The sequence below is a fragment of the Theobroma umbraticum genome, unplaced genomic scaffold (genome assembly GCF_002168275.2).
Source record: "Theobroma umbraticum cultivar Fairchild unplaced genomic scaffold, ASM216827v3 scaffold_12.1, whole genome shotgun sequence".
Classification (NCBI taxonomy): domain Eukaryota; kingdom Viridiplantae; phylum Streptophyta; class Magnoliopsida; order Malvales; family Malvaceae; genus Theobroma; species Theobroma umbraticum.
Window position 1 is genome coordinate 471,480 of NW_018397269.1, and position 67,187 is coordinate 538,666.

The 67,187-nt window shown below is 31.5% G+C and overlaps 3 protein-coding genes and 1 long non-coding RNA gene across 6 annotated transcripts in view; 1 reads left to right on the forward strand and 3 right to left on the reverse strand.

Annotated features, from left to right (window-relative positions):
- LOC110425915 (amino acid transporter AVT6A-like) overlaps positions 1–314 on the reverse strand; it is a 3,737-nt gene extending 3,423 nt beyond the window's left edge. The window contains exon 1 of the mRNA XM_021440999.2: positions 80–314. The gene's annotated coding sequence lies outside the window, so the exon portion shown is untranslated. The remainder of the gene's footprint in view (positions 1–79) is intronic.
- An 18,186-nt stretch (positions 315–18,500) lies between these two features.
- WIT1 (WPP domain-interacting protein 1) lies at positions 18,501–24,759 on the forward strand. 3 transcript variants are annotated; one of them, XM_021440743.2, is made up of 6 exons: positions 18,501–18,652; positions 19,388–19,968; positions 20,359–21,581; positions 22,295–22,489; positions 24,115–24,307; positions 24,473–24,759. In XM_021440743.2, the coding sequence occupies exons 2-5, from the start codon at positions 19,404–19,406 to the stop codon at positions 24,298–24,300; spliced, it is 2,169 nt and encodes a 722-aa protein (XP_021296418.1). In that variant the 5' UTR covers positions 18,501–18,652; positions 19,388–19,403; the 3' UTR covers positions 24,301–24,307; positions 24,473–24,759. The 3 variants fall into 3 exon arrangements, with proteins under 3 accessions (XP_021296418.1, XP_021296420.1, XP_021296419.1); XM_021440745.2 differs by having other exon boundaries at positions 20,362–21,581; XM_021440744.2 differs by having other exon boundaries at positions 18,554–18,652; positions 19,383–19,968.
- Positions 24,760–26,328: 1,569 nt separating this feature from the next.
- LOC149526567 (uncharacterized) lies at positions 26,329–27,280 on the reverse strand. Its single transcript, XR_016351870.1, has 3 exons — positions 27,070–27,280; positions 26,903–26,997; positions 26,329–26,718 (listed from the first exon to the last, which is right to left on the reverse strand). It is a non-coding gene; the product is annotated as an uncharacterized LOC149526567 (long non-coding RNA).
- A 3,418-nt stretch (positions 27,281–30,698) lies between these two features.
- LOC110425839 (Pentatricopeptide repeat (PPR) superfamily protein) lies at positions 30,699–33,644 on the reverse strand. Its single transcript, XM_021440894.2, has one exon. The coding sequence runs from the start codon at positions 33,572–33,574 to the stop codon at positions 30,917–30,919; it is 2,658 nt and encodes an 885-aa protein (XP_021296569.1). The 5' UTR covers positions 33,575–33,644; the 3' UTR covers positions 30,699–30,916.
- Between the last annotated feature and the right edge of the window lie 33,543 nt (positions 33,645–67,187).

Genomic DNA, 67,187 nt, shown 5'->3' on the forward strand with positions numbered 1-67,187 from the left:
TACAATCAACAGACTACTCGTATAATCTACAATTAGAAGGTTGAGTCTTTGATATCCAAAGACAAGAAAAGAAACCAACCCGAATTTCCAATCAACAAAACTTGAAAAACCCAATTTATATTTTCTTGAATTAAATCTAATATAGGCACCAAAGCAATAATTGATGCCGAACCCAGAGAAAGAAAAACCAACTTTTGACCAAACCCAGATAGAGAAACAATCAAAATATACGAGCTTGGAAATGGAGAATTGAGAGAGACCCAACAACCAGAAAGCTAAGATAAGAGTGTTTAGACTCCTCTCAATTCTTGTAATGCAGCTTTGATTTATAAAGAAGGCAAAGAAGAGAAAAACAACACGGCAGGAAGTTGCATGTACGTCTATGACGGTAAGTAATTAAACAAGGAATATAAAATTAGAAAATTTGCTACATAATAGAGTTGTTAAGTGGGTGATTAAATTATTATTCTGTGTCGGTTCATTTTTTATATTGATTTTAAAAAATCGATTTTGGTTAAAATTTAGGAGGGACGGACAAAACTTTCAAAGTCTGGTTTCTTTTATAAATCTTACCACGTAAACAAAAAAAATTTACTTCTATCAGAGTAAAACTAATTCATTTTTATATATTTTATACAAGTCATATATGATTAATTCATTGTTAAATTGCATTGATGTAACACCCCGACTTTAATGATAATTATGTATGAAGTTAAACCATGACGTAGGTTAATTTGAATTTTAATGAATATGTTTGAGAATTTGAGAAATGTCTATGTTTATAAAAATGTGATATTGAAATATATGAGTATGTAAAGTTTCAAAATGATATTGTGCATATATTTGGCACTTAGATGAGTACACTATATAAGCATTTAATGTTATGTTTCATTGACATGCTAAGTGGCATAGAGTGTAATTGAGAATTTGAATGTTATTAGATGAATATGGGCCATGATAATGAGTAAAAATGTGATGAGAATGTTTGGAGCACTTAGAGGAATATATTTGGGGGTTTAAAAATGTTGAAAAGAGAAATCCAAGTATAAATTATCGATAGATGAAAAACTGAAACGAGAAATGTAAAGGATTAAAGAACATTTATCGATAGATGATAGCTCCGTAGTAGATGGAAGGTAGCTAAGGTGCAACTATCGATAGATATGGTATATCATATTTCAAGTTTATTAAAACTATTTAATTAATATAATAAAATTTTGATCATTAAATATCTATTAAAAAACACAATATTCTCAATCCATATAATAAGATATCATATTCATTTGAAACTTCTCAAACATGATATGTAGAATAAATTGTTAAATTCAATAATCAAATTATTAAAATATTATCTACGTATGAAGTCATAGAAGAGCGTTAAATTAATTAATTTTACGCTACTATAATTTGATTCTTTTCTTTAAATAAAGTTATACCTTAATTCATCAAGTTTGTTACTTTTGATGATTAACTCTAACCAAGAATTTTATATAAATGATGAGAAAAATAATTATATGTTAAATGCATTTATAGTGTTTTATAAAATAAAATGACATTTTAATAGTTTTAACAGAAGTAATGGCAACCAAGAATGTCTATGTCATTTCACAAGCCCTAAACTTGTTTTGCCTGCTTTTTAATGAAATTTTCCAAGAGACAATCAAGGGAGATGCATGAAGGTTGGCAGGCAACAGGGGAGATTTTGTTTGCTATTGTCCTATTTGCTCCTTTTGCCATACCCCACTTGCTAATCTATATGTGGTCCCCTTTTAAAAGCAAAGAAATTGCTTTTAATTATTTGTGGGACAAACATCTATTGATGTGATGTTGTCATATGACGTTCCTTATTTCACAAATGTTTTCTATGTTTTTCTATTTTACTTAGTGGAACATTAAGTTTAATTAAGTAAATTATTAAACAATAAATACTATTTGATTTCAAAGTTATTAAGGATTTACCTTTTATCATAGCAGATTATGATTAATTATACTTAAATTAAGTGCTAAACAGTTATTCATGAAATTAAAATTGTTCATGACAGCCGAAGTTCATACACTGTTTTGTTGTTGAATATTTACAAATGTTATGGAAAATATATTACTAAGTAAAACACGTGAATATTTTAAATAAAATAAAAAGGAAACACGTAATGCACGGTTTTATTTTTATTATTATAGTAGAAAGCCAAAAAATATTATAAGCTTGAATTTATTAAGGTAAAGACAAAAGTCATAGATACGGCAGTCGGCACCTGCTGTTGACTGCCGTAATTGACATGGGGCTCCTAAGTTACGTGTCAACTCTGTGATTGTTTGTAGATAAGAATAAGATGAAACCGGCCGCACATAATCAAATGAAATGTAATTGTTTTTTCTCCTTTTCAAATGCTTATTGTTATGGAATATAAATATATATATATAAATATATAAGCAATCAAAGCATCTATGCTTTATATTTTTGAAAAAAACGTTTTCTTTATAATAAAGAAATTATATTTTTAAATCTAAAAATTTTTTTATTTGGTAAAATAAATTTAAAAATTTGAACAGAATTTTTTAAAATATATATCTATTATTGAGTCAAATTTAATCAAATGCACCAAAATTTAATTATTAATTTATAAGAAAAATGCTTTCTTTGAATCTCTTTTTCCTGATAAAGTCTGAAAATTATAATTGCCTTTAGACACTAAGGCACCTATTTATTACCTCATTATTATTTAATAGCATCAGTTATTGTTTGATTACCTGCTTATATTACCATAAAGAAAGAAGGTCATATTCAAAGGTTCTAGTCAAGGATGGTTCTAATTGAATCGATCAAATTAATGAGACTAGCAATGTTCTATCTACCTTAAGGTTATCTAATACGTATGGCTTGACTGTCAAATTTTGATTAAACTTATCATTGATGGCTTCTTCTAAAATGGGTATATACAAAATTTGGCTCGTCTAGATCCATTTTTTCAAAAAAATCAACGTTCTATAGTTGAATTTCCTCTGCATATTTCCTTGAACTTTTTATATGTAAGTTGACAAAAAACAAAGACATGAGCTAAAAGCTAGAATTGATAATTTTGTATATGACACAACAATATAATATAGATTTTAGTGAGTTTGATTTTAGGATAACCGTATTTTGTATATTAATCGTATCAACTCATGTCTTAACCCATCAAATTTGCTTAATATGTTTAAGACTCATCTAAAACATAATTAGTTAACTCATTATTGAGTACCCATATAACTCATGACTCGTTTATTATCTATTTATTTAATCATGTTCACGTATCGTGTAGATACATTTAGTATACAATTAAAACATATTTATTGATCCATATAATACTAATATTTTAATAATAATTAAAATTTATTGACATTAAATTTTATTATATTTGATAAATATTATAATATTTATAGTTTTTATTATGAATTGAATAATAGAATTATATTTTAATTCAATCATTTTAATCATATTAATGGTATCCATAGTGTGTTAATCATATTAATCATATAAATATATTATAAATTATATAAATTTTAATTATATTAATCGTGTCGTATAAAATTAAATTCGACAAATTTAATAAACATATTAACTATATCATATGATACGTTTATTAAATATATCTTTATACTTTGTTAAAATTTTGACACGAATAAAAATATGAAAATATAAATTATTAGGTCTACTAAAAACTTTGAAGTCTTAAACGTGTGCACCTCTGTCTTTTCTCAAATCTCCAATCTTAGTTTCCATATGTTGGACTCGATGCAATGATATAGATTACTTTATAGATCCAACATATGATTCAATTCCTTCAACTTTTTATGAAAATTCAACAGAGTTGGTCCTCTGATAATTACATCTCAAAATTAAACCTGACATATCAGTTAGGATGGAAAGCGATCATTAAAGTGAATTTTCTTTTCACCCATGCCATTGGCAGCTTGTCACCACCATATACAATCATCCCAGCTAGAAATTTCAGACATGTTCAAAGATTCTACGGTAATTAATCACCAAATCAGCTGCCTTGGTGAAATCTACTTGGCTTCCAATGTACCCAAGTTAATTGATTTCCTGGTCGTTGTCTTTGTCGTCATCGTCATTAAGCACTAATAGACATGATTAACTCCACAATTAAAATAATGTACCAATTAGTTTACTACCATCAATCATGTAGATATTTACATTACTTTATGATAAATGTGAGGTTCTGGTTGTTCCAACTGTAAAATTGCTGACATCCATGGACAAGGAATGAATCCAAGCCGGGCAACTTATTGGTAGGTTCATGATTCTTTGGTTCTACACTCGTTTTCTGATTCATGAGAAGGATCCAAAACATTGGTTTATTCTGAAATCAAAGGAAGATTACAAAAATTGGATTGATTTAATAAAGTTGGTGACCTCATCAAGTTAAAATCATTCTCTCACATTATTTTTGTCTTCAGAGATGGACAGTGGGTTGTGACAATGACGTGGGCTGGGTCCATGAGCTCATTAGCCCTCAAAAGGTCGTATGGAAGTGGACAATGGTCCCTTAGCTTCACCATGGAACGGGCCTTTGGGTTGGACGCGGAGACAGGTCAATGACAAGGTTAACTTGGGTGCTTAGGTCATGAAGCATGGGTGGGTAAGTCCTAAATTATGTTCCCGACTTGCTTGTATATTTTTATACTGTCTGTTCCTTTCTAATCTACTGATTTAAACATAACATAATTTTAATAGAAAATTTTTTAAGGAAGAAACTTGGTTACTGTAAATTTTCAAAAGAAAAAAAGGAAACTTGGTTACTGTATGAGTCAAGACGATGATATGGAGACAAATTACGGCCTAGAATTCTTTTGGTTTTGGATTTTCTCTATTGATGCTAAAAGCAAAGCTATGTGTACATTTTAGAGAATATAATTGTTTAATTTCAAAGCTTAAACTACTGCATAAGGATTCAAGAACAAGTTTGGTAGTAGCTTTTAATACGCCTCGTCAAAGAAATTGATTGCATGAAGAATTAAATTAAAGTTTTGATACTATAAAACGTCCAAGAATTAGTCAAATATAAAGACATTCAACTAAGGGTGGCCCCCTTTGATGCACATCAATTTTAGGTTATTCCACAAATACACTATATCACATGCACTTACATGTGAATTTTAGTTGCCTAATTAATTATATAATGACTGATATTTGCAATAACTACATCTTAAATTTAATTATAGTTCTAGGAGCGTTTTGATGGCAGATGTTGTGTTCATGTGGACAGGGTTTTGTTGAAGTGGACTAGGAATGGAATGAGAATGGCAGGCCATAGCTTACAGATTGACAAGTATTTTGATGCTACATGAATTGATGAATGCGACAGAAAGGCTCTTGGCACTTTTCTACGGTTGGTATGAGTCTTGAAGGCTTGAAGCTAGCTTATTCGAATAAGAGAAAAAGGAAATACTCAATGATGAAAATGTAAGTTGAGCAGCACAGGGCTTTCTCCATGACAAAGTTATAATAAGACAAAGGTTATGCTTGGAGTCACAAGAAAATGGCTTAAGGGGTCATCAGGCTTGCTTCGTATTGGAGTTGAAACGATCTCATTTTACATGATTAAGCAAGGGCTCCTACTAGGTTTAAAAGTTGCGTGTCCCAATTTGCTCATCTTTTTGTTTGTTCTTCAATCTTGAATGCTGAATCGTAGACAAGATCCTCATTTTTTCATTGAAAGCATAGAATTCGTTGGGTCCACCGTCGGCGGTATGGCCACATATATAGATGATTATATGGACCGTACCCAATGTTTGTTGATTGCACCTTCCACCTTGAAAACAAGATTGCATCAATCCGATTACATTTTTTATTCCAAATCATAATAATAGGTGTGGCTTGAATTTCAAGTGTTAGTCTATTTGTAAACTTAGATTGCTTATGTGATGTTAATAAGATAGTACATAAATTTATATTAGTTATTAAAAATTAAAAATTTAAGTCTCAATTGCTTTTTTAAATTAAGTTTGAACCAAGGATAAGGTCTATAAGGACGGCAATTTGAGTTAGCAGATCATAATTGTTTCGTGTAAAATGAATGGACATAAACATGAGATGAGTAATTAATGGGATCAAAGTTTTTCACATGAACATGTCATGTTTATCGCAAAAATTACACATAATGAAATAATAACATATTTAAATAGATTAATTTATTTAAATAAAAATAATAAATTATTTAATATCTTATAAATATTAATTTAATAAATAAATTTAAAGAGATTACATATACATGTTGCGTAATGTGAGTTAATATATTCATACGATTTATTAAATGTATACAAATGGATTAAGTGCATGATACTGATACATATATTTTTTTGATTGAATCTTCCATTTACTGAAATCAAAGTACACAATTTAAGAAAAAATAAAAAAGTGTTATGAATATTTTTGTAAATTTATTTATGTTATTATATCTAAATTTGAATGTAAATTAGATTGGGTCAACATTAAATTTAATCCTTCTATCTACCTCTTAGTGTTATCCTCATCTTGTAAATTCTATCAAGATAAGAGGTTATTAACCTACAAATATACCCCTCACTTCATATGTGAATACGCACTTGAATAAGATCTTCTTACTCATTTTAAATACTTTTTTATATTTTGTTATGGTTGTTCCTTCAATTATACTTTATAACAATTATTAGCACGATTCTCTAATTCTTAAGTTTTGTTTTATTTTGTTTTCATCATCTTCAACTTCAAAAGGATTTTAATGATAGGGTTTTGATTTCTAGTTTAGCAAATCAGGTAAAATATTGGTATTATTTTTTTTCATTATCTCCAAGTTAATACGACATCATTTAATAATTATGGTAATAAATATAAAAGAGGTCGTCATAATAATTTACATTAATAACTATTTTAATTCTAAGAAAAACTTTACCCTATTAGGAGTGAATGAATATTTTTAACCCATAAGAGTGAATGAATATTTTTAACCATCATGAATGTGTGAATAGTAAAAAGATATAGAAAAAGACAAAACTGTACAAAATAAAAAAGAAATAAAAAATATCTTGTCATCGACGTGGCATGAAAATGAAAGGGCATTGATCATGTATTTGTTATATGTCAAAACATCTTGTTGAACTTTATCAAGCATCATTGAATGTTAAAAAGAAAATGTTGAACTTTATTAAGTATCATTGAATGGTAAAAGTGGAATTAATCAGTTTGTTGGTATGCTTTAGTATAACTTTATCATGAAAATATTTTTATCATATTTAAATGATGTAGTTTTATTATGTGTTTAGTTAGTAAATTATATATTTAATGTTCTCTTATGTTAACTTATAAGTTTTTTATTATATATATTATCTTATTGAAAAAAATATTTATATTTATTATATTCATCTTATTGAATCCAAGATCAATGATGTAAATATATGTCTAGCAAACATTGCTATATACACTCTATATTTAAAGATAAAAAATATTTTCACACTTGACAATGGAAGAAACCAATTTCAATAAAATATCTACAAGTACAAGATTAATTGAAAACTTCGAAGGAGTCAATATTTTACTACCTAGAGGAATAAAGTTTATAATAAAAGATGAATTATTTTTTACGAAGTCTCAAAATATTCTCTTATGTTAACTTGTAAGTTTTTTATTGAGTATATTATCTTATTGCAAAAATATTTATCTTTATTATATTCATCTTATTGGATTCAAGATCAATAATGTAAATATGTGTTTAGCAGATATTACTATAATGTATACTATATTTAAAGATAAGAAATATTTTTCATACTTGACGATGGAAGCAACCAATTTCAATAAAATATCTAGAAGTACAAGATTAATTGAAAGCTCCAGAAGAGCCAATATTTTACTACCTAGAGGAATAAAATTTATAATAGAAGATGTATTATTTTCTACTAAGTCTTAAAGAAATTTATTAAGTTTTTAAGATATTCATTTGAATAGATATTATATTGAGACAACGAATGACAAAGAGACCTAATACCTGTTTATTATGTTAAAAAAAATTACTCACTTTGTTCTCTAGATTATACTACATAAAAATTAGAATGATTGAAACTTATGCTATAATAAATAAGAAGTTTTCTAATAATTTTAATGTTTCGCATGACCTGTTAAGCCATCCTGGATCAATAATAATGCAAAAACTATTGAAAATTCATGTGGTCATCTATTGAAAAATCAAAAGATTTTTTAATTATTGAAAATTTTAATATTTTCATTATAATAAATTCTCATGTGCTGCTTGATCTCAAGGTAAATTAATTATAAGATCATCACTAGCTAAAGTTGAGACTAAATCCCTTACACTTTTAAAACATATTCATTGTGATATATGTAAATTTATACATTCACTATATGGACTATTTGGATATTAGATTTATATTTGATATACTGACAGCACATATAAGTTATACGCTGTTAAGCCACCAAAATATGCCACCTCATAATAAGATAAAACAAGAATTCATTAAGAACCTAAAATTAAATATTAAAAAGTTTTTAACATTTAATGAGGTAATCAATTAAAATTTTGTTACTCTTTCTCAAATCTCTGCCATGTTTCTCTTTAACCTTTCTTATCTCAAAAATTTGTATAGATATCCCATGCCTCTCTAAAAAAATCTTTAAGATCTTGTTTTTCTTTTTTTCAATTTAAAGTTGTTTTATTCTTTCAGGTTTAAAGTGCAAAAAGAAATAGCAACTTTCTCTCTAAACGCTAGTCCCCTTTTCCTTTAACCTTTCTCTTATTCCTTTTAAATAATCGAAAATTTATTCAAGTTCAGCTTTACTTTACATGTGATTGATTAATATTTGAAATCAACAATGAAATTTTCGATTTATAATGTAAGATTTGAGATTAAAAGTCTTCAGTTTATATATTTAGTATCGATTCATTTAGATATTTTCATAGGATCATAATAGGGTATTACTTTTTATATGTTTTCTAATGAAAGAACTTACAGATTGATTTTTGTTAAGAGTATTCATGGATTGATTTAATAGTCTTGATTCCTTAAAACATGAAACATGCAAGATTTTTATTTTGATTAGTTCCTATGATATTTGACGTAACTTAGGTATGTTATACTATTTTTGCAATCACCCTTGATTTAAATCTAAGAACAAGTAGCGATGATATTAGTGCAAAAGGGAAGAACTCATGGAAGAGAGTTTAGAGAGAAAGTAAAACCTTTTAATTATCATCGCTCTTGAAATTGCATAATTTTATCAAATTTAATCTCAATGGATGAAGAAGAGGAAAAGAAGATAATGGAGTTAGAGAGAGATAAAAAAAACAAGAAAAGAATAGTTGAGAGGAAGTTGGAGACAGAAAATAAGGATTTTTTTAAAAAAATTACTAATATTTAGTTTTAAGTTCCTAATGGATTTTAATTTTACCTCATTAATGAGCTATCACATTTTGGTAGCTTGACAGTGTATAGGAAGATATACACTATCAGTGTATTAAATATAAATACTTAGATATTTGATAATTTTAATCAATATATCGACTAGATGGTCATATGTGTATTTATTATCAACTTGCAATTTGGTATTTGTAAGATTACTCACCTGAATCATTTGTTTGCGAGTACATTTTCTTGATTATACAATCAAGACTATTTGTCTTGACAATGCTAATAAATTTATATTTCAAGTGTTTAATAAATATTATATATTAGTTGAAATAACTATTGAACAAACTGTTGCTCATGTTTATACACAAAACAATCTACTAGAATTGTTTATTAAATACTTTCAACCTATTGCAAGACCATTGCTTGTGAAAACTAAACTCCCCATTTTTTCTTTAGGGCATGTCGTTTTGCATTACCATTTGTATGTATTAAGCCAATGAGTTATTATAAATTCTCTTTTATACAATTGATTCATAATCAGAAACCAAATATTTTCTATTCAACAATTTTTAAATGTGCAGTATATGTTTAAATTGCTTCACAACAATGAATAAAGATTGGTCTTTAAAGGAGGTTAGGAATATATATTGGATATGAATCCCAATCTATCATTAAATACTTAGAACCTTTAACAAGAGATTTATTCACGGTAGGGTTTGCCCATTGTCATTTTGATGAAACAATATTTTCAACATTAAGGGGAAAAATAAGTAGCTAGAAAAGAAAATATCTTGAAATTTGTTATTATTATTTAGTTTTGATCCTAGCACAAATCCATATAAATTTGAAATTCAAAAGATAATTCATTTGCAAAATATAGTAAATTAGTTGCTAGCATACTTATTGACTTAAAGAGGTTAATAAAATCTTATATAGCAGTTGCAAATGGTTTTATCAGACTTGATGTCCATATAGGACAAAATATGCTAAAAGTATAGGAAACCAATAGGTCCTAAAGATAAAATCCTTGAAAAAAAAAAGAACAAATATACAAAATAGTCAAAAAGAGGGAATGGAAACTCTAGAAAAGACTACAAACATAATTGATAAAATTTCAGAAGAAGTTCAGGCACATGAAATTAATGAAAATGAAAAAATCTCAATAAAGTATGTCATGACAGGAAAAAGATAGAAACGAAATTAAATAAACGTCGGTAATATTTTTGTATATAATATACTGTTTAATATTATGAAAGAAAAATGAGAGTCTTGAACTTATACTTATTGAAGAATATAAACATAGAAATAATTGGCCAATGTGGAAAGACACAATCAAAGTGGAATTGAATTCAATTATAAAACATAAAGTTTTTGGACTTCAAATTTGTACATCAAATAGTGTAAAATCAGTGGGATATAAATAAGTATTTGTGTAAAACGAAATAAAAAATATAAGATTATGAGATATAAAGCACAGCTTATCACACAAGGTTTTACCCAAAAACTTGGTATTGATTATCAAGAGACATATTCTTTCATGGTGGATGCAATTACATTTTAATATTTAATCAGTCTGGCAATACATAAAAAGATTGAAATGCATCTGATGGATGTAGTTATAGTCTATTTATATGACTCTTTTGATAACAATATCTATATGAAAATCCCTAAAGGAATTAAGTTGTCTGAAGCATAAAATTTAAATTTCAGGGAATTTATTCAATTAAATTAAATAAATTTTTATATGAATTAAAGCAATTTAGATGCATGTGATATAATTGCCTTATTGAGTATTTGTTAAAAAAGGCTATAAAAATGATCCTATATGCTTGTATATTTTTATAAAAAGATTTGAATATGAATTTGTGATAATTGCTGTTTATGTTGATAACCTAAACATTATTGGAATTCTTGAAGAGTTATCAAAAGTCGTGGATTACTTAAAAAAAGATTTTGAGATGAAAAACCTTTAGATACATAAATTTTTGTTTAAGTCTTCAAATTGAGTACTTGATAAATAAAATTTTTGTTCATCAATCTAATTATATAACAAAAGTGCTAAAACAATTTTATTAGGACAAAACACATCTATTTAGTTCATTGTTGACTGTAAGTTCAAAAAATGTTAAAAAAAAATTCATTTTTGATCTTGTGGGGATGATAAAGAACTTTTTAGTCCTAAAATATCACATCATTGTGCAATTAGAGCACTAATCTATCTTGTTAATAATATACGATCTGATATATCATTTGTTGTAAATATAGTTTTTTTCCAATTTAAAAATATTTGAATGGAATTAAATATGTACTTCGATATCTCCGAGGAACAATAGACATGGGTTTATATTATTCAAATGTATCAAAATTAAATTTATTTGGTTATGCAGATTCAAAATATTTATTTAATTCACATAGAGCTTAATCCCAAATATGTTACTTATTCATATAAAGAGGTATGCCTATTTCATGGTGTTTTCTAAAACTAACTATAGTTGCTATTTCTTTTAACTATGTAAAATTTTAGCAATTCATGAGGCAAATCATGAATGTGTTTAGTTAAGATTTGTAACTCAACATATTCGAGAAACATGTGGCTTATCAACTGAGAAGAAAATTTCAACAACGTGTACTTTTTTCCTTCACTCGAATTTTTTTATGAGGTTTTTTCCTTGTAAGGCTTTAATAAGGCATATTCTTAATACAATAGATATTCAAGGGGGAGTGTTATGAATATTTTTGTAAATATTCATTTATATTATGTATATCTAGATTTGGATGTAGATTAAATTCGGTCAAGATTAGGATTTAATCCATCTATCTATTCTCTTAGTATTATCTTCATCTTATAAATTCTATTTAGATAAGGGGTTATTAGCCTATAAATGGACCCATCACTTCATTTGTAAATACACACTTGAATAAGATCTTTTTATTCTCTTTAAATACTTTTTCTCCCACTAAATACTTTCTTTTATTCTCTTATTTCTCTTATTCTCTTATATTTCATAGCAAAAAGAAAATAAACAAGTGAACTCCTTTGTTTTCCTTCCTCTTCTGTTTTAAAAGCAACACCAATTAAGTTTTCTATAATTACTATCAAACTTTCAATCTAGTTAGGAAAGGGTTTGAGCAACTAAAGTGACAACTTTCAAAAAAACCAATGAAGTGAAGGCATGCAACAGACATAGACCTGACTAGCAATTAGATTACTTGCATTAAAAAACAAAGTTCAACTCGACCAACCTGTAGAATTTGGTAGAAATGTCAGTTCGTGATTGTGGCTTTTGTATGCCAAGGTAAAGACATGAAGTAAGATGTGACAAAGAGATTAGACCACTCCTTTTAATTGGTTTTATCATCATTTTCCAACTTTTAAATCAACTTTGTGAATCATGATTTCTTCATATATTTGGTGGCAATTTTTCTCAACAAGATGATGAAGTTTTTCCAAGTTCACAACCCATGAGTTGAGAATTTCATTGCTATCCTTTGCTACTTGGAAATAGACTATTCCCATTAGTCAGTCAATCTTCACCACCAATGCCTTGGACACGACCATTTCGAAAAGATGCTTTTAGCTTCTTAGACAGAATGCTACTTACCCACCCTCCCCGTCTCGCCTACTGAAATCAAGTAGAACAATTTTATCAGAAACATGTCTTTTATTATATGTGGCAATTGTGAAGGCTTCATGATTGATTAGTTGGTAATGAAGGGGTTAATGACAAAAGTGAAACATTTTTGTTACATATATATATTTACACACACACACACACACACATATGAATATTGAAGTTAAACTAAGTAAGGTTATGTAGTGGTTAGTTGCAATTGAGAAACTGACTGCAACCTTCAGTTGTTGCAACTAACGGTTCAATTCAATGGTTGTTGTTGCAATCGTCAACTTTGACTATTGACCTTGTCAGTCAATCAGTTAATCGTCAATGGGGACTCCTTCTCCCCGAACAGATGAACATAATTTTTTTTTAGATTTTTGCGGGATTAAATGTCTATTCTACCTTCATTAAACCTCCCAAATCACTCAGTTGCCAAGCCTCCCTCCCTCGATAAAATTCCTCAATCTCCCCTTCCCCTAAACCTTAACTCTCTTAATCAACAACTAACCAACCCCTTCCGTTTGCTATTATTGGCGTCGCTCTAGACTGTTGCCAGCAACTGTTACTTGCCTTTCTTGGCAGTAAGGTAAACCCAATGAAAAATATGTTTGATTTTTTTTTCTTGGCCACTAGCTTTGTGAAGATAGCAAGAAAGAGAGAAGTTAGGAGATTATGAGTATCACGTTTTTGGTTAGAACTCATGCCAAATGGGAAATATGCTAATGATTATGAGATTCAACTATTGTTTTTTGCTTGTAAAAAAAATAATTCCAAGGGATTAGGAAAAAAATGATATGTTTGGTTTTTAATGTTTAGGAATTAATTTTTTTTTCAGCCATAGATTACTTCAACCTTAATTGACATTAAACATTTCAAAGAGCTTAATGTTTAAAATTATTGTTGGGATATTTAATTAAAATGATTAGCAATATGCTAGAATTAAACATTAAGAATTATGTTTGGAAATTAATGTTTAGAATTATTGTTTGGATATTCAATTAAAATGATTGGCAATATGCTAAAATTAAACATTAAGAATTATGTTTGGGAATTAAAGTTTAGAATTATTATCTGGATATTCAATTAAAATGATTAGCAATATGCTGTAATTAAACATTAAGAATTATATTTTGGAATTAATGTTTAGAATTATTGTTTGGATATTCAATTAAAATGATTGGCAATATGCTAGAATTAATAATTAAAATAAATATTTGGGTATTATTTTTTGTTGTAGATGTCAACTAATGAGGAAATAAATTTGGTAACTATTGAGACATCAACATCAACACCATCAACATCTACTCCCCATGCCACTATTAATTCTACTAAAGCTAACAAAACATGTGAAGTTGCAAGCAAAGTGTAGAAGTAAAGGGAACCACCTCAATCTACATCGATTATGTGGGATCACTTCACTAAATTTGTTGATAAGAAAGGTAAAAAGAAAGCTACATGTATTCATATGGTAAAGAATTGTGTGCTAATACAAAAAAAAAACATCTTCATTGAATAATCATATTAAAGTTTGTCTAAAGTTGAAATTGATCTGTACTAGTGAGGAGAACAAGCAAATGAAATTAGTTTTTACTTCGAGAAGAGATGGGTTGGGTAGTTGGAAGTTTGTGCAAAAGGCAATTAGGAGGAATTTAACCGAGATTATCATTTTAGATGAATTACCTTTTAGATTTGTGAAAAATCCAGGATATAGGAAACGCATAAACAAAGCATATCCTAGATTTCATATACCATCACAATGGATTATTGCTAGCGATTGTTATAAAGTTTATACTGATAAAAAACTCGAATAAAAAGATTTTTAAGATTATGTCTTGGGAGAATGTGTCTTACCACTAACACATGGACTTTGGTACAAAAAATTAATTATATGTGTCTAATTGCCAACTTTATTGATAATGGTGGGAAGTTGCAAAAAAGGATTTTGAGATTTTTTTCCCATTATTAGTCATAAAGGTAAGGCCATTGGGAAGGCAATTAGTAAATGTTTACTTGATTGGGAGATCCAAAAGATTTTTTCTATCACTATTGATAATGTTAGTTCAAATGATGTTGTAATAAGACATTTGAAGAAAAAATTTAATGTTGTTGGAACAAGTATTTTAGGAGGTAGATTTTTCCATGTGAGATGCATTTCTCAAACTGTTAATCTTGTGGAGTCTGATGGATTAAATAATATCAATACTTCAATTGCTCATGTTAGAGGGGTAGCGAGATATGTTGATAATCCCCTACTAGATTAGCCAAGTTCAAGGAGTATGCTGTTAGTACGAGAGTTGAAAGCAAGTGTTTATTGTATTTGGATGTGAGTACTAGATGGAACTATATTTTTTTTTTATGTTAGATACAGTTTTGAAATTTCAGAGAGTTTTTGCATCATTTGAGTTATGTGATAATAGCTACGTACTTACGTTAATAAGATTAGGAGATGGGGTGCCCGATGATAGAGATTGAGCAAATGTTATGAGGATTTCTCATTTCTTGAGAGAATTTTATGGTTTGAACTTGAGTGTTTTAGGCATGTCTTACATAACTGCTAATTCTTTCTTGGATTCCATTTCTGCTATGTAAACCATTTTAATTGAATGGCAAAATGGAAATGAAGTTTATTTACAATTTATGGAAATTAAGATAAAAGAGAAATTTGACAAGTATTGGAAAAATTTGGACAAAATGAATTTGGTGTTATTCATTGCCGTTATACTTGATCCGAGGAAAAAGTTTTCTTATGTTGAGTTCACTTTGCTAGAAGTGTATCCTCTTACACAAGCTTCAATGATGTTTTTTTTGGTAACACAAACAATGAATGAGTTATTTTGTTGTTATAAAAATATGTTACAACCTTAGTGAAAATGGTTAAGAGTGTCCAACGTCTATGGGATAAGGCACTAATGGTGGTTGTAGTGATAGTGTTGCTTTAATTTTGATTGGCAAAGAGACATAACGTACTAAAAAAAGATTAGATAAGATTAAGAAGCATCAATTAAACACTAGATTAAAAGAGTTGAAAACAGAATTAGAGAAATATTTATTTGAGCCTATGGATGTAAAGTTTCGATGATGATGAGTTTGATGTTCTCATGTGATGGAAACTCAATCAATTTAGGTTTCCTATACTTGTCACTATTTCTCATGATGTTTTGACTGTTTCCATATCAACGGTTCCTTTGGAATCTACTTTTAGTATTAGTGGATGTGTGCTTGATGCACATAGGAGTTTTTTGACTCCTAATTTCGGAATCTACTTAATTTATTTCTTGAAAAATTGTGTATGAACAAAAAAATTTTCAAATTTTTGATAATAAAATCTAACCTTATATCTAGAAGTACTTTTAGGTAATAAAAACAAATAGTAAACTAAACCAAATATTATCCTCCTAAGAACCAACAAACCAAATACTAAAATTCCAACTCTCGACAAAACAGCCACTTGCCAGTACATACTAATATGGTAGATATATTATGTGACTTCTTAGCTACTGTGTAATTTGCATTATGCTTAATTTTATATAAATTTTTAAATGATTATATTTATATTAATAATATTAATATCTAAATAGAGTGTATTTTAATTTTTATTCTTTGATACTTGATGATTAAATCTAAGTCATTTATTTATACATAAGTATAGAAAAAATTATATGAATGAATACATGTAAGAAAATCTTTCTAGATAATTAAATTTAATATTTTATTTTATTTTTTATTTTTTTGGATTTGGAAAAAAAAGATTCTAACTTTACTCTTTATGTAAGAGATCATGCATCAACCAATGAGCCGAATGCTCGAATGTAAATCAAGCATTTTATTCATATATATATATATGTAATAAAAACCCTTAAAATATCCTATTTTCAAAATGGATTAATTTGGTCAATCGATTTTAAATTTTTTTAACCAAATCGATAAAAATGACTTCACTGAACTTTCTAATTGATTTAACCAAATTAATTGAATTTTTTCAATTAATTTAATTACTTCAATTTTGATCGATTTCTGCTCACCCCAATGTGAATATTTTCCAAAACCAAATTACCTTCAGATTTTTGCACTCAAGTTTTTTGATCTTTTTCATTTTTTTAATTAAACCTTGTTTTTCACACTCTATATTCTACATTTTTTTAATTTGAAAATTTCCAACTACTTATTTGTATATTGTAATTTAATTTGTAATTGTTAATGTATAATATCTATGAACTATCAATTTACACTCTATATTTAACATGTTGGGTTGTTTTAATTACTTCCATTAACTTTTTTTTCTAAGTATTTTCCCTTCACTTTTTAAGAAAATTTACTTTTCTTTTTTCAATAAAAAAAAGTCTAGTTGCAATGGCGAATCCAACGGTTCATTTTGGGAGAGCCGAATAAATATTCTCTAATAATAAATTGAGTTTTTAATGTACTGTTTAGTGTATAGGTTTTTTTTTTGTTAAGCCAGTGTACAGTACCTATATATTATCAATGAATAAAATATTATCATTTTATTAATAAATATATTTAAAAACTAAGAATTTTAAAAAATAAATACTTATAATTTAAAAAACACTTATTTTGAGAGAATTTTAAACTTTTTTTTTTGTATACATATGAGGTGACACTATGATTTTGCGATAATGTATAGATACTATACATTGAAATGTATCGAATATAAATACTTTGTGATTAAGCGATATTTTATATTTGATATATTGAAAGTGTATAGCATCCTATCAATTAATTATAAAATGTCATCTCATAAATAAATAAAGATAAAATTTTAAAAAAATTAAAATAAATATTTTTGCAGAATAATAATTATTATTTACTTAGATAAAATCATAAAAACTAATGAATTTAATTCTGAAAGCATATTAAATACAAACAATTCGATAAAGTAACCAATTTTATGTTGTAACAATTTTGATTTGTATTTGTTTGAAAAGCAATAATAGGTATATAAAACTTTCAAAATCAATAAATCATTTTATAATTATGATTTATATAATTTAATTTAATTATAATGATGGAAAATGCATTATAAAAAATTAATTTTGACAACATTTCTCCAAATCTCGATACCAGCTCAATTTTTATAAATCAATGGTGTAAATTGTTTTACTTTTGAGAAAATTAAGATCTAATATTTGAATCCATTCTCTCTTGTTAGACATTTATATATTTATATATATATATAAATTCTTTTGATATATATATTTTTATTTTGAGAAGAAAAATTTAAATTAATTTTTAATAAAAAATTATGCACCAAGTATTCAATTAAATATTTAAATATATTTTTATAAATCAATTGATTTTCATTATTTGTAAATAAAAAAAACCGTTTTTCAGCCTAAACAGGACAAACCTGAAACCGAACCCGAATCCAAACATGTCCATCGCGGTGACACATAGCAACGCATTCCTCGTATCGTGCACGAGCAGAGCAAAGCTAACGTTGACATGTGTCACTCACTCACTCACTTTATTGTTGAAAATATTAAAGTTTAACCTCTTGTCTTTCTTAATTCTTATTAATCTCAGTGTTATTCGGCACAAATCTTCTCTTCGTTTCTTTCTTCTTCTTGTTTTTTCTCTACACCTCTGTCAAGGCTCAACACCCTGCAACTTGCCGTAAGGTATTAATATTTCCCATTTCTCTGCTTTACTTGACTTGGGTTTCTTGAGAAACTAACAGAAAATAATATTTTTTCCACTGTTCTTTTCTTATTTTTGGAAGATTGTTTGAATATGTAAGATGGGTATTTTAGGTTATTGACCCAGTTCTTAAAAGAGTCGTTTTTTGATTAATATATGGAAAATCTGGAGGTGGGCTTTTGTTCTTTTTGGCTTAGTCATGATAATTATAGATTATGAGAGAAATTGGTTTCATTTATTGGAAAATGAATTTGCTTGGGGGTAAATTGATCACGGTTTAAGAGTCTTTTTTTTTTTAGAATTACCTTTAATTTATTCATTTCTTATATTCAGTTTTTTCAGTGGCTGCAATTAAGTGAACAAAAAGAAATCTTAAAATGAAGATCCCGGTTGGAAAGAATTATATCTTGAGAATATATTTGTATAGTACTTAAGTGCCTTGGTGAAGAGTTGTGTATCCATAAAGTTGTTATGTGATAAAATTATGTGAAATTGTAAATAGCGCACTAAATAGACTGCACATATGTGCATGAAAACTTGAGAGACAAAATGGACTGCTTTGGGTTAATCCTGGAATTCAATTATGAGCTTTGAAAATGGAATGAAATCATCCCATGATATTATTTAATAGAGACCCTAGTTTACTTATCTCTCATGACTTGCTCTAACCAATTTTTTTATTTTACTTACTGATTTTTTGTTTTGAGTTAGAGCAGCTGACACACCATTCAAATGGATGCTGATGTCATTCATGAAGAAGGTGTATCTGGTGATGATTTCAATAGTATGGAACCGGAGGCAGGATCAAATAGAGCTGACATACTTGATGGGATTTCATCTGGTGGGGAGGTGAACGGAGAATTAGGAAGGGCTAGCGATATTCTAACAAGATTAGAATTAGATTTAGCATGTTCTTCAGAGAAATTGGTTAACTTAAGTATACTTACAATGCATGTGGCTACTAGAGAAACTGACTTTGAATCGTTTATGTCAGAGAAAAATTTTATGCTAGTAGATTTGGTTGAGAAGGCTCTGGAATTTGATCTCTTATCTGGGATATTAGATTCAGAGGCTAGAGAACTGGATAAGTTTATGGAGAGTATTGAAACTGATATTATTGGTGCGTGTGAGACTATATCTTCATTTAAGTACTTGGGAGAAACTTTCTTCAAAATGGAGGAAAAGTTGCATGGTTATGAAGAATCATTAAAGCAGTCACAAGATCAAGTCTCCGAAATAAAGATGCAAGCTGCTGATTTCCAAAGGATTTTGTCATGTCTTCATGGAAATGAAAATTGTAAGCTACAGACCTCTTACTAATTTTGTTTTGTTTTTATGTTTTGGGCTTCTATGTAATTGAAGAATAAATGATTGGCAGTTGCTTTAGAAGTTTATAACATGGATTAGATGTGTTTGTTTCTGCACTTGCATGTCCAATATACCAATGTAAAGGAGTAGTGAAAATGTTATTGATACTATGACTTATAGTTGTCTTTATGTGGTAACTGAATGCTTTTAGAGCAATTTTATATATTGTCTAGCCAAATTTGCTGGTTCTTGTTAAACCTGCCTGAAATAAAGTAAATTTTTTTTATGAATCTTTTTTTTTCCTCATTTAAGCGAAAAGACAAGGAATAAATAAAAAAAAAATTTACTTTTATGTCTCCTTCTAATGCATGCATATTAGCAGGGAATGATGTAAAAGGTGTGAATGTCTCAGAAGCTGATCAATCGTCTAATAATAATGCAAAGATAAAAATGCAAACTATTGAACAGCAAAGGCATATTTTGAGGATGCTAGAGAAATCTTTGGCTAGGGAAATTGATTTGGAAAAGAAGTTAGCAGAATCAAGGCAAATTGAGGAGGAGATGAAACCGAGGCTACTCTCTTTAGAACATGGGATGACCTGCCTTGAGGAAGAGGCAGTGGATGTTAGTGAAAGGTTGTTTGAAGCAGATAATGCAGCGGCAGTGTTGAAGGGGATCTCAAAAGAGCTACTGGGTCGACTTCAAATCGTCCAGTTTAATTTGAATAGTTCAACTCATCGAGAAACTGAGCTAAGGTTGAAGCTTGAAGATTCTGAAGAGAAGTTGGAAGCCAAAGAAAGTGCATTGCAGAAGCTTGAAAGTGGTGGAACCAGAGTCAATGACTTCCTTCTAGCACAGACAGACAACCTAAAAGCAAAGTTGACGGAAGCTGAAAATAAGTTCATTCTTGCCAATTCTGAGGCATTCACTTTGCGTGAGAAAGTAGATTTATTAGAGAAGCAACATAAAGAATCTGAGTTTAACTTGTTAAGTGCAAAAGCCTCTGCCGATAAAAGTCGTGAATGGTGTGATGTTTTACGTTCTGAGATCAATGAATTAGAAAATGTTATTGACGATTTGAAAGATAAATTATCTAAAGCAGAAGATAGAGCAGACAATGCTGAAGCCAAATGCAAATTACTAGGTGAGACGAACATGGAACTTAATGAAGAGCTGGGTCTTCTTAAAAGCCATAATATAACTTCTGAAAAGGTTGAAGCACTTGAGAGACAATTGAAGGAATCTGAGATTCGGTTATTAAATGCTGTGGCTTCTGCTGAAGCTAGTCAGGAGAAGGAAAATATGTTGTATACTACAATTGGAGATATGGAAAATTTAATTGAGGGTCTAAAATTGAAGCTTTCAAAAGCTGATAATCGAGCTGATAGTGCAGAAGATAAGTGTATCATATTATCTGAGACTAATGCTGAGCTAAGTGAAGAACTGAGCTTTTTGAGGGGTAGACTAGATTGCTTGGAGGCATCTTTAAATCAAGCTGAGGAAATAAAAATGGCGACTGCAAAGGACATTGGCATTCGTACCAAACTGATAGCAAATTTGCTCATGCAACTAGCTGTGGAAAGAGAGCGCCTTCACCAGCAGGTATGGCTTCCTTTACCTGTGATTTATCATTGTCAGTTTTCATTTTCAATATGGATTTGTAACTGAAACATGCCCTCTGTTTGCCATTCCATTGATTACATCTATAATGTACTTTCCACCTTTTTTGAGGTCTTGTATTGGGTTAAAAAGAAAAACAAGTTGAAAATTATAATGAATAAAAATATGGGCTTATATTAAGATTGAAAATGACTGATTCCTTTGTCAAAAAGTATTGATAACTCTCTAACTGGTTCACCTTAATCAACACAATAAAGACTCAATAGTTTTTTGGGTTATTCTACATAAACTTTGATGAAACCTTGTCAATTGGCCCAATTTGGTATCATAAGCATGTGCAAGTTATTCAAAAATTGAATTAAAAATTCTTGAAAATTGTTTAACCTTTTGAAGGATTGAAACTGACATGTGAATAAGCATTTCACCAATGTGCATTTTCCCTTCTTTGAATAATCTAAGATGCGATTCATATATTCCTGTAATTGCATTAACTCTAATTAGCACAGGCTTTCCTACTGTTAACTTTATTTTAGGGTATATAATGGCAGTTCAAGTGTCCTTTTTAACCATATTTTACTTTGGTAGTTTATAGTACCAAGTAAAGATTTAAACATGTTTTGCTGGAGATAGAATGGGTTTCTGACAACTTTTATTTATATCAGCACTGCTTCCAACTAATCTATATTGTTAAGCAGATATCTGCACTAGCACTGGAAAATAAAATTTTGGTAGTGAAGTTGAAGCAAACAGACAAGGATCCATCTATTATTGGGAGCCATGAGAGTAGGGGAAATGTCAAGGAATTTTTGTTTTCAAAGCAAGACTCTAGTACTGCTTCTGCAAGAGAAAGTAACGAAGAAATAACCAAGTTGTCAGCTGATGGTTCTGAGGTAGGTGTTTGCTAATTTATTTCTCTTGTTAGTAAATAGAGTTGCATTTCTAGTAATTGAAGTAACTTTTTCATTTGTTTTACATGTCTTCCCCATGAATAGATGATGATTTTATGCTTCATGCTATAAAATACTTATCTGGATGGCTAAGTTACTTTGTTCAGACATAATGTTTCAAAATATGTCTTCTGTTGTTACATTATTTGAGTTTGTGGCCATCTAGCTGCCTTCTTAATCAACTATATTTTAGGAGAACTGTATGTAGTTGAAGAATATGTTAATAAAGGACTGGCATAAAGGCTGTGTTATCTGGAGGTATTGCTATTTGATTGGCTGGTTGCACAGTGAACTGTTACCTACTCTTGCAGTTTGCTTTGCCTGACGCTTGTCCTGGTTTGCTAGATTCCATGTGTATTGGGTGGCTTATGAGGTTTTTCCATGTACTGTATTGTCTGGTGGCCATTGGACTCTTGGAGAAATAAATTTGTCCATGAATGGTAATGATGATGGTTTGGGTATCCCAAACTTGATGGAATAAAGGAACTGTAAATGAAATTTAATATTTCTTGAAAGTAGGGATAGCATGTGTAAGATGAGTTAAATTACTGATAGGCACTCTGCTTCTTAATCTCTCTTTGTGATCTTTGATCCTGTTGATAATTGCAAATCATGACATCTTAAGGTTATATTTGGAGAGACAAAATAATTTCTCCATTGATTTAGACTATGGTATCTTTAGCAGTTTACCTTGGATTTCCCTTGCTATCTGCTAGGATACACTCATTTTGTATGTGTATGCTCTTATGTTCATATATTCTTTTGCACCAGTTGTCATAAACTTGACACTCTTTCCTGCTTGCTTCGCCTTCTTGCTACATTTAGTCTGAAATCTTAATTGGTATTGCAATTTGACTAGCCCTGTGGTTTTTTTGTTTTTCTATTATTTTATTTTGTTAAAACCCCTTCGTAGAATTGGGATGAAAAAGTACAATAATCTCTTACATTTGAAGGGGTTTTTTTACATTGATATCTAATCTTGTAGCACCTTGTATTTTCTGTTTTTGAATCTCATCTATTGTAGATTATATTAGGTTCGTAGTCAAGGAGTCAAAATTATGGCTGCAAAGGATAAATGATATCTTAAATGCACCAAACGCTAAAGAAATAGAAAATAGAAAAAGAGAGCAAAAGGAGAGGAAAAGAGACAGGGACTAGAAGAAAGCTAGAACAAGAGCGAAAAACTCAAGTCTATATTTGATTCTTAATAATCCAAAAACTGATTGACTATGGTCTCACTTCAATCTTAATAATCCAGAAACTGATTGACTATAGTCTTCACTTCAAATAACAAATTTGTATGAGTTATCTAAAACCCTTGTGTGAAGACCACCTAAAATTAGATAAAGTCCTATTTTTCTAAAACTTTTACCATAGTTAGGTTTGTCTAAAATCCTTAGGTGGTGGTCCTGCATCAACATATACCTTTTCCTTTTTTTTAATGTTTCCTTTCCATTTTTTTCCCTCACTTGTACTGTGTTTTCCAGAGATTTCGAATTTGGATGATTGCTAGCAAGGAAACATTGTTGTAAATTTCTAATACTGTTGGTGTGATTTGCTATTCACAGTTGGACAAGACTACTGAATCTGTTGGTGAATCTGAAGTGAAACCTGCAGATGCCACATCTGAGTTCGAGAACGTGAGGAGAATAGATGCAAGATTGCTCAGCTTCAAGCATGTTTCCTTGGCATTGCTCATCCTGTTAATTTCAGCGGCCGTTTATTTTTTCAAGATGCAGGAGTGTCCCTTCTAATGATGACGTAAGCATTCCTCCTATCTATCATTTAATCTTTGATGTGGTTTCTGTGCATTTTCTTTCCTATATAGCAAATCTGTTGGAAATCAGGAATGTGAACTCTACCTTGCTAAAATGGTTTGAATTCTCAAATCTTTTCCACTAAAATTTTCCTTGGATCTTTTTGCAGAATATGCATGATCATGAAATTCAATTTTTGGGTGAGTGATACTATGGGAAAGCTAATGCCATGAAGACCTTTGAATACATATGAATTTTTGCTGCAGTGGTAGAGTCTAGTTTTTCATGACTTACAAGACAACCAGCTCTGTTAACATAGGCAACAGCTCTGTTAACTTCCTGGAAAATTACTCATGTTGTAGACTTAATTGCAATCTTCACATTTTTAAGCAAAGTACTTGTGCAATCTTCACATTTTTATCAAAGTCTGCTAAGGTCTTTTTTTCATGAAAACTACATCTCTGCTCCTAACAATCTTTTTCTTCTTTGGATCCCATAACTTGTAAACAAATTCATAATCACCATTATAGAAGTAATTCATCCTCATTAACACAAAATCAGCAAGTACCACAACAAGAGAACATTGAATCAAAAACAACAGATAGAAACTAAACACGTGCAAAATCTTAATAAAAAACTCAATAAAATCTCAGAAAAGGATCGTTGGCAATTCATCAAGCAGTAATCAATCGTTGATCTTGTTTTCCTTATTTTGTTGTTACCATTGGAACCTTATCTATATAAATACCTTGCAATACTTATGTAAAAAACACACTGAAAAATAATACAATAAAATTACACAATTCACTTTTTCTTATTCTTTTACCCTTCATCTTTGCCTTATGTTTGTTCTCCCAAATTCTTAAATTTTCTTCATGGTATCAATGTCACCTATTGATTGGTAGTCCTCATCTTTTTTGTTTCTTGCCTCATCTTCTTCTCTTATTGTTGGAACCTCACTTTTTATTTCCTCTCTCTTGTTTTTGTTCTCTTTTTTGCCTTACTATTATCTTTCTTCTCTTACCCAACTCTCTCATCTACCTTGTTGCCATTTTTTTTTCTTTCCCATCTCTCTGTGAAAGTCTTTGAAGAAGAGAAAAACCCATTCCTTTTAGTTTGGGTATTCAAAATTTCCTTTCCTCTAGCTAAGATTTTTGGGCGTCGCTTTTAGTTTTCTTGTTAATATGATTTTCGTTTCTTTACCTCTCTCATTGACCTCTCTTTTCTTTATTGTTATTTTTTTTTTGTTATTTATTCTGCTACTCTTAAAACGATATAGCTTTTGGGATTAGTATACATAAAAAAAACTTATTCTTTCTTTTTCCTTGTAGAAGCCCACCAACAACCAACTCTCTCTTTCTCTTAAGAACAAAAAATTAAAACAAAAATAAAATCAAAATTTTTTTGCAGCACTTTTCTCTAGCTTTCTTCACTTTCTTCTTTTGTTATTTCTTTTCTCCCTTTTTTTTCCTTATTTTGTCAAAAATAAAAACTCACTTTTTAATCACCAGTTAGAATTTTTTTATAATAAATCTCTAATTCTATTTCTCCATAAGTATATCTTTTGATTTTTCCCATTTTACATCTTTCTAATTCTATTACTATTTCATTCAAGTTTATTCTTCTTATTTGACCTCTCTCCCATTTAGGAAACTGTCACTGGTAGAAATGAGAAATTTCCTTGCAAGAGTTATGCAAGAAACATTAAAAATGCATAGATGAGAACTTTCCACTACTTCATTGCATCTGCTCTAAATAAAATGAGCAGCAACTACAATTATGTTAGCTCCCAAGGTCTTCAGTTAATGGAGATTGCTGTCAATGAGATCCCCTCCAATGCAACTAGATTTATAATCGAAAGAATGAAGGGAACATGTTTGGGAGATAAGACTAACCTACCCTATGGAAATATAATTTCCTCTCTGGTTATAAAGAAAAATATCTGGAGCACTAGATTTCAAGTAGACTAGATTAAAAGCAAGCATCAGGGATCTTTTTAAGATGCTTGCCAAAGATGGGGTACAAGTTGGTAGGTAAGGAGTGCATTAAATTCCTTAAAGGTACACCAATAACAACTAGTGCTGAAACTCCTTCAACACCCGCTTCAAAAGCAAATGAACTTCTTATTTCAAATAAAATGATGTTTAATCTACTAATGAAGATTGATGGAAAATAGCCTAAACAAGTTAAAAGGGACAGGAAATTAGAAGAGAATTGAAGAGAAGTTTCAAAATATTAAGACTTCTCTTCTCAAGGAAAAAGAAAAAGACATGGATATTGAAACTCCTGCAACTACCTCTTCCCAAAGTAAAGCTGCAGCTGAGAGGACTGCCATAGAGGTATTTGAGGTACATGCTTTTGATCTTGAGGTTGGAATTGAAAGGGAGAGTGTTGATATAAATCAACTTGAGGTTCCTGCACTAGCGCTTGAAAATGAGAAGCAAGGTGATAAGGTAGCTGATGAAGCTGAAGTAGAAAAGGAAACTACTAACGAAACAGAGCAAGAAAGGAAAGGTGTGGCTAAACAAAAGAAAGTAACTGGAGCTAAACAAGAAGAAAATGAAGCAGAAGCATAGCAAAGGGAGAAAGATAACATCACCTCTAAAGCCACAAAAGTAGCAGTAGTAGAAACCTTAGGCTTCTCTGAAGAAATCTTCCTTTTTAACTTTATTAACAAACTAGTGAGGGAAGAATCTGCAAAAGCAGAAGTTACTGTAAAGAAAACAATAGTTGAAAGAGTATATATATCTCCTAAACTTGACCTACCTTATCCGAACCTGAATCCTTTAACCTTATCCATGTTAAGCCCTTAGCTATGCATTTAGGAACTGAGGAATCCTCAATAAATGAGTCTTCAACATACTTGGATTAAGGGAATAGACATATAATAGGAACCTTTTTTGGTTGATGACACAAAAAGGGAAAAGGTAGGAGAAAAAATAAGATGTTTGTGAAAGGTAGGAGAAGAAATAGGATGTTTGTGGTTGATCTGTTGTTATATTTTTGTTGTTTATCTTTATGTGCTGTGGTAAACAAATTGTGAACAACGACTGGTTGGTTATTTTTACATTTATACATATATATATATATATGTTTGATTGCAATTTGCAAATTTATGGTTAATACTAAAATATCTATATATAGATATATATTTAATTTACACATTTGAATTTAAGCACAAAAGAATCAAATAACAGTCAAAAACTATTTGTAACAGTTAGTTTTTATCTCTAACAGCCAAAAGTAATTTTAAAGTATTTAAAACCTCTTTAACAATTAAAAATGATATAAATAAGTTACTAAGAGTGATTTTAAGCTTAGAAAACAAAAAAACTTTTTTTTACACTTGTATTTCACTCTTATCTTTGTGAAAGTGTTTGAGTCAAAATTTGTACAACTTAGATCAGTTAGGTGATCATTTGTACATCTCTTTTATCTTCTATTTTCTATTTACTTAGAGTGTGTGAGACACTTTAAGGGTAATCTAAGATCGGGGAAGCTTATGACTTGTTGTAAAAGGGTTGTAGCTTGCGTTAGAAGTTCGTCTTGTAAAAGCTAGGTGAAAATTGTTAATTTCACTAGTTCTAATGAAGTTGAGTTGAAAATCCTTAATTAGGAAGATCAAGATAGTGAATGTAGGTCGGACAGTCCGAATAATTATAAATATTATGTTTGGTCCACTTCTCTTAACCTGTGTTTACTTCAACAAGTTTTCAAACCATCCATTTTAAGTCTTTCAAACGGTTTTTAAATTTCAAAAGCTACTTTCAAAAATAATTTTAAGTACTATTCATCCCCTCTAGAACTTCTTTTGAGACAAACATGCAATTATCTTTAAATGTAGTAAATTGTATCAACATTCCTAAATAAGCACTATATCCGACTAGTTAAAGGAAAATGTAAAAGAAAAAAAGTGACACTGAAGAATACTTGTAAAGACTAGGAAAGAATGATAATTCAGTTCAGCTAATATTAAACATTCAATCAGAGGCACCATTACACAAAGAGAAAGAGAAAGATGATTTCTTGGCAATTTTAATTTTAATCTTAGAAGGAAAGTAATATTTTGTCAAGTACTCAAAATCACAATGTTAAATGAGATAATTACTTGGTAAATTATTTTGTCATTAAAGCATTTAATGGGCTTACTTTGGTTTTCATACATATTTTCAAAAAGGAAATTAAATCTTTTTGTTTTTTTTATAAATGAGTTATGAAATAATCTCATTAAAAATAATGTCAAGTTTAATAAGAAAAGGGAAAATTTAAGTGATAATGATTTTAATCATGATATTTATAAAAGTAACTCCATCAAATATTGAAAGTTTTTAATAAAAGGAGAGTTCAAATTTAATTTTTGTAAAGAAGATAAATTATTATATCTATTATGGATTCAAATAATCAAGTAAGAAAATATTTATATTTATTTCTTAACACCATAAATCTTGTATATTTAAACATTTGACTTATTAATCAATAAGTACATTTATCATCTACTCAAAGATTTGTATTCTTCCAAATTTTTTTATTCAATTTAATCTCAAAACATCTCAATTTTATTTAATTTAATCCTTATACTGTACACTTTTGTTTAATTTAATCTCTATAATGTGGCTTAGATTTTTGTTTTGAATATTTTTTTACGAGCTTCCACGTCATCATGTCAATACCATATGGAATTGTCACATCGACATATCAAAGTGTCATGGCATTGCCATGTCAGCAAATTTGCTATATCAATGTTAACGCCATCACCTCTAACGATAAATATCGATGGTGTAAGAGAAGGACTAAATTATACCAATTCTCAAAATCGAGAAATTAAATTAAACAAATTTTGAGTACATGAATTAAATTGATAAAAATACATGGGTATAAGGACTATTTTGGTACTTTAATAAAAAATGTTTTAAATACAAATAGCAAATAAACGTAGTTTTGCACAAACAGAAAAAGAAAAGAAAAAGAAAATCCATGTGGTATTTTTTGGTTTGACATTTCACCATCATTTAACATGTCAATGTCATATTAATACCACGTTGACGTTAGAGAGAGGAATTAAATTGTACAAATTTTCAAAATGTAAGGATTAAATTAACTAATTTTTAAATAAAAAGATTAAATTAATAAGAACACTTTGTTGGGTACTTCCACCAATAGAAAATACAAAAAGAGAGCAAAAGGAGTGGAAAAGACAAGGATTAGGAAAGCTAGAACAAGAGGGAAAGGTTCCAAGCCTATATTTGATTCTTAATACTCCAAAAACTGATTGACTATGGTCTTCATTTCAATTCTTAAAAATCCAGAAACTGATTGCTATACTCTTCATTTCAAATAACAAATTTGTAAAGACCACCTAAAACCCTAGTGTAAAGTCCTATTTTTCTAAAACTTTTACGTTAGGTAGGTTCTAAAATCCTTGGGTGGTGGTCCTGCAACAACGTATTCCTTTTCTTTCTTGTATGTTTCCTTTCCATTTGTTTCCCTTGCCTGTACTGTGTTTTCCAAAGATTTCTAATTTGGGCAATTGCTAGAAAGGAAACATTGTTCTAATATTGTTGGTGTGATTGTTACTCACAGCTGGACAAGACTACTGAATCTGTTGTTGAATCTGAAGTGAAGCCTGCAGATGCCACATCTGAGTTCGAGAATAGATGCCAGATTGTTTAACTTCAACCATGTTTCCTTGGCATTGCTCATCCTGTTAATTTCAGCGGCCGCTAATGCCCGCCTTTAGTGATGACGTAAGCATTCCTTCCTCCTATCATTTGATCTTGACAAGGTTTCTGTGCATTTTCTTTCCTATAGAGATTCTGTTGGAAATTAGGAATGTGAACTCCACCTAGCTAAACTGGTATGAATTCTCAAAATCTCTTCCACTTAAATTTTCCTTGGATCTTTTTGCAAAATATGCATGATCTTGAAATTCAATTTTTGAGTGGGTGATACTACGGGAAAGCTAATGCCATGAAGATCTTTGAATACATATGAATTTTTGCTGCAGTTGTAGGGTCTAGTTTTTCATGACTTATAATGCATCAGCTCTGTTAAGACAGGCAACAGCTCTGTTAACTTCCTGGAAAATTATAGATTTAATGGCAATGTTGTGCTGATCTGTAGATTGAAGGATTCTTGGCTTTAATTTGAACTTGGTAATCATGGTAAATTCATTTGCAGGTGTAAATCTCTTTCTTCATTCTTTAAAATTTGAAACTTGATTTTTTTTAATCATTGCTTCTACGTAGATCAGCTTATAAAGCATATTACTGAGATGGTGATTCGATCATTACAAAAAAAGTTGGAACTTTAAAATTATTACTCTTCAGCATTTTCAACTCCCAAATAGTTTGACTAATGTTTGAAGCATCACCTAGGGAATGCTAGTGGCAGATGAATTTTGGTGTGAACTTGAAGTGGGCTTTTTGGTAGCCAGCGTTTACCCTATTGGTCTTGCAATACTAGATCTTTCAGCACCACTGTATACTTGCAGGCCGCTGTGTCAGAAGAGGCAAATTTCTCTGTAGGCAATATTTGTCATCTAACTTAATAACATACTACTAGAATGAATTGATTATTCAATTTTTTCCATTTGCCTCCGCGGCATTAAATAAAATTACAAACTACACAAGCTGATTTTCAGCTCTTCTTGCTCCTTTAGTTGGTTTGCCTCTTCTTCAAGGAAAAAATCTATATCAGCCACGTAGCATCTCATCTCATCAACTAATATACCAAGCTTCTCATATATCTCTTTGCATCTTGGATGAGCCTTGTCCCCAACAAGGAATGCATGAACCTCATCCTTTACTTCAATCCAGCTACAACCAGGTTCCTTCTTCAGCTTATTATACCTCATTATCTTCCTCATATCTGAAACCTTGTCCCACATTCCGGCATCAGCATATATATTCGATAGAAGAATATAAGCTGACGAATCTTGTGGGTCCAATTGCAAAAGAGAATTGGCCACTTTTTCTGCCACCTCTACATTGCTATGGATTTTGCAAATGCTAAGCAGAGTTCTCCAAATAACATCATCTGGTTCAAAGGGCATATCGTTTATAAGCTTTAATGCCTCACTAACTTGGCCTGCCCTGCCCATTATATCCACCATACAGGAATAGTGCTCCAACTGAGGAGCTAAACCATAGTTACTTGACATCAAGCCAAAATAATGCAATCCCTTTTCTACCAGCCCTACATGTGCACATGCTCGAAGGACTGAAACAAATGTTGCATGGTTAGGCGTTACATTCTCAAGTATCATATCCTCAAAAACTTTAAGGGCTTCTTCTCCGAGACCATGTTGGGCATACCCACAAATCATGGCATTCCAAGTTACAAAATCCCGATTAGTTGCTTTCTCAAACATTAGCTTGGAATCATGCATGTTTCCACATTTTGAGTACATATCGACAAGGGTGCTGCATATGTACACATCTGACTGCAATTCTAGCTTGATAATTTGAGCATGAATTTGTTTACCAATTCCAACTGTAGCCAAATTAGCACAGGTATCAAGAACTGTGGCGTAAGTGAAGTGATCTGGCTTTACACCCATCTCCAACATTCGAGAGAAAAAATTCTGAGCTTCTTCACTTTCTTTTTGCAGTGAAAATCCAGAAATGATTGCATTCCAACCAACCATCGTCTGTTGCTCTATTCTGTCATGGATCTTTTCGGCCTCTTCCATCATCCCACACTTGGAGTACATATCAACAAGAGCACTTCCTACAAATGAATGCAACCCCATTCCAGATTTGATGATTCTATTATGGATCTCCATGCCATAATTCAAGGCTTGCTGACCAGAACAAGCTTTTAAGACACTGCCATAAGTGAACTCATCGGGCTCCATCCCAGAATGTAGCATGGAAACAAAATGAGAGAGTGTTTCCTCTTCATTTCCATTCTGTTCATTCGCTGCAATAATTGCATTCCAAGAAATAGCATCCCTTCTCTCCATTTCATGAAAAACATGACATGCTTCAGCCAAAGCTCCACACTTACTGTACATGTCAAGAATAGCGTTGGCCACACAAATATTTGACTCAAAAGTACTTTTGACTGCTAAGGCATGTACTTGAACACCCTCCACAGACCCTTTAATTACTGCACAAGCACTAAATGCTCCGGACAAACTTATTTCATCAAAACCAAGATCAGACTTGAGCAGAAGTTGGAATAAATGCAAAGCTTGGAAGCCCCGATCACATCGGGCATAACCAATAATAATGGCATTAAAAGATTGCAAATTGCGAATTGGAAACAAGTTAAATAACTTTTGAGCATCAGTCATACTACCACATTTTGCATACATATCCAGAATTGCTGTTCCTACAATCAAATCCAATCCAAAATTACTCTTCAAGGCATGACCATGGAGCTGTCTACCTAACCTAAATGCAGACAACCCAGCACATGACCTGAAAACACTAGCATAAGCAGATTGGTTAACCACAATTCCTTCCCTTTGCATTTCCTTGAACAATTCCACACTCTTAACAAACTTATCATTTTGAACACAACCCGAGATTGCAGCACTCCAAGAAACCCAATTCTTCTCAGGCATTTGATAAAAGAACCTAATTGAATCATCTAACCTCCAACATTTTCCATACATATCCACTAAAGCGCTACCTGTAACCACATCTTTATCAAAACCAACTTTAACAGCGATACCATGAACTTGTACCCCCACATAAAACTCTTCCAAAAGAGCACAAGCTTTCAAAACAACAGCAAAACTCGTCCAATCAAACTGAACTCCCATTCTCCCCATTTCCACAAAAACCTTAATAGCCTTCAAACCCTCACCATTCTTCAGGTACCCTGAAATCAACGAATTCCATGAAACAACATCCTTTTCAGGCATTTCATCAAAATAGCTGTTCGCAATCCCCATCATCCCATTACTAGCAAACCCAAAAATCAACGCATTCCACGACACAACGTCTCGCTGAGACATTCTATCAAACACTTTATTAGCGTACCCCAAATTCCCACATTTTATGTACAGTTGGATCAAACAATTGGCAACAAAGATTGTTGGGATAAACCCAGATATTATCATTTGACAATGGGCTTGTTTGCCTGGGTTTAAGGATGTTTGGTTCGAACATTCTTGGAAAATGTGGGAAAATGTTTTCTTCTTTCTGGGTATTGGTCGGTTTTTCATTAGAGAAACAGATAGAGATTCGAAGAAATGTTTGCCTGATGAGGAACAAGAAAAAAGGAGTTTTGGGAAGTGAAAGTGAGAGATTTTAAGTGCCATGCAAAATCATTAGTTACTATCATGCTTTGGCGGGATTTTTGACCGTTGGTACTAGGTTAGTTATCCAGTCTTTTCAGTATTGAGATGATTGGTTAGGGATTTGGAGGGCTAGACCAAGCCCAATCCCACCTTGCCCACAAGACGGTAAAACCAGACAAACAGCCCAATCTTACCACTCAGAGGCAAAGTAAGCCTTCCACATTCTGAATTACTTTAAATTAATATATATTGATAAAATTTATCATTGATCACTTTATAATCTAAATAAATATTTTTGATCAATTGAATAAAATATTCACTAGAAGAATGTTGGTAGGAAGTGACAGCTGCATTTGTTCTATAGCCACTTGGCAAACCCCTGGCAGCTTCTTGCAAGTAACTCCTTTCCTCTCTTTCTTCTTTCTTTATGATATTCTTTTTGCTTCACATTTGTTCTAGTGATTCTTTTTCATACTCTCGATTTTTTATTCATTTTTCTACGCAGAAAAGTTCCGCTTCCTCTCTTTGCCTTGCACTACAGGGTCGCAACCTAGGCTTAATTGCAACTTCCCACACTATATATACACTTGAATGGAAATCATTCTGTTGCTTAGGTCTGTAATTGATCGTACACCCTTTTGCATATTTCTTCTCCGTTGGACAGAAAATTACCACTTGAGATACCCAGTCCTACGAAGGAGCATACTTATATAGGTCGAGCTCGGTGATAGCTTCAAAACGAAACTTCTTCCCCAAACTTTCCTCGCCAGATAGTATTTAAGAGGCTAAACATTAGTAGAATGAAACCGAAATTCAAGAGCCAGCGAATTTTTCTCTATTGAGAACTAAAACAGAGATCAAAATAAATAAAACCTTAAAATCAAAATTAAGAAACCTTAAGATGCAGACAAAACAAAACGAGAATGGAAATAAAAAACCAACAATCAATAAATTGCAAAATAAAAACAGATAAAGAAGGAAAAACAAAAGCAAAACCCTAGAAAACCTATCGAAAAAAAAGGAAGCAATTGAGCTGTTGGTGGAGCGACATTGAGAGAAAACCAAAAAGAAAAGAAAATGAATTTTAACTTTTAAAATACTTAATATTAAAAAATCAAATTTTATATTAATCTCATTACACACTTTTGAATGAATGAATCTTCTTTTCCAAAATAAGTTTTACTCAAAATTAATCTAAGAAAAACAAAACCGAAACCCTAAAGAACTTATCGGATAAAGGAAGGTAATTGAACTGTTGGAGGAGCGAAACTGAGAGAAAACGGAAAAAGAAAATGAATTTTAACTTTTAAAATTCTTAATATTAGAAAATCAAATTTCATATTAATCTCATTGCACACTTTTGAATGAATGAATCGTCTTTTCCAAAATGAGTTTTACTTAAAATTAATCTTTTTGTGCTAACTTATAGTTTTATGCTAGGAATAAACTTCTTAAACCGTTTAACTGTTTACATTATTAGTTATAGATGTCTAAGTTTGTTTAATTATTATTTTTGAAGTATTGTGTTACAAAAAAATTATATTAGGGGTGTTTTGAGTGTAGAAGCATTTCGAGTCGTTCCAAGTATGGAAGCACCCAAGATGTTTCAAGTGCAGAAGTGTTAGGGGTGTTCCAAGTGCAGAAGTGCCCAAGAATAATTATGAAAAAGCTATTTATACAAGGAAGTGAAAGTAATTCAGAATGAGTGGCAAGGTTCACGAGTAATGTTTATATTTGGAATATTATAAAGAGCTTGGCTTGGTGGCTTAGATATGGAAATAGTTAAGAGAACTTCCTCTTAACTTTTCCTTGAAGTACATGTGCTTTATCCTTTTTTCTTTCTTTCTTTCTTAAGAATACACATGACGCACTATCAAGTGCCACCACTCCATTATCCAAAACATACACCCACTACCCAACTACATGGTCATTCTTTAATATCTCATAAATCGTTCTTTAACTGCTTTTCCATGACAAGCACAATCTCATGATTGAATGTGTTCTCCCTAACTACTCCAAAGAATGTGCTCTTGTTTAGTATAAATATGAGAGTTTTAGAGGTTGAGAAGAAAAGAGGGGGAGAAATTATTAGAAACTCAATATAGATTATCTTCAAAATTCTCTCAAAACTCTTCCAACTATTCTCTATACTAAGCTTTTCCCATCCACTGTACTCCGTTGCTTTCTCCACTTTTTCTTATTCTTCACTGCTTGCCACCAAAACACTTATGCTTCAAGGATTGCTTCAATCTTCCTCTTTGCCACCTTTAGTGCATTTCACTTCACTTATTACAACATGTCCTATCTCCCTATCAAAAGAACCCTTTACATTTTATTTTTGGTGACTCCACAGGGGAGCATGATTGTAGTAAGTGAAAAAATTGTCGAAAAATTTCTTGTCAAAAGATATGGAGAGTTTTCCCAACAACCAAGAAACAACCATCCTCACTTATGTCTAGGAGCTCATGAAAATGCTCCAAGCTTCCCAAGAAAGGATGCAAGTGTTGGAGGAAAACAACAAACGGATGATGGAGACCATCACCCGGTTTGCATCCTTAATCGCCACAAGGTCTCAACTTTAACCAATGTCAACCCATAATGTCAAAAATGCCATTAACATAGTCAATAATACGTATGGAAATGGATGAAATGGAGAGAGCATGATTGACTCACTCCTCAATACCATTAATCCCTTTATTATTGGCAATTTCATTACAGAAACTCCTTTAAATTTTATTTAGAGCTTTGTCATAAAGGAAGAGCTTGAAAAGTTACTTGATCAAAAGAATAAGAGTCTCAACTTTTCAGAGTTTAATCTTAAGTTGCCCTATTTTGCCAACATAGCTGCCAAGCCATATCCTAAGGATCACACTAGTCCAAAATTTAAGTAATTTAATGACAAAATTGGTGATGCTCGAGAACATATCATGAAGTTTGTGGAGACCTTTGAAGTAGCCGGATTGGATGATGATTTGAAGTTAGAAGAATTATCCAAGTTTTTTATCGAAAAGGCCTACATCTGGTATGTCAATTTTACTCTTGGTTTTGTACAATCTTGGGTCTAAATGTGTAGGATGTTTGGGAAAAAGTTCTTCTTTGCCCAAAAAAAGTAACTCTTATTGACTTGAGAAGAAAGCACTAGAATTTAAAGGAAGATCTCATGGAATACATCCAATGCTTCAAAGAAAGGATGCTGGACATACAAGATTCTCATGATAAGAAAGAGTTAGTCAAAGTTTGCATCCAAAGTATGTTCGATGAATATAGGGTTTATTTGGAAAACTTACCTTTCTATACTTTTCCCACTTTAGTCAAAGCTACATGACAGATCAATAATACGATTCTTAGGCAATAGAGAGCTAGTCGTTTTGAGAGGAGAAATACCCCAACAATAAATGCAATTCAGGGAAAAAGCAAAGAAAGAAGAAACCATCGACCTCTTCTTTGTCTTAGAAGAGACAATCTAAGAAGAAGACAAGAAGATGAGATTTATTCTTCACCACTATGCTCTATCTCACTAGATAGAGTGAGAATGTTTCTCCATGAATGGATAAATGATGGACAAGTGAACTTACCCTATGTTTCACAACCACCAACAGCAAAAGAAAAGTCTAATCCAAGGTATTGTGACTATCACCGTACAATTAGTCATTCAGTTGCTAAATGTAAAGATTTACCCAAAATATTTTATAAGAAAGTGCAATTAGGAGAAATAATGGTTGGAAACAATAGGATCTAGAATAACCTGTTACTTGCTCATCCATGATATGTCTATGATTTCTACTACTGATTGTTTTATGTATTTAAAATTCGATATTTGTAAAAGAGAAAAGTCATTTTTGAGCTGTAAGCTCTATCACTCTTACTTTGGCTGTAATGTTATTGTTGCACTTGGTCGTAGGCTTTATCACTCATTCTTTGACTATATAATTCATCACTTATATTTCAACCGCAAGTTTTATCGCTCTTACTTTAACGATGACGTTATTGTTGCATTAATCGTAAGCTTTATCGCTAATTCTTTGACCATATAATTCATAATCATATTTTGGCCACAAGCTTTAACGCTCATAATTTGGCTGTAATGATATTATGCTATTGGCTGTCAGCTTTATCACTCACTTCTTGGCCATAGCTTGCTATTCATAAATAGGTTGCAACTTATATGCTCATATAAAGGATGCGTTATTCTCCTTCATACTAAGTTAAGGATTATTCTTTTTTTTTGTAAAGTTGAGAATCTTTTTTTGGCAGTACATAGTGATACATGTGAAACATTCATATGTTTGTAAATAATGAAATATGAAACAGAGTATCTTAGTTTACAAGTGAAGAAATAAAACCATGATGAAAGCAAAGTAAGTGTTTACTATAAAAAACAAGTATACAAAAGAAGAACAAGAACAAGAAATTCAGAGTAAAAAAAGATCTATCATTCTCAAAATTGGAAAGATTGTTTAATTTTCTTTGCAAGTCCATCTTTTGATCTTTCACTAAAGCTATTTATATGCTCTAAAATCTCCAAGTGTCATAGCAAGACTAAAATGTCATGAAAGTCTTCCAAATGAGTGTGAGAGGCATTAAGTCTATGACTTATCACTGGAACAGACAACACATGGAAATAAGAAATATTGCAATTTGTATTTAGAATGCATCCAAGAGAAGTAGTGTGAGTTATATTTGGAACACCCAAGAGAAAAAGAAACATTGCAAGTTGTACTAGAACACCTATCAGAAAAGAAGAAGTAATGTGAGTAGTATTCAAAACACCCCCAAGAGAAGAAACATTGATGGAATGCCTTCTCTTTAGAGCGATTTCACTACAAATACGATCTCAATGAGGGCCAACAGATGCATATGGATGCCTATCCACTTGTTTTACATGCATTAGTTCCTAGAAGCAATCCTTTCCTCCTTCTTTGATGACATCATCATCCCAATTTTCAAGCATGGGAGAAACTTCACTAGTCCTCCTTACTCGTATTTTCTTAGAAAGAAAAGCCGTAGCAGTATTCTTTTTCTTTTCAAGAGTAACCCTACTGTGATCACTGCAGTGAACTCTGGGCCCAAAATGAGTCTTAGTCATTAGAAGAAAAAGTGACACTCCTAAATAATAAACAGATAAGTATTCATATATTATCATCACCTACGCATTATCATTCCTACCTATGTACTATTACGTCTTCAAAATTACATTAATGTTTCATATTTGTTTGTTTATTCATATTTTTGTAATAATGTCCCATGTTTATTTGTTTGTTCTTATCTTTATGCCAAACAAAACATATAGGAAAATATATAAATCATTAAAGATATACATAAAGAAAACTTGATTGAGATGATACTTTTGCAAAAAAAAAAAAAACCCTTTCTACAAAAAGCTATGTTACAAAATAATAATAATAATAATAAAATAATAAAAAATTAAATCTTTAATTTCTCTCTTATAAAAGTAATAATAAAAAAAAGAAACAAGAAGAAATAGTATAAAATATTTATAAAATATTGTTGTAAAGAAAACTTGTTCAAAGAAATTTTAGATAGAAATTTTTAGAAAGTTGATTGTGAATTTCTACAAAACTATTAGACTTAGAAAAATTATTATCCTAGTATGAATCTAACATTTCAAATTTTCTTAGCAATTTTTTGTTTTACATCCCTTGTTTCCGACATATATCTCTATTTCTCTTTTCTATAGTTCCTATCAATGGCAAGCAATTACTTTATAAATCTAACAAGACTTGTTATTAATCTCAATATTTCAATTATGTATGAAATTTTTATTTTCAAATAATAAAATTATCATGCAGGGGGTAAAACAATGCTAAGTCTTTCCCAAGGGTGTAAAGTATAGGGACATTCCAAGCATGGAAGCACCCAGGGAGTTCCAAGTGCAGAAAAGCCCAAGGCGTTCTAAGCGTGAAGGCCCCTAGGGGCATTCCAAACGCTAAAGCATCTAATGGCCTTCCGATGGCAAAAATGCCCAGGGACGTTCCCAACCACGAAACGCATAACATCAACAACTAAACAAATACATATATTTGCAAGCTATTATTTATTCTTTAAAATAAAAATAAATAAAAACGTCACCTTGCTTATTCTATGTGCATTTTCTTAATTTATACATAAAACTCCTTATAAGAATTTTTATGTAAGGGGCAAATGTAGATGCCAAATTTTGGCTAATTATTATTTTTTAAGTATTGTGTTATAGAAAAAACTACATTAGAGGCGTTTCGAGTGTAGAAACACCCTGAGTCGTTCCAAGCACGGAAGCGCCCAATGGTGTTTTAAGCGTGAAAGTGCTTAAGGGTGTTCCAAGTGCAGAAGTGCCCAGGAATAAGTGTGAAAAAGTTGTTTATAACAGGAAGTGAAAGTAACTCAAAATAAGTCGTAGGGTTAACGAGTTAGCTTCATATTTGGGATGTTCTAAAGAGCATGGCTTAGTGACTTAAATATGGTGATAGTTAAGAGGACTTCCTTTTAACCTTTTCTAGAAGGATATGTACTTTACCTCTTTTTCTTTCTTCTTTCTTAAGAATACACGTGGTGCATTATCAAACGTCACTATTCCATTACTTAAAACTTATGCCCACTATGCAACTACATGGTCATTTTCTTAATATCTTATATACCGTTCTTTAACAATTCTTTCATGACAAGCACATTCTCCCATGATTGAATGTATTCTCCCCAACTACTTTGGAGAAAGTGCTTTTGTTTAGTATAAATATGAGCATCTTAGAGGTTCGGAGGAAGGGGGAGAAATTATTAGAAATCCAACAGAGATTATCTTCAAATTCTCTCACAACTTTTCCAACTATTCTCTCTACTCTACCCTTCCCATCCACTTTACTCTGTCATTTTCTCCACATTTTCTTATTCTTCACCGCCTGCCACCAAAGCACTTACGCTTCAAAGACTGCTCTAATCTTCTTTTTTTCCACCTTTAGTGCATTTCGCTTCACTTATTGCAACATGTCCTCTTTCATTACCAAAAAAACACTTTATATTAGTTTCAAACTAATTCATGTTTATAATGATTAATTTTTGTATTGTTTTAAATTCTTTTTTTTTGGTACATTTACTTTTTTTAATATTAACATTTAAAATACTTAAATATTAAAATATCAGATTTCATACTAATCTTATTACATACTTTTGAATGAATCTATCCAACTAATCTTCACATTCACAACCTATAAAATTAATCTTTTTTTCCTAAATGTGTTTTACTCAAAATTAATCCTCACAACTAATCTATCAATCATCATTGACTTCAACTCATTCAATTAGCAACAACGTCTAATTTTTTATATATTTATAATCATAAATGATTTGAAAATACATATATAAATATAAATACAGAAATACATAATAATCAAGTTTAACTTATCTTGAAAGTGGACCATTTGAAATTTCAACAAATTAACTCAATTTAAAAATCTAAAAATTAAAATTTAAAAATGAAGAACAAACTCGTTTGCTAAACACCATACCAAAATTTCATTCAATGGAAGAATTTAATAACTCAAATAAAATATCAATGCCAAAAGCACCTTTCTATATGAGTTTCAAATGAAAATGTAATCAATAATGAAATGATACAATCAAGCATCCTTTATTGAGAAAATTCTTTTTTTTGTTCAGCCCTTTATTGAGAAACTATGTACGGGAGAATTAAACTTTGTAAAGAGATGTTGTGAAACAGATGAAACCATAATGGATTTTGGACCATCTCATGACCTAACCATCATTTAATCATAAAATATAGTCTTTAATTGGAAATGTTGCATGTACATCACAAATGCTTAATTGTTTTTGATGGCAAACCCGTGTAAAATTTATAGTAACTGCAATTTCAACCTGCAAAGACCTATTTGAGAGCCATCTTATGCCTTATGTATTGTCCATGTCAAAATCACTTTGTACAGTGTGCAATGTCCAAGATGGGTAAAACTATTCTATACGAACTCATGGTAAATTCATCACCAACAACCAATAGAGTTCATGAGTGAAAGATCTGATGTGAAAAATTGAAGACTACTCTACTACAATAGATTTTGCCTTTGGTCGTCCTATAATTTTCTATGCTGATACAATTACAAATTCCTTAAACCAAGGAAATATGGGCCATAAACAGGTATGAATCATCTTTTCCTCCTTCAAAAAAATCTCTTGTAAAAACCTCTAAAGCCATTGCATAGTGAACTAAATATGCGTAAACCATATAACACTATCTTTCCCTATTAAAATCTTGCCAATCTTACCTTTACCAAAAAAATAATGTGACATCGTACTAAATTTAATCACAATATTCCATTCAAAACCCTTTGATAATAATCGTACTGCCTTGTTTGCCATGCATCTAAATTGCTGTTGATCAGGGAAAGCACCAGTGACACACAATGCTGCCAAAACCAACACATGTTTACTGTTTGCTGACCACCAAAACAATGAAAGGCAATGCAATATCCAATAGGACAAAAAGCTTAAGAAAACAAACCTCTTCAGTTAAACTGAAATGGAACCATTTTCTTAAATTTTGTATTGTTCGTAGACCACCTTTGAAGCATGAGAAACTAGAATCCTAATACAAACAATAAAAGCACATAGAGTAAATAAAGAATCTTTATTCTTGTTTTCACAAAATCACAAATTACCTAACATATCTTTTAGCCACCTTAACTTTTTGTTTTCCTTAACTATATATGTTGTAAGCAAGCAAATGTACATAGGGAGAGTTCAGTTAGCATGATACATAAGTATAAATCCCAAATATGTTATTAAGCATGGCTCATTGTCTACTTATGATATTTCATATTAGTTTTTATAATTCATGATTAACCTTATGAATTTAAGAAATCAACTTTTCTCAAACTCATCATGCTTTGCTAAAGACTTTATACAAGTTAATATCAAATTAAAAACAAATGAGATATATCCCCTCTTATCATTTAGGGTGATGAATCCTCTCTAAACTACTCATTCACTATCGTATGCTTTATACCATATATAAAAGCATCTTATTTAGACATTTAGTTGCCTCCAAACCTATAGAGGTGAAATCAAAGTACGTCACTTTCTATACAAGATGACCTTGTGTCTCAAGTAGTTCGAGTCATGCTCAGTCAACTTGTTCTTTAAGAAGCACCCGTATGTTATCTTTAAGTATCTCATATACTTCAATATATGAGATCGATTGCTTACTTTCAAAGTAAGGAAGCTTAACATATACCAGTCTTTGAGCATTGTCAATGCACTGTCTTGACAATACAATGATCACGAACTTTAGTGCATAAAGATTTCATAATTATATCAACTTTACAATTCCATTACAAGGTGCTTTATGTTCCATAAGCTTCATCCAATTAATACTTAATAACTCATTATATTTGTACTAACATGAAGGAAAACTTTTATCACATATTATTATGCGATGAAGCATGCATTAAATTAGAATATATATTCTTTGACCAATACGAATATGCTTGTTAAGATATTCCATGACTCGACACACCTAACATAAGTAACATGATTAAAATTTTAAATAAAATTAATATATTAAACATGATTAATATAATTAAATTAAAATGTATATAATTACAACTAAAATATAATTTATAATTATGTAAATTTAAAACTAAAAATTATAAAAACAATTATAACGAAACAATAATGTTCATCAAGTATAATAAAATCTACCACCATCATCGTTAATTATAATAAAAAATGTATTTATATAGGAGCTTAACCAAATCATAATTGAGCAAAAATATATTGGATAGACACATTTACATAATTAGTTAAATAAATAATAAGCGAGTCACGAGTTATACAATAATACAATTAATTAAACATGTTTTAAATGAGTTAAGCGAATTTGACAAGTTTAAAGATAAAATTTCTATATGTTATTCATGGTGTCGTGTTATTGTATTCAATACAAAATTATTTGGTTTAATTATGTCTCTGAAATCATATTGAGAAAAAAACGTGAATAAAAGATAGTAAGACGAGTGTCCCTTCGACCTTTGAACCTTGGGCTTGATCACCTGAACCTTGACGAATATAAATTTAGAAAAAAGAGAGATATAACTTTTGGGATCAAGTGGAAAATTGCAAAACCAAATCAAACATTCTGATAACCCCATCTATATAAAATAGGTAAATCCACAAAAAAAAATAAATAAAAGAATTATAACCATGTTGTAATATATAACTTTGAAAGAGAATATTAGAGAGAAGTAGTTAAAATGTAAGAAGATTTTTTATTTCATTTCTTATTTCAGTATATCTACTATCAATTACAATACTTTTATTTATAAGCACATGTAGGTGGAAGGGGAATGAATTTACATAAATATTAAGGATGAACTTAATAGATAGGAATGAACATATATAGGGGATAGGGATGTACCAACGTAAATATGTACATTGGATATGGGGAGATACATTGGGTATTATGAAATATAATGGATATTTACATATTTCATAATCCTCCTCCTTAAATGTCCATTGTATTGCCTCTTTAAAAACCTTAATCTAGAAAAACCCAATGGGACAAAAACTGGTCTAAAGGAAAAAAGTGTACAATGCATGGTCCATAATTGTTCCCCCTCAATTGAGCCATATTACCACTTCTGGGGCAATTTAATCTTTCATTTTGTTAACCTTTCACATTTCAATGCCATATACTAATTTCACAAATGTTGACATTGGTAATAATTTGGTAAAAAGATTGACAAGATTATTGGTAGATCGTATTTGTTTAATGTCAATTTATCGACTTTCCTAAAATTCATGAGTGTAGAAAAATTTTGATGAAATATGCTTGGTCCTATCACCTTCAATTTATCATCCCTTGACTTGTGCAACGCAAGTAGCATTATCTTCATAAATTATAGTGGGAGAATTTGTAACTGGTGTTAAACAACAATAATTATCAATATGCATTATAATGGATCTCAAAAAAGCACATTCTCTTCCTGGTTCATATAGAACAATAATCTCAGAGTGGTTAGAGGATGTAGTTACTAGTTTTTGCTCAATAGAGCGCCAAGAAATGGTGGTGTTGTTATAGTAAAATAAATAACCAGTTTGAGAATGAGCCTTGTGCGAATCAAATTTATATCTTGCATCAATGTTTCCAACTAAAACAAAATTAGTGGAATTCTTGAAATAATATAATCCCAAATCTATGGATCCTCGAAGATAATGAAAGATATGTTTTATTTCATTCTAGTGTCTTTAGGTTGGCTTAAGACTAAAATGTGCCAACAAATTTACCGCAAAAGTGATATTCGGTCTCATACATTGTGCCAAGTGCATCAAGGGCCCAATTACATTGAGATATGGTACTTCAGGACCAAGTATCTCTTCGTCAATTTCTCTAGGATGAAAAGGGTCTTTTTGAGAATACAGAGACCTTACAACTATAGGGGTGCTCAATGGGTGAGCCTTGTTATATTAAAACGTCTAAGCAATCTTTCAATATATGCTGACTGACGGACAAGTATGCCATTTGCTTTGTGCTCAAGCTCCAAACCAAGACAAAGTTTAATTTTACTCTAATCTTTAACGTCAAACTCCCTTTTTAAATATTGAGTAGTTTTGGATAAACTCTTCTAGAGTTTTAATCAAATTCATATCGTTGATGTAAACTGCTAGAATAGTAAAATCAAAATTTCAATTTCTTAATAAACACGTATGGACAGATAGGATCATTTTTGTACCCTTTCTTAATTAGGTACTTGCTTAAATGCTAATACCATATACAATAGGATTGCTTTAACCCATACAAAGATCTTTGTAACTTTATTGAGAATAAGTTGCGAGGGGTGTATGCTTTAGGCATTTTGAATCCTTCCAAAATTTTCATATAAATATCAGAGGCTAATGAACCATATAGATATACCGTCACAACGTCCATAAGATACATTTTTAGTTTTTCAAAAACTGCTAGGCTGATAAAGAAACGTAAGGTAATCATATCCATCATAGGTGAATATGTCTCATCATAATCAATCCTAGGTCTCTGAGAGAAGCCTTAGGCAACAAGTCAAGCTTTATACCTTACGACCTTGTTTTTCTCATTTTGTTTTCGAACAAAGACCTACTTGGCCCTAATGGGCTTTACATTATTAGAGGTTCAAGCTATAGGCCTAAAAACATTTTGGTTAGTTGGAGAAGCTAATTCAGGCTAGATTGTTTCCTCTTAATTGGGCCAATCATGCTTTTGACGATATTCAATAATAGATCAGGGTTCATAATCATCGTTTATAATCTCATAAGCAACTGAGAGTGCAAAAGCATTATTGATGATTGTCCCATTTTAATCGCAAATCTCATTGCAATATGTAATGAAAATCTTAGTATTCTCAAGGTTAGTGGTCTTTTCACAGATTTGTGCCTCTTTAGGGGCAATATGCCTTTTTGGAGCAAGCTCAACATGAGGCTTTTCTGAAGTGGTTTCCTGATTCCTCCCCCTTCATTTTCTATGGACATTGTCTTTTCAATCCTATCAGTCTTTCACGTTTTAAGTGTAAGTCATTTTGATCTATTTCAGCCTATTCTTTAAGAGCAACAATCCTAGCTGGAACATTCACAGCTGGAATATAAGACTTTGTAAACCTTGGCAGCATTTAGGAAGTCTATTGACAATTGCCTGTAAATGGATTATACGTTATACCTCATTTTCACATTTAGGAGTTCTTAAGTCTTAATGAGATAGATTTTTCTCATTTTAGGAGAAAATCTCGATTGGTTTATATTTCTCAGTTATGGAAGCCTTAGGTATCCTAATCAGTGGAAACACTGTTTCATCAAGTAAAAAGATCATTTGTCGTTGGTTCCAAGAACCTAATAATGGATGGTGAATCAAACTCAACATAAATGCCCAAACAATGTTGGGGACCCAATTTAGTCCTTTTTGGTGATGCTATAAGCACTTGCATAGTGCAACTAAAGGTGCGTAAATGTGAAATGTTTGGTTCATAGCCTAGAACCAACTACATGGGAGACTAGTAGTGGGGCGTAATCTAATTATTGCTGCTGCATGCAAAACAACATGATCCCATGTTGAATAGTTAAGCTTTGTTCTTAATAATATAGTACAAGCTATAATTTGGATGCACTTAATCAAAGATTTTATCAATCCATTTTAAGCATGAACATGTGGAATCGGGTGCTTAACCTTGATTCCTAGTGAAGCACAATAAGCATCAAAGCTCTTTGATATAAATTCATAAACATTATCCATCCTTATGCTCTTGATTGGATAATCAAGGAAATGTGCTTGGAGCTTTATAATCTACACAAGTAAATGTGCAAAGGCAATATTACATTTAGATAATAGGCGAACATGGGACCATCTATAAGATGCTTCCACTTATACCATGAAATATTGGAACAACCCACTTGCTAGTTATATTGATCCACAAATATCACATTGGATTCTTTGTAAGGATGAAGGAGATTCAAGATTTACCTTTGTCATAGAAGGTTTGGTAATGAGCTTTTCTTGCGAATAAGTTTCATAGGTATAATCTTTGGATAACAAAATCTTTTTATCCTTTAAAGGGTGTCTTCTAGTATTTTGGATTATCCTACACATCATTGTAACTCCTGGGTGACCTAGACAATCATGCCAAAATCCAAATTCATCGAGATTTGCCAATCTCCAAGACATGGTAGCGTAGGATTCAACAGCTTTAATAGTGACACAATACAATCCTATGGCAAGCTTCCAAGTTCTCATGGATGGTTTTCTAGTCTATCTTATAAGAAGTGATGCAGAGACATTCATTATTTTACTCATGAATTGTCTCAAGATGGTATCTATTATGGCATACATATTTGAAGCTAAGTAGATTCCTCTTCAATCTACTGCTTAGTAATGCATCCTCGATATGCAAGGTGGTGTCATTGGTAAAAAAATTGTTGCATTTTTTTGGCCATCAATAATCCCAACAAGACTTGATATTATACGGGCATCTGTCTTACGCAATGTTACACTTGAGAAAAAGTGTTTGCCATAAAGTATGGTATATGTCGTTGCACCATTAAACAAATAGACATCTTCACTTTTCTTAGTGATTTCTATTTGTACTTATATTAACAACTTCAAGTATTTTGGGGGCCGACCGCTGCTTTAGGAGATGGAAGGAGGCTCAAGTTTCGTTGTTGACTTTAGGCTAATTGGATGATATACAAAATTAAAATCTGAATGATTGAAGAATTAAAAAAAATTACTTTCTTAGTTGGATAGAGCCTCATGTTGATGATGTGTTGTGAGATATAACTTTAAAAGAGAATATTAGAGAGAAGTAATAAGAATGTAAAAAGATCTTCTATTTCATTTTTTGTTTTAATATGTCTACCATCAACTACAATATCTCTATTTATAGACACACATAAATGGAGAGGGGATGAATTTACATAAATAGGAATGATAAACTTAGTGAATAGGAATGCACATACACCAGATGTAATTAAGAGATAAAAATTTACTAACATAAATAAATATATTAAATATTCACATATTTCATAACAAACCACACTTTTTTACAATTTCAAAAATTGTCTTTCCCCTCTGAAGAACTAGTGGCTATGGCCCAATTTTCAAGCACCAACGACCTTCAACAACCCACCCAGAACCAACCCAAACCCAAACACCCAATTGCTCTGAGTCGGACAATCCAAGGCCCGTGTCCCCAGTTAGGTTTGGAGTCTATGTCTGATATAGACAGCGAGGTCTTTCAAAATAACCGCCAGCTGACCACTTGTGGAGATCCGGGTCGGGAACCGGTTTCGTGTCAAAATCGGTGAGCTACGTGAAGGAGAGAATTCCCAGGTGCATGAACTTCAAGTTGTTTAGTGTCATCCAGATTGTGAAGAAGCCCAGGGTTTTGATTTGGACTCAGAAGTACCCAACCACCAGAACAATTCAAGTCTGGTCGAAATCAGTCAGGTATTCATCTGACTCCGTGTCTTCACCGGTTGAGCATTGAAATGGAAATGGAAATAGACTTGCTTTTCAATTTGGGGAATGTTGAAAATTTTGATGCTGAGCCCGACTATGTAAATTATCTATCTAGTATTTATCTTAGAAACGACAACGAGTCGTCTAGCGATTTTCGAGAACGCGAGGTTGTGGCCAATGGAAGTTGTCGGGCTGCAAGTAGTGTGGTGGAAGGGCTTGTGGAGATTAAGATTGGAAAAGAAAATGATGGGTTTTGCTGTATAGTTTGTCTTGAGGAATTTGAAGAAGGGGAGATACTGAAAAGGTTGCCTTGCTTGCATCATTACCATGGGGATTGCATTATCCCATGGTTGAGAATAAGGGCAACTTGTCCGCTTTGTCGGTACGAGTTACCTACTGATGGTGAGGCGGATGAGAGGAGGAGCCAGGGTGGTTCAGCTGCTGCTGGTGGTGGTGGCAGCGGTTAGATTAGTACTACTATATTACTTTACTATGTTTTTAGATGTTTATTTAAATGAAGCTTAGTTGTTATGATGGCGGAGGTATCCTTTATATGTAAAAGTTTCTGTAAGAAGATTTGTATAGTTTTCTTAGCAGGTTATCACGGTGAATGAATTTCTAGTTTCACATGTGCAAAACCATAAGAGTTTTTGTAGGAATCATATGCTGTTTTGTGGTTTTGATTGACCCTTTTTGGAGTCAAGTTCAGTAGTAAGGTCTTTCATGCAGTGACAAAGGTCTTCAGCAGAATCTTCAAATATCTTCATTCAATAGATAATTGAGATGGAAAGGTTTGTAGATAGAGATCAAGCAGGACAACGAAAACAGGGTGATTGAGTTCTGCTTCTTCCTTTTTTGGATTTCCAATGTTACGGATGGTTGGCATTTGATTAAATCCTAAGCATTCTTAACTCCAAATTTAGGATCTCAAAGGATTTTGTGGAATTCAAAAACCCAATTGCAACTCCCACCCTTCTTAGAAGTTTAAGATCTCCAATTCCAAATTCATAGTTCAAACATAAAATATCAAATTCATGAATTCCAACTCAGAATATTTGAAACTTAACGATTTAAGATTCAAATCTAAATCTATATTTGAACTCCCAAATGCAATCTAATCACTCTACCTTACCTTTCTGCCAATTTACATCATTTTGAGGATGCAAAATCTGAAAAATAAATCCAAAAACAAAAAACAAAACAAAATGAAAGACAGAAAAGGGAAAACGGTAGTAATACATGCTAAGTTGGCGGAAGGCCATACTCAAAATGATATAAGGTGAGAACAAGAAGGCTATCTCCTGATCCATTATTGAGTGTGAGAACAAGAAATAGAAAAAATGCTCTTTCCTCCACGCAGCCGAGTGGGCTGGCTTACTTCGGAGGCGAATGCTTGTTATTGTGAGATGGGGGGAATGCTCATGTTGGCCCAAGGAGAACAGCAGTCAAGACTCCAAAGACATTCTATTTCTCATGAGTTTGCTTTATAATTGGAAGGTTATCTCCTCGCAAGTTGTAACAGCTGTGGAATATGAATTAAATTTAGATAAAGTTAGGGAAGTATTTAATTCGATTAGACCTGCCCAAATTCACCGAAATGTAGATGAATTTTATTGTCAATGGATCTGACTTCTCTCCAATCCCTGTTTCCGTTTAGCTATCTGTCATTGTACAAAACTAGTGGTTACCAATATGCCAAGTAAGCCAAAATGGAATTTTTTAAAACTCCAGTGCTGATTTCTCTGGATAATCATGGTGTCACATTTACTTAGCAGCTTCTTACCCGACAGAAGAACAAAGAAATATTTTTCTTTTATTTTTTTTTTGAATTTCCTTTCTGCGGCTGCATCTTTCGTAACATTACTTTAATACAAGCAATTAGAGTAGGCAGAATTCATTGGAGGTGTCCATCTCATCCATTCATAAATCGAATTCCTTGATGTAGTAATCTTTGTTATTTTATTAATGTTTCACATTTTCTTCCTACCTAAACAGATATCAAGCTTTAATATTAAACTTTTTTTGGTAATGTAATTTAGCTACCTTTGCCCCCTCCCACCCACTAAATGCGCATGGTAAATCACCTTTTAGGTTGATGATTCCTTCTTTTGTCAAATAAGTTAAATAAAAGAGAAGGGAAGAAAGTTATTAAATTAATATATCATTTGCATTTTAGTTTAGATGATGTGCACCTAGCAAAGGCATAGGATTCGGTAACCTTCCAGACTTGTTTTGCTTGTTTATTCATATCCAAAAATCTAATCCGTCCAACAAATTCGAAATGAACAAGAAATCATCATTGCAGCAAGATGAACAACTTGTCTTCTGCTATAACCAGTTTTTAACACCATATATTTTATATTATATTCATAAAGTCACTGAAAATTGGTTGATGCACAGTCGGTTTTTAGGTTATGACGTTGAAAACTTTTTAGTGGATCCATTTGTTTTCCAAACCAATAGTCAAGTTTTCATCCAGTGGGCATTCTTGGTTAACATGGGAAAAAGCATCAAAGAGCACTACAGTTCCTTGTCTTGTTTGCCTTTTCACGCTTTTGTACATGATCACTTAGCCCTATCAACATCTCAATTCGATTGCTCATACGATACTGACATTTACATCGAAAAAATCAAAGTAAACGTGAAAACAGGGTAAGCTTAAGTCTTTAAGCTTAACTGGTAGTATTACTTGAAACTAGGTGGGATTCCTTGCGTTAAATGAAACAAAATCTTTTTTTAGAGGCAATCTTGTTCACTTATCATATAAACTTAATTAAGTGTTGAAATCTACTAAACTAGTACTTAGAAACGTAGAGGAATTTGAGCAAGTAATCCTAATCAGAGGTGCCTCTCAGGTGGGCTTACTTTATGACGGACATGTTCAAAGAACATGCAAGTTGTAGATAAATCAGTGTTTTTTCCCGTACAGTTGCTGAGGTTAGCACTTATCTGTTTTCGAGCAGCACTGAAAAATTCATTTGTCTTTACACGGTGAGTACTTTTTTGACTGTCTGCACTATATCAAAATTTTGTTGTTTCTGTGGACTGATCTCCAAATGCCCTGCTGCAATTCTTATGGCCCCTAAAGTTGGACCGGGGAACATTTCTGCTTTCCTTAAAAGTGACTGCTGCTGAACACTCAACCCGTTTTTTTGAAATTTTAACGAGCTAATTGTTTGAAATAATCTAAGAAATTGGTTGCAGTTCATCTGCATTAAGTTCTGCTAAATTCGCTTTCTAATGACTATGTTGCAAGGGAGGTTTATCTTTAATAGCTATTCAATTTGTCAAATGCAAGTGTATTAGGAGAGTAATGGAGAGAACTAAACTCAGACGTACGAGGCTTGCGTTGTCTATATATATATATAGACAATTATTGATGACATTAGTGGGAAAAAAAAAATCTAGCCGGTTAGATTTGCTCAAAAGGAGTTATTGAATAATCATACATAGTCAAAGCAAGTCATACTTATGTAATCCACTCACTTCTTTTTTCTCCATTTGCTTTAAGTTGTTAGTTGTTACTATGAGAAATATAAATTGGAGTTACATCACTAGAAAAACACAACAAAAAGCAAACGTGCAAAGGAACAAACAAGTCATTATCAGTAATGGGATTCAGTCTTCTCCCATGGGGTCTCATAGTGTCCTCAGAGGGCAATCAAAGAAAGCACTCATTTTCCTCTAGAATCCGCCCCCTCCCCTTGCAAATGGCTGTGTGGCCCCTTGGGAGTGGTTTTGGTTCAAGATTTGTAATAAGTCCCTCCTCTCTGATTCAGGCCAGGAATTTTTTTTTAACAAGGTGGGGACTGCGAATTATTTCCTCAATCATTTTAGCTTTGACAGACTATGGTAAGCTTATGTTGGCACTGCTGCTGGTGCTGGTGCTGGTGTGCTATCCTTTTGGTTTTTGTTTGCTTGACTCCGCATTTGTAGATATGTTTAGCATTCTTTGTTCCCTTTTGGTTCCAACTTGTCCTCGCTAGCCACTCAATTTTGCCTGGCCAAAAACTAGGGCAACTTTTCTCTTTGTCTAGGACTTGTTGCTTCAATATGGCCCGGTGAAGGTGGAGCTTTTCGAGTTTTGTTTTTATCTGCCCCAAAGAATTAGGGGATTTACATGATTTGAGTAGGATTCTAGCTCTTGAGAAATAAATCATCTTATCGACTCAATTCCAGAGAAATGGATATGACAATTTTAATCGATCTCTGGTATTCATCCTTATCATTTCAGTAAGCAAAAGTGAAGAGATTTTTTAACGATTGACGGGGTCGCCTTTATGCTTGCCTAATATTCTGTCATAGTTTGGGATCTTTGATATCCTTAATGCTTTTCCCAAAAAAAAAAAAACAAAGCCCTCCTAAACAATATGACGGATTCTGTAATAGTGTGCATAAGAGATAATAGGAATGCAATTCCTATGAGCTAACTTCCAATTGTTTTCTCATACATTACTTAATTGGTTGTCACATTTCTCATTGAAAAGGATATTCCAAATTCAACATTCTCATGTCCCAGTTTATCAAAAAAGAAATGATCAAGACGTTACTATTGATTGGTTGTCTTATTAATTTTTTTATCGAAAAAGAGATTCCAAATTCAGCTTTCTTTTTCTCCCAAATTATCGTAAAAGGTAGAAAGAAAAAGAACACAACAGAAAATGAAAATGAAAAGGAAAGATAGCTCGAGGTGGGCACCTCAGACATAAATTCTTGTATTGATTATACAAAAAAAAAAAACAAAATGCTAAAAGGGATTAATCTTGGAGATAAAAAAATTGTCTGACCCCAGAGATAAAAGTTAAATGTCCTTTAATTTTAGTTTAATTAAAAATTTCAATTTGAACTCCAAATTCACTGAGAATATATATTTAAATTTTAATATTTATTAGATACTTATCAAAAAGGTTTCTCGTGAAAAAAGCATCTTCACTTCTTAAAAGTTTGATTAGACAAGTTTAATTCTCCCTCTCGTATGGGGTATCACTACCTATCATTCTTTGGATTTAAGGAAGGACTTAATTCACTTATAGCATGAAAAGAAACTTCGGTCAAAAAACATTGGATTGTGGACAATATTGCGATTTGATGGCAAGATGAGATCACAAAATTATATTGGAGAATGACAACAAAATTACTTTCTTGGAGCACATTGGGCAGTAAAATCTAAACTTTCGGTTGGAACAAAGGTTATGTACATTAAAGGGCGCATGTCATAGCATTCTCCAATGATGGTAAACAGGGGATTCGCATGATTGCATTTGATAATTTGGTAAGGTTTCATAAGATAAATGATGAAACACATATCATCGACATGGCAGTACCACAACCATATTTTGAGTTTGAACTCAAACCATGATGATTTGATTCGTTTAATATACGAGGTCTTTGTGAGTTTGAACTCAAACCATGATAAAAAACTGTATGCTAACATAAACAATGCTACTTTACGCATAAAAGCGCTAAAGATATAGGTAATTGTAACTAAGATAATAATGTTTTTAATAATTAGTTTTTGTTAAACAAGTTAGTAATCTTCTTATCCGAAAATATAATGGTCGAGCTCTTAACTAATTAGTTACATAAACCTAATATGACCTTGATCTCCTGTTCGGTTGCAACAATTTGAGCTTCTTTATTAATGAATTGAACAAAACTCTCTTAATTTGTGAGAGGCTAGCAAAAAATACTAAAAGAAAGGAAGAAGGATTCATTTTAGAAATATGGAGAATGGATTTGATCTTGGGTTATGGAAGAAGGGCAACTTTTACTCTAGAAAAGAAAAGCCCCATCTCTATGTAGGAAGATCTTAATTCTTAATTATATTCCACCAAGTAGAGGTTCGTGTCCACACGCTTGTAGATATACATAGGCATTTATTTGGTACGTCATTGCTTTGATGCAGGACTAAAAAAAATTAGTATGTATACAGGGAGTGCATCCTTGCTTAATTCAATTTATCAGCATCTAATTCAAACCCACCCAATGTATTCTTAATGTCAGTTTTTTACTTTAATTTAGTTTTATATATGCATAGCTCCTCTTCGACACTTGAAACATTAGCAGGTGTCTAGAAAGCATTAGGCCATGCCTTTGCACAAGACAGTCTCTCAAGAAAGGGAGTTTTATTTACTTCAAAACCTTCAAACAACAAGAAAAGGTAACCTCTCACTTATTGAATATATTAGTAATATTTGTAGCAGACCAAACAAAGGTTTTTCAATTACGTAGGAGATTAGGTCAGGAGTATTGAGGCATTTTTCACAACCATGCTAAAGCCTGTCTCTTCGTCATTTCGAAAAGTCAAACCATTGTTACAAGGGCATGAAACAATGAAAACAGAGAACTCAAATGAGAGTCTTGATTCTCTAAGTCAAAACATGGCTTTTGCTAGCCAAAAACAGCCATACAGACCTGGTATAGGTGGTAGAAACTTCAATCAAAGAAGCAAACAATATGCATCGGATTTTTCTTCTCAAAAAAAAGTTACGTACAAGCAATTTCCAAAGATGGAATACTAGGTGTCAAGAAACTTTTAATATTTCACTAAGAGGACATGTTATATAAAGAGGTGTAATTAAAGTCCGAATTTGTTGTCATGGACAATGTTATTTATTGTAGAATCGATAAAAGATAAACCTTTCTGAAAATTATAAGGCATACAATTAACCTTTTGTGCTACGTGATTAATCCTCGGGGGATTGTAGGAGCAATAAGCTCTCGGAGTAAGGGATGGGGAGGGGATCGGAAGGAGGAATGGATCGGCTTTATGGGAATTGAGAAGCTTGCTGATTGAGGTAGGAGCCTTTACTGTCTGTTTCGGGACTTAGTTGGGGTGGCTCCAAGAGTGCATGGAGGGTGTCAGTCAAGATTGGATTCAAAATTTTTTTTAAGTGGTCTTATAACTAAAATAATAATAATAATAATTAAAAAATAGAAATATGTTAAAATTCATAAATTAAAATTTTAATATTAAATTAAAGAAAATGTAAATTTAATACATTTATTTAATATTTTAAAGTAAAAATAGTTAAGATAATTATAATTGTTCATGATGATTTTTCATATTTTGAAAACAGTACATTTAGCATAAGTGTAAACACTATTGAAGGCATCTTTTTCAATGTATGTCATCAAACAATCATTCATCTACTTATTAAAATTTCTGAGTCTTGTAAATAATATCTTTTCTTTCAAAATATCTTTCCGTAACTTAGTTATCTAAAACTACAAATATTGTTAAAAATTACTACTCATTAGCATAAACTAAGATATTAAAATTAAATAAAATATGATCTTACATAGCAAATTATCAAGTTTAACAACTAATAGTATGACAATTTTCTATTCATCGATTAAAACCAAATATAAACACCCACAAACCACATAAACTTAAATACAAAAATCAAATAATCAAATAATATATCTACAAAATAAATCAAACAGAAAAGAAAAACTCATAATTTCAAGATATTATTGACATGCAATGGTATTTTAGCTAGATTATAATTAAGATCCCAAACTATCAAGTTAATCCAAAAATATATAAACATGTAGTATTTAATAACCTAATTTATGTAGAAAATTACTTACAATTGAAACCTAGATGACTTGTTTTGAGAGAGTGAAAAACACATTCAAGGACCAAAAAGAGGAAGGACTTGAATTTTTAGACAAAAAAAGTAGTTTAGGTTTTGACTTTTTTAATAAAATCCTAAATTATAGAAATAAAATTTTTTGTTAGTACTTAAATATTAATATATAAATTATTTTTTGATAAATTACTTTTACTTAGAGTTTTTGACCCCACCCCTTATAAAATTGTAAAAAAATTAATGGGTTCATTAATATATTAACTACATATTCACTACACAAACCCCTAGACTAATAATATAACAAATAAACCCTTTTGGAAATGAGTGGTATCATGTGACACCACTTCCTTCAATGTCAGTCTGCCTATGGTGTTAGTGAAGGGAAAAGATTAACCAAGGAAACATGAAGAAAATGGGGTAGAGGAATGATGAAGGAGGGGGGTGGTTTGTGAAGTTGATAAGGACAGAAGTGAGATGAGAGTAGGGTTAAAATCAGGGAAGTGGCATTTGAAAAGGTTCTTGCTAAAGTGTAACAGTCAAGCTTTACATTAGACATGGATTGTCCAAGATTGGTTATGATGGTCTACTGGTTTCCTTAGAGATATGTCAATAAAGGATGGAGACTTTTGCTGAAAGCCTCTTTGAGCAACTCAAGGATGATAGTGGGATGTTTTCTTATGTGGATTCTTTTGTTGGTATTGAGTGATAATGATTTTAGGTTGTACGAGGACCTCAACGATGAAAGAGAAAGGATCATTTTGCTCTACTGGACAGGAAAAACTTTTCAACATGGTATGGCAATGGAGTTGGTGGTGTGATGATAAGTCAAAATTGGACTTTGGTACAGATGCTAAGGTTCAAAGTGATGGGAACTCTGTCCATTGTGCAAATTGACGAACTCACTTGAATCTAGGAACATCCAAGATATTGTGCCTTTGATCAATTGGTGTCAAGATGCAAAGTAGTTATCAATGGACTTTAACAAAGATTTGATCTTGGTCTTTGAAACTTTTGTATAGGTATAGGTTTAGGATGCTTACAAGGAGCTGTCTTTGTATTGGTTGATAATGTTGTTAGCTTTAAAATTATTATAGTTTTGATTATGACAAAATGATCAAATTTGCTTGAACATTATTTGAGTTATCCTTGGCAACTTCTTAAAATGATTTAACTCCCATATATTTGTTCTTACATAGTTACAAGCTTGACTCTTAAAGTTATTGAACCATATCTATAAACTTGTATGACTTAGGTGTATGAGTGCTTATGATTCCCATTAATTAAAGTTTGATTTAAAGATTAAAGGAAAATCTAGATGCACTCATTAAGGAAGAGTTTTGAATATCTTTTTTAGTGATGACAAAAAAGAGAGAAAAAAGATTAAGTTAAATAGAGTTTGATAGGTCTTTATGTTTAATTTTTGTGTGTGATGCTTAGTTATGATCTTGTTGAATATTATATGCTAGTTATTATGAATATTCAATATATCTTGCTTGGTTACTATGAATATTGTATATCTTATCAAGTTACTATAGATGTTATAAATATTTTATTGTAAATCTTTAAAGAAAACTAAATGCCTTAACTAAGAGAGAGCAACTCATTATGCATAAAGATTTAAAGCATTCCTATTGAACATAGACATTACACTCTTGATCTAAGAGTATTTTGTCATCATAAAAAATAAGAGAGAGAATGTTGACTCCATGTATTTTTGATGATAACAAAATATTTATTGGTGTCTAATTATATTGTTTAAGTTTGTAGGAGAAAGTTTAAATTCATTAATATATTTGGTATTTGAAAGCAAGTCAAGATGCTTGTTCAGTTGTAAGATGGGATAGTCGGTTAAACAAGCAAAGAAAAAAGAATTTTAATAAAGATAGATTAGTCTTAACCGATTAATACAAATCCTTAATGAATTAAAGCAATTCTGGGTGCTACACTAAGAACAGATAAAAAGGTTTTAACTAGTTAACATAAGGTTTAATTAGTTAAGCAGGTGTTGGATGCAAAACAAAAGCTTTTTAATCAATTAAAAGAGTTAATTGGTTAAAGGTCAAAGTTAAAGTGTCAAAAAGCATCAAAATTCAAATTCTAAATATTGATGACTATCCAAGGCACCAAACCAAAAGACTTAAAGTTAAAGAAATCTCAATTGGTTGAAGCTTATTATAATCAGATAAGGATAAATGGAGAGAAGCTTCAATCAGTTAAACTGAGTATTAATCCCTTGAATAGAGGTTGACTAAAAATAGTGCCTGAAGGTGCTTGAAAATAAAAAGTTATTAATTATTTAAAGCTTTAGTTAATTGGTTAACACAGAGAAGTAGTGTGCAAGTCAGAGAAAACTTAATCAGTTAAAGTCTACTTTTAACCAATTAATGAAGCACTGTCTGCACATTTAAATTTAAGCACAAAAAGACAAAATAATTGTCAAAAATGGTTAATTTCTATTTTCAACGGTTAGAAGTGATTTTTCAAGTATTTAAAGCTTCTCCAACAGTAAAAAGATAGTGAGAAGCCATATAAACTGATTTTGAGCTTAGAAGATCAAAAATCTTCTATTTACACTTGTATTTTACTCCCATCCTTAGAAAAAATATTTGAGCTTAACTTTGTACATCTTATATCTGCTAGGTGATCAATTGTACTTCATCTTGTCTTCATTTCTTGATTACTTAGAGTGTGCAAGGCACTATAAGGGGTTGTTATAGGTTCTAACTTAGCGTAAGAAAAGATAGTTTTGGCTTTTGGTTGATATTGAGAAAAACCATCGTCAAAGGTTATGGCTGAGTTTGTAAAAGGTCATTGTAAAAACTTGGTGGAAGCTTAAGAATTTCATTGATTTTAGTGAATTAGTTTAAAAATACTTACGAGATTAATGAGTGGATGTTGGTCAAAGGGACTGAACCACTATAAATCATTATATTTTGTCTACTTTTTTTTTATTTTCTTTTTACTCTTAATACTTAAATTATTCTTCTAACAAGTTTTAAAATTCCACTTTCAAAGTCTCTTAATCAGCTCTTTTCTTGAAAAGAATTTTTGCGTCATTCCAAAAAAAATATTCACTCCTTCTCTAGCACGCTCTTTGGGATCAACAAGTGCTTTGCTTGTTTTTCCCATTTTTATTCTGGGCATGTGGACAATTTGTTCTTATTTTATAGTGACCTGGTGTGACAACCCACTAATATCGTTTTGAGTGGCCTTTATTTTTTTGTTACAATTATACAGGTATCTTACCTATGTCAATCCATTATGCCATAAGGAGTCTCTAACAGATAAGCTAAAGACTACCAATGGCATGCCGGTATTAAGGCTAATAAATTTGCTTTTAAAAAAAAAAGGAGTTTCTTCAACAAAGCTAAGGAGAACACATATGTAAAGACAAAAAAAAAAGGATTAAAGAAAGCATTAAAGAGCAGCATAAAAGCTTTTGATGTGTAAAATAGCTACTTTTGCTAACATGTCTACTAATGAATTTCTCTTCGAGTATATGCTTGAAGGACAAACCAATAGATCTACTTAAAATTCTCAATGCAATTTGAAATATCTTTCATTCGTCAGGAGATAATAGAGTGGTTGTTTGCTCAAAAAATTGCATATCTCGAGTCACTTTTAAAAATGAGAAGGTGAAAAGAGACCCGAGGAGTCAGAGAGAAAAGCTTTTATGATAGTCGTAAACTTAGCAAATTAATAGCCATTCACAGACCAAAGCCTAATGCAGCAAAAAAGCAAACATCATACACCTAAAACGCACTAGAAATGAGAAAACATCAGGAAATTCACCAGGTCTGGTGTTGAGCGTTGATTATGTAATCAGTCACGTATCAAGAATTTGTTCTATTCAGGTAGGTCCTTAAGACTTGTTCCTTCAAACTTTCTAGTTCTCATCAAAACTGTATCCAATTAGGATGATTAACAGAAACCTTATTTTTATTGAGCCAAAAAAAAAATTATCACCAACAGAATCTAAAGCAAAGAGGCAGTAAAAATTATTTATCAAAAAGCTCTAAAGAACCAGCACCAACATCTTAAGAAATCTAAAGAAGTAGAATAAGTACTAAGCCGCATAATCAACCATTCAAGACCAATCATTCAAACCAGTACAATAATGGGACCCCTACCACTTTACTACCACTTCGCCTTTCCATGAAATATCACTAGGAGAGCATTACACATTATGAAACAATAGAAAATCTTGATCCATCTCCACCCCTCCTTTGCAAGGAGGTCAACAAGGCTGTTAGCTACTCTAAGTGTGTGTTGAATTTTCCATTCTTTAATCTTATTGGTCAGCCAAAAAATGTGTAGAGCATGTGTCCTCAATCTTGAAGATGCCATTATAGGGAATTTGGTCTACTTGATGGTAATGACTGAATCATTTTCTATGAGCAAATTGTGGAATGATGCCCACTTAGATGCCACAAATATCAAAATGTCTTCTTTGATAGCCAAGAGTTCAGCTTGGCTAGCATCTCTCATGCCTACATTTTTGGAGAACAAAATGACGAGAGCCCTTCCTTGATCATTGCTCAAAACCCTTCAAGTTTCGAATTCTTCTAGATTTTCTCATACAGTTCCATCGACGTTAAATTTAAGTTACCCAAACTTGGGCTTACTCCATTTCACCGTTTTCTTGGCTTTTCATTTGCTAACAATAGTGTGGACCAGTTGAGGAAATTTGAAAATATCTTCAAATTAGTTGCACCCCTCATTCCACTTTGTTTTTACCCACCAAGCCACCCTTGTTTTGACAATCTCAAGGATCCGTGTACTGTCTCAAGTCCTTCCATTGAAGATCACATCATTTCTAAAAGCCATATGGACCATGAAATAGAAAAGAAACCCATTTTCCATACCTCATTGCTCCTTTTACCTGTGTGGACAAAATTCCAAGCAAAAAAGAAGTTAGCAGGTTCTCCTGGACTCACCTAAAAAACTCCTTACAACTTGCACTGCACAGGCCATGCCATCCATGTTTCCTCTCGCTAAAAATATAAAGGTTTAATAGTTGTAGTCTCCTTAAGGCATAAGACACATGTAACATTATTATTGATGAGTCATTTGTTTACTAACTCATGTTTAACCGCAATCCTCCTTTTAATAGATTACTAACTAAAAGTCTCAACCTTTGGAAGGGGTACACTGGCCCACACCTCTCTCTATAAATTTTTTTTTCACCTCATTACTAACAAAAATAGCCTTATAGAAATACTTCGCTATATAAGACTTGTCAACCAATTCTTTCCACACAAGTTTATCACACAACTCATCCCCCACAATTATGCCTCTAATAACTTGAAGAAGTCCTTGCCATTGCTAGTTTTCCCAGTCAAAGGTGCTCATTCTAAGTGGAATCTCCATCTCCATTCACCATTCTCCCAATGACCAAACTCCTTAACTGTCTTGAATTTATTTGTGGCTAGTGCAAAATTTCGAGGATAGGCATCTCTCAACATGACACCCTTAATCCATTTATCCTGCAAAAACAAAATGTTACAATCGTTGCCCATCGCCACTCCCATACCAGCAGATAAAATATTAAAATAATTGTTACTATGGGATAAAGGGGAGAGGATTTTTTCAATATTTTTGAGGTCATTTTACTCTCACTCACACAAGGGATCAGCTCTAAGGGGTTTCCACCATTTCTTTCTTGTATAACAACTCTCCACAAACTCTCATTTTCATCATTATACCTCCGAATCCACTTATTTAGTAATGTTTTATTTTGGAGTTGTAGGTCAGCTATGCCAAACACATATTTAAGTTTATGTTTGCAAACTGAGTTCCAACCAACCCAATATAGTCTTTTTCTTTCCTCTAACACAGCCAAAAAGAATCTTCGCTGAATCTTATCTAAATCTTTTTTTCACCCTTCGCGGCATTTGAAGGATTGACATGAAGTAAATGGGGAGATTGGCAAAAACCGTTTGATCAACATGACCCTAGCCTTTTACTAACAGCATGTTTGCTCTCCACCTTGATAATTTTGCTTTGCATATGTGCACCACTAGTTGCCATATGGCTCTAGAACTCTGCTTAGCCTCTACAGGTAGGCTAAGATAAGTCAAAGATAGGTTCCCGACCTTGCACAATATTCTAGAATCCTAATCATTCACAAGTCGAACCTTTATTGCCACTCCAAAAAGATTACTTTTGAGGAAATTGATCTTCAACCCAGACATCACTTTGAAACATTGCCGTATTTTTTTAATGTTACGCAAACTACTAAGCTCAAGTCTACTAAAACTGATTGTATCATATGCATACTAAAAATGTGAGACAAGTGAACATTGCTTCCGATGTTAATGCCTTTGCTTAGGCCACCATCCACTGCTTTACTCATAAGAACGCTAAAAACTTCTGCAACTAGGTTGAAAAAGAAAGGTGATAACGTACATCCTTGTCTAAGTCATGGTTTCATCTTGAACTGTTTGGTGGTTGTTCCGTTTACTAGAATTACAAATGAAGTCGTGATATATCCCATTATCCATTTTCTCCATTTGGACTCAAATCTCATTTTCGTCATTACTAACTCCAGAAGACCTTAATCGATAATATCATATGCCTTCTCAAAGTTGACCTTCAATAAAAACCCTCCCCTGCTATTATTTCTCATGTGGTATATAACTTCATTTGAAAGTAAAGCACAATTAAGAATCTGTCTTCCGTTGATAAATTCAAATTCTCTCTTCTTAATCACCTCCTCGACCACCCCTTTCAACCTATTCACAAGGGTCTTGGTTATGATTTTGTAGAAGTTACTTACCAAGTTTATAGGCTTATAGTCATTCAAACTCAACGAATTTTCCCTTTGAGGGATTAAAGTAAGAAAAGATGTGTTAACTTTCTGATCAATGCTCCATGTTTCTTAGAAGGTATAAATGAAATCCATAAGTGCTCCTTTGATAGTCTGCCGTTGATTTTTGAATAAACTAAGCAACTCTGAAGTTAATTTTGAGGTTAGAAATTGCTTGAAAAACCTTTACGACTCTTTTTAGATTTATGAGCTGTTAAAGGTAAGATTTACAAAAAAAAAAAAAATATTATCATCTGCAAAATGAAGAAGGTGCCGTTGCTAATTGGAATACCCTTAAAACCTCCAATAGAGTTTGCTTTAGTAACAAAGATCATTTAAGGACTCTATAACTATATTGGACAAAAAAGAAGAAAGTGGACATCTTACCTTAGACCTCTCTTCATAGTGAATTGTGATATTAAACCTTTGTTAACTAAAACAGAGAGAGATTCAGTAGAATTACATTTGTAAATCAAGTTTGGCTAGTTAGAACTAAATCTCATGAATTACATGATGAAGTCCATCTAATAGCAATCAATGCTGTAAAAAGCTTTCCCGCCATTTAGAACAATATCACAGCTCTAGCTAGCCAATCAGAAGCTTAACCTAATCTATTAGGTTCAAGTTTATTTTATTTTCTTCACATTTCTCCTCTTTAATTAATTCTCACTATTATTCAACCATGTAGGTGAAAACCCAAATGCCGCAGTTTGGTCGGTTCTGGCCACGTCCTAATCATTAGAGCCACTAGTATGAAAATCATGTCAGTTCGTGAATCTAAGTGGTTTGCCGAAATGAAACAAATTCTCAAACCGCATGAATATCTCAATTTGACACATTTTTTTAATATAAAAAATTAAGCAAACTCTTTGCATTTATCCATACAAAAGCGGTCACGCATGACTATTTAAATGTCATGTTATAAAGCACTTCCAATTCTTTTTTACTCTCAAAAAAAGTAGCTCATTAATTTATTGGTTAAAACCCAAAGTTATTAGTAACTCTCTTAATTTCGTGCGGCATCATGGCTCGTGAGATAAGCAATTAAATAGTATTTGGGGTTGTCGAAAAAGATTGATATTACAACAACAACGACAATAACAATAACAACAACAATGACAACAACAATAACAACAACAATAATAATAATAATATTAAAGACAATAAAAAAAAAAGACAGTGTTGATGATGAAGTTTTGTTTTACGTTAAAATAAATAAAACAAAGCAAAATTACCCATTTTCTAAAAAAAACCAAAAACCTTTTTATCCACAATTGTAAGTGGACAAAGACCTTCACCTAAGTACGTAAGCACATGTAATTAACTATATGCGTGCAAGTCAGTCTTACTCAAATTTGCACCACCCACCAATTAATTAAGCATTAGCTAAAGTAGACAATTGACAAATTTAGCTTATTAAAATCATTAAAATGTTATTTAATTAATCACTATGTAATTAGCTAATGGGTTATAACAAGAAAAAAATGTTAATTAGACAAGAGGAAAAAGGTGCTGCAAAAAGGAGGAAATAATGAAGAAGGTGTTTGCTGATGATGGGCTTATCCTTTATCAACCAATCTCTAGAAATCTCATGTCGTCGTCTAAGAAAAATAATTGTAAGGTAATGCGGTTTTGCTTAGTGGAGGAAGAGGCATTGAATGTCCATGCTCTACTAGCTAGCATAACAATCATGTCTCTGATTTCGTTTCTATAAAAAATAAAATCAATATATAGACAATGTCTGTCATAAGAAATTAAAACAAGAATTAATTACTATGTACCGAAAAATAAAAAAACGTTCAAGTTTAGCTAAACAATCATTAACTTTTATAAAAGAATTGGATTTATTAAGATTTGATCTTGTTCTTGTAATATAAAAAAAGAATATGTTTAAAAATGATATTTTTAATTATCTATGTCTATTTGTGTTTTTTAAAATTATTGATCCACTCAAACACACCAAGTATGAAATGAATTATTCTTTTACTTTAAATTAAATAAATGTATATATTTGTATTCAATATTTATATAATATATATAGATAAGTACTTTGAACAATATAATTTCTAATGATTTTCACATGTCATAATTTGTATATCATGGATAGAAAACTTGATGCGGTCACTTGTCACTATATTACACCTTTCAACAAATATTGTCGTAGGTTGCCTTAGTGGGGTGCACAAATTGTACAAGTGACACTACCCCAAATTTGTAAGCCTCCCCTTTGATAAGTGGGGGAACCTGGAAAAGCCCTTGAAAAAAGAACAAAGAGACAGAGAAAAATAAAATAAGAAGAGAAGGAAAAAAAACTCGTATAAAAGGAGGAATTTAAAAACCAAAAAAAAAAAAAAGAGAGAGAAAATACGGTTTTCTTTTGCATGAGTTGACAGGCTGAGCAATGGGGTGGTAGGGAGGTGCACTAGGCGACCATGCGCTCTGGTTAGCAAAGGGCCCACAATTGACACTATCATGCGCCTGTGTTTTTGTCTTTCTTCTCTGCCTACCCTTGCATAATTCATTATCGTTATATTCGTTTGTGGAGCCCTTGTTTGGTCACTTTGGTACTAAAAGTTGTTGTACCAGTTACATCACGTACCCATCCGTGCATAACCCCAACCGTTTTTCTAGGGAAATGTCCCTTAGTTGGGACATCCTTCTCCCCAAAATGCCCTTGTCATTTTTATGATGGAACCTGAAATGCAAGGGCATTATGGGAATGATACCAAGAGATACGGGGAGTGATTTTGAGAGGTAGATAAGATATGTAAGCTTGGGTGAGGGTATGATGAAGTTCAAATCATAGCTTTCACATAAGAGACATGAGAGGGAGAGATGTCTTTGGAAATCATAAGACTGAAGACTTCTCTTTTTCGGTTTTGAACTTTTGATCATTCAAGATGTGTGAAAGCTACATTCAATGATCAACTTGGAGGTTAGGGAATGAAAGCAAATACCTTTATCTCTTCGATACTGGTGAAATTTGATTTTGGGACAATGGTATAGTCAAAAATACTTGGGCACTTAAAAATTTTAAAGTCAAATTTTTTAACAAGATTTGTAGTGTAAAAGAGTTAAAATTGAAAAAGAGAGTAAAGTATGATAATAGTTTTTGATAAATAATTGTATAAATTATTTAATTAAAATTAAAATTTAAAATTATTACTTAATTAGATTACAATATTTAATTAGAAATAGTTTATGAATAAGATTTTATATATACCTCATTTATTTAATCATATAAGATTTCTCTTCTTATATAAATGTTTTTTATTCGAAGAAGAAAGACTTGAACTTAATTAACATTAGTTCTCTCAAATTAAAGAAGTAAACATTTTAAAAGACTATCGTAGGTAATAAATCATTTATATGATAGCTTTGTGAATCATTTATATGTCAATAGATTTTTTTTATTAAGATATGTTTTAGGGTAAAATATCTTCACACTATTAAGTTTTAATCAAAATTTTAAATTAATTTATTAATTTTTGTAATGGACATTTTGTTTCAAAAATGTAAATACTATCAACAAATGTTATGAAAAAAATAAAATACTTTTTTATTTTTTATTAATTTAAAAATTTATTATTATTTTAAAAAAATAAAAAAAAAACACTGACAGATGCTTCCCAATTTCTCAAGAAAGGGGAGCACCAGCCAAGTGCTCCCCAGAGGGGGGGAGCACTAGATCCGTGCTCCCAAGGGAGGTGATCGGGTGCTCCCTTCCCATTGGAGCACAGTGCTTCCCTCCATTGGAAAGCACCAATCAATGCTTTTTTTTTAATTAAAAAAATTAATAAAAATTATATAATAATAATTTTTAAAATTAATAAATAATAAAATTATCATTTCAATATCAGGTCATCAAACGAACGAAAATATTAACAATTAGACATATATGTCTAACGAAAGATATTTTTTTAAAAAAAAGTGTTTATTTTAAAAATTAATATTTGAAATTTATTTAAAACTTAGAGGGTAAAAGCATTTTACCCTATATTTTATATTTGTCAAAAAAAATTAAAAATAATGTGATTCAATACTTCTTAAAACTATCATCAAGCTACTTCCTCAATCACAAGTAGAAAATTATTTAATATTTGAGCAAAAGAGAAAAATAAAATTGGGGTGGAGGGAATGATTACATGAATATTGTGACACATCAAAAGATAGAAAGTCCTGTTCATGTTACTCCCAAAAATAAACCTGCCAGAAAAGGAAAGTTTGTATTTCTACCATCATATGCCA

Excerpts from the sequence above, each read along its gene's own strand:
- WIT1 (XM_021440743.2), top strand. The coding sequence starts at position 19,404 with ATGGATGCTGATGTCATTCATGAAGAAGGTGTATCTGGTGATGATTTC. Across the intron at positions 19,969-20,358 it reads TCTTCATGGAAATGAAAATT|CAGGGAATGATGTAAAAGGT; the intron begins GTAAGCTACAGA and ends CATGCATATTAG. Across the intron at positions 21,582-22,294 it reads GAGAGCGCCTTCACCAGCAG|ATATCTGCACTAGCACTGGA; the intron begins GTATGGCTTCCT and ends ATTGTTAAGCAG.
- LOC110425839 (XM_021440894.2), bottom strand. The coding sequence starts at position 33,574 with ATGGCACTTAAAATCTCTCACTTTCACTTCCCAAAACTCCTTTTTTCT.